This window comes from Gorilla gorilla, chromosome 8, assembly GCF_029281585.2.
Source record: "Gorilla gorilla gorilla isolate KB3781 chromosome 8, NHGRI_mGorGor1-v2.1_pri, whole genome shotgun sequence".
Classification (NCBI taxonomy): Eukaryota; Metazoa; Chordata; class Mammalia; order Primates; family Hominidae; genus Gorilla; species Gorilla gorilla.
Window position 1 is genome coordinate 113,412,889 of NC_073232.2, and position 58,122 is coordinate 113,471,010.

The window sequence follows — 58,122 nt, forward strand, 5'->3', positions numbered from 1 at the left end:
TATGCAGGTATAACCTTAACACAGAGTACAAAGGGATCACCCTATACACAGTCTCATGTGACTTGTGCCTTTCATTTGATGACCTATCTTGCATGTCTTTCCATGTGAGTAAAGATAAAAATCCTTTGGTGGCCCCTGTCTTCCTCTCTCACCTCGAGTTCTGTGTCTACCCAAGTGCACTGTACCCTCTCATAACTCCTTGGCCGTGTACATGTCATTTCCTCTGTCTGGAATAGCTTCTCTTTTATGGGACCCATGAATTCTTACTCATCTGCTGTAAAACCTTTCCTGTGCTTGGGGCCAAATTAGGCTTTCTTCCCAGCTCCCAAAATGCCCATTCCTCTCATCATACTTATCATGGAGTTGTTAGTTAGTTAGTTTCAAGAGACAGGGTCTCATTTTATTGCCCAGGCTGAAGTGCAGTGATGCGATCATAGCTTACTGTAGCCTTGAACTCCTGGGCTCAAGCGATCCTCCCGCCTCAGCCTCCTGAGTAGCTGGGCCTACAGGCACACACCACCACACCCAGCTAATTAAAAAAAATTTTTTTTGTAGAGACAGGATCTTGCAATGTTGCCCAGGCTGGTTTTGAATTCCTGGCCTCAAGTGATCCTTCTGCCTCAGCCTCTCAAAGTGGGAAGGATTACAAGTGTGAGCCACCACAACTGGCCTCTTCATGGAGTTTTTTTTGTTTTGTTTTGTTTGTTTGTTTTTGTTGAGGTGGAGTCTCACTCTGTCCCCCAGGCTGGAGTGTAGTGGTGCGATCATGGCTCACTGCAAGTTCCGCCTCCCGGGTTCACGCCATTCTCCTGCCTCAGCCTCCTGAGTAGCTGGGACTACAGGCGCCCGCCACCACGCCCGGCTAATTCGTCATGGAGTTTTATGAGTGCTCTTTTTTTTTTCCTGTTTGCCATTGAAATATGAATGCTTATTTACTTGTCTTCTTCTCCCACTAAACTTCAAGCTTCTGGAGGCCACCCGCCGAGTTATAACCAGCTTTGTCCCAGCGTCTACCTCAGGGCAAAGTCAGAGTGGTTCTTAATCAACGATTTTTGTGGTGGCTCACGCCTGTAATCTCATCACTTCAGGAGGCTGAGGTGGGAGGATCACTTGAGCTCAGGAGTTTGAGACCAGCCTGGGCCATGTAGCGAGATCCCATCTCTACAAAAAAAATTTTTTTTAAATAGCCAAGCATGGTGGCACATGGCTGTAGTCCCAACTACTTGGGAGGCTGAGGTGGGAGGATCACTTGAGCTCAGGAGGTCGAGGCTGCAATGAGCTGTGACAACACCACTGTACTCCAGCCTGGGTGACAGAGTAAGATCCTGTCTCTCAAATAATAAATAAATAAATAAATAAATAGTTGTTACTGGGCTCCTTCTATCATCCACAGAGATCAAGGTCATCTTGGGGGGTTAGAAATGTGGGGACATAGCCCTCCTCACATTATTCGGTCATCAGGACACCAGGAGACAAGACTTGGAAAAAACCTGAAGTCTGAGATTCTCCAAAGCTGATTGACATTAAGGGAGATCCTCTGAGCTAAAATGAGCCAAGACTCTCTCCACTGGGACCTGTTGGATGAGGAAAGGAATGTTGATAAGTACAGTGAGGGACAAGGATAATAATGACCCCAAGCCCACCAGCCTGGCCTTGGCATTTCAGGGGCAGGCAGTGAGAATTACTGAACACTAGTTTTACCTGCAAAACAAGGTCACATTAAAAAATTATATAGAGAGAAATTTTTCGTTTTCCAACTGCTCCCTGCAGAGCAAGGCTACCCTATAGGCAGTGTGCCCAGAGTTGCCACAAGGTCATATTTGGGCCAAAACAGGTAAGACATCTCTACAGTAGATGGGGTAGGGAAGCTCCTTCCTCTTGAGACAGTCAGGCTGGGGCTGGGGAAGATGGGGGTGGTGGTGGGTGTGGCTAGCTGGGCTGGGTTGATGGAATTCTGGAAAGGAGGATAGATAGAACCTCCACTATTGCTTGGAATGTGCAGGAAATACCGTGAATTGGTCCACTCAGCATTCATCCAACCTTCTTCTAGTATGCATTCCTGTACTGCAGGGGCTAGAAAGCTAAAAATTACATTCCCCAGTCTTCCTTGCAGCTAGAGTGCCAGATGTGACTTTTAGGTTGCACTCATAAGACGTATTTATGCAAGGCTTAGATTCGGGGCTCAGTTAACTGGAGAGAGGAGTACAGCACGAAGCGTCACTTAATACATGGTAACATACCCCTTCCTGTCTAGCTACATGTTCTCTGCTGCCTTCACTGAAACACTCACTGATACATGGGGTAGCTCCTTAGCCACCTCCTCCTCCTTTCATGGGGTATTTTCCAGGTTTGTCTGCAGTGGCTTCTTTTTGCTGCTCTTGAGTGTGGAAGTTCCCTCCTCTATGGGGAGAGCTCTGGGAAGCCTCAATTTGGTTTTTGTCTGGCTCAGCCACCCTCATGACTCCCACATCTGTGTTCACCTTCATTCCTGCCATGTTCCATCCAAGCTGTGGACATCTGGTCACAGAGACTTCCTTGACTGAGGGATGCCCTGTCCTTGCAAGTCTGGGTCCACGTGGGGAGTTGTGACGGAAGTACTGTATTTTTGCTAAGTTCTTTTTTTTGGTACAGATGGGGTCTTGCTACATTGCCCAGGCTGCTCTTCAACACCTGGCCTCAAGGGATCCTCTTACCTTGGCCTCCCAAAGTGATGGGATTACAGGCATGAGCCACCACACTCAGTCCTATTTTTGCTAAGTTCTGAGAGTCAGTATGGTGGGTGGAAGTCAGGCCGACTTCACTCAGCTGGCCTGGGTCCACTCCTAACTCTTCTGCCTAGTGACTGTCTGGCCTTGGACAAGTGACTTGCCTTTCTGTGCTTCAGTTTCCTCATCAGTAAGATAGTGACCGTAAATAATAATAACATAATGATAGAATTATATAAATATGTAATAATAATAATAAAACGGTGCAGATTGTTGTAAAAGTTGGTATTGCATATAGGTTCTTGCTATCAGGGTAGCCACAGACTTCGATGGGTCTGGTGAGGGTATGTCTCAGGATTTTCCCCCGTTTCTGTTCCTGGGGTCTGACCGGAGGATCCCCAGGCATCCCAAGTAGTGAATTATCCTCCTTACCCCCTCATTTCTACACTCTCAGATTTTCCTTTTCTGGAACATTTTAAGCAAACTGATGCTTTGACAAATACTTCCTGAATGCCTACTACGTGCCAGGCATTGTACTGAGTACCAAGGATGCAATTCAAATTAATAAAATCAAGCTTTTGTCCACCTGCCAGGCACCATATTACACAAAGATGCTGGAAGGGTTTCATGGATTTGGACGGTATGATGGTGTAACCGAAAACAGTTATATGACATGAATAAAACTCATTTTGGGGGATCCCTGGGGAGATACCTTAAAGAGATGGGAAGTCATCCTCCAGAGTGACCCAAACTGACATACGACAGGTCTGTATGTCCACCCATGGGGCATGTTATGTCTCACCTACAGAGGGGCAGTAGATAGAGAAAGCAACAGTGGCTTAAAATGCAAACCCCAAACCAAAAGTTCTAAGGGAAGCTGCTGTGCTTTGCAGGTGCTGATTTGCTATCTAGCAGCTTTTCAAGGGTACTTCTATGTGTGGCGCTCCAGGGTGATTGACACCAGGATTAGGGTTCTGGTGAAGGCCACTAGTGATGAATAAGATTTGGTCTTCCAAGAATCTGGGAAAGGAACACCCTTCCATTATCTCCTGCTGCATAGCAAATCACTCTAAAAGTTAGCAGCTTAAAACAACAAACATTTATTTTCTCACAGTGTCTGTGAGTCAGGAATCTTGGGGCCGCCTAGCTGGGTGTCTCTGCCTCCAGATCTCTCAAGGGTATGATCAAGGTTTCAACTGGGACTGCAGTTTCATCTAAGGCTTGACTAAGGAAGCATCTACTTCCAAGTTCATTTACATGGTTGCTAGCAGGATTCAGTTTCTCAGTTTCTCACTGGCCGTGAGCTGGTGGCCTCACCCAGTTCCTTGCCATGTGAATCTCCCCATAGGGCAGCTCACAACATGGCAAATGCTTCAGAGCATGTACTCAAGAGAGGCTGAGAAAAGAAGCAAGATAGAAGTCCTGTCTTTAAGTCACCTAATCTCCAAAGTCACATCTTATCACTTCTGCCATTCATTCTCAGCAAGTCTCTGGGTACAGCCCACGCTCGAGTGGAGGAGATTTCACAAGGGCTTGGGAATTCCACAGCAACCAGGGGTCACGGGGGGTCATCTCAGAGACTGCCTACCACACCCCTCACCTATGGGAGCCCCAGCAGCAGGGGTAACTCCTTCCTTTCCCCATCTCCACCCCCACTTTCTCCCCTAGGACTCTGCCCAGGCAAGCCACAGCCTGGCTGCCTTTCCCAAGTGAGGATCCAGGACAGCCTCAGAAGCACGTTAGTCTCAGAAGACAGAGACCCAGAACTCAGGAGCCCCGCCTCATGGAATGCATAGATGTACTGGGTCTGGCCATTGTCCTTGGCTAACAGACATGCTAGGTATGGAGGAGAACCTGGGGCCAGACTGGAGCCTGGGGACATTGTCTGTCTTAGTGAGGAAGGAGACAGGACTCAACTCTGGAGGCAGGGCTTGGACACTGGACCAAATTGAGGACTAGCTAAAACAGGGTCAGGGCAGAAGCACCTTTCCATAAGACACACCCACCAGTGTTGCCATGGCAACACCCAGAAGTTACCACCTCTTTCTGTAGCAACCACCCAGTGACCCAGAAGTTAACATTCTTTTTCTAGAAATTTCTGCAGAACTCACCACTTAATTTGCATACAGTTAAAAGTGGGGACACATATGACTACAGAGCTGCCTCTGAGCTGCCACTCTGGGCACACTGCCTATGGGGTAGCCATGGTCTGCAAGGGGCAGTACCTCTCCTGCAGCTGTACATTGCCATCTTAATAACAGTTGCTGTCTAATGCTATCTAACACTACTGGCTCACCCTTGAATTCTTTGCTCTGCAAAGCCAAGAACCCTCCCAGGCTAAGCCCCAAGTTTGGGGTTCACATGCCTTGCATCACTAGGGCTGGTCAGTGGGACAAGGCCACGCCAGACCATAAATCCAACTCACGGTCTTTCCCAAATGGGCAGAGGCTGCAGGGTTGGCCCTCCTGAAGGGCTGGCCCTGCCCCACTTGGCTGGGTTTAAGACCCCCTTGCCTTGGTGCTGGTAAGAGCATCACTGTCTTAGTTGCAAAGAGGAGGGTGTCTGGGAACTTCCAGAGGCCTGTGGAGCTGGAAAATACTAACAGAATGGTCTTGGTAATTTTCTCTGGAGGTAGCCTCGTCACATTTTGGTGGACCCATTTCTCCATCTGTATTCCTCCCTTCATTTTTGTTTTTGTTTTTCAGATTCTCATTTCTCTGACTCCTCTTGATTTTACACTCTAAAGCTGAGGGCACAGGGTACCCCCCAAATTGGGCCTCCACTCTCTAGTCAGGGATGGTGGGATTTGGGTGGACTTTTCACCTCTGCTTTTAGGATCTTAGGTAAAGGGGGGGTCTTGAGGCCAGCAGAGGCAGGCAACCTGGGCCTTCCCACACTGCACCCACAGAGATCCACAGAATGCATCCCCCCATGCTGCACCTGTTCCTAGCGTCTCTGAACGGGCCTTCCAGAAGCTACCCAAGAGGACGCTGACAGGACAGAAGACAGCCGCACAGAGCAAGAGACGGGGAGGGCACAGGGCAGTATGAAGAAGAGCGTGGTCTACATGAGTCCCAGCACCCAAGGTCAGAGCCCTTCCCTGGGCCCACTCTCCATCTCTGCCAAGTGCACACTCCTGCAGGGAGGGGCTGTGCTATTCATCTCTGTGTCCTCAGAGCCTGCATCTACGAATGGGCAAAAAAATGAGCAAACCAACAAGGTTTAGCGCATACAAGGCTTTGGTCCAGATACACATGCATGTGTGTCAAAGGACCTGTGTAAAAACATATTCATTTGGAGCATTCGTTGTAAAGATTAGAAACAACTTAATATTTATAAAGATATTTGCCAAGATTGGAAACAATTTAAATGTCTATGAGTAGAGGACTGGGAAAATTCATGAAGATAAATCCATCAGTGTGATCGTGTGCAGCCATGAAAAGGATGAGTCCACACTGATGTGAACAAACTCTGAGATACTGTTGATGTGCTGGCAATGTGGCTCATGCCTGTGTTGATGCTCCCAACACTTTGGGAGGCTGAGGCGGGAGGATAGCTTGAGCCCAGGAGTTCAAGACCAGCCTGGGCAACTTGGTAAACCACTGTCTCTACAAAAAATACAAAAACTAGACAGGCATGGTGGTACACACCTGTAATCCCAGCTACTCGGGAGGTTGAGGTGGGAGGATCACCTGAGCCCGGGGGTTGTCGAGGCTGAAGTGAGCTGTGATTGTGCCTCTGCACTCCTGCCTGGGCAACAGAGTGAGGCTCTGTCTCGAAAAAAAAAAAAAAAAAAAAGAATGAGATGCAGAACAGGGTGTGTTGGTATGTTGGTGGGGGGAGAATATGTATGTCTGTTTGTATAGAATATCTCTGGAGGGACACCCAAGAAAATGACGGCATTTTCTGGGAGGAAAATAGGGTGCCTAAGAGAGGGGGTGGAAGGAAGGCTTACTCATTACTGTTTTGAATGGCTTGAATTTTGAATTGCATGAATATATTATTTATTCAAAAAAGCTTAAGAGCACACATTTGGAACTGCAGACTTGGACTGCCATCCCAGCTCTGCCACATCCATCTTCCTCTGTAACGATGACTGCTGGACGTCTTCCCAGCGCCCTGAGAGGATGCAGAAGGTGCTTCTGTAGCACTTGGGGAGCTGGAGTTTTGCTGGTACTGCTGCCATCTCCACCAGATGATGAATGGGGAGAAACCTCTGGCTGGGAGAGGCCAAGGTCACTCATTAAAACCTCACAGAAGGTAACACACTGAGAGACAGACAGTGTGACCCCTGACCCCTCTGATGTTAGCCCCAAATCAGCCAGCAGGTTCACACACCCTCTCAGGGTTCACTTGCTGGGTGATGTTATCCAATGGACCCTCTTTCCTGACTTCAGTGACCACACCCAAGACCTGCAGGGACTCCAGACAGTTATGTCATAAAATTCACCACACAGTTAGGGCACAGAATTCCCCCATGTTTCCACTCTCTCTGTATCTTACCAGTAAGGGAAGGGCAGAAATATGAAGGAATATAACCTGTAGTCATTTGGTATTTTCCAAGGGAAACTGCTTGTGATTGTGAGGTTAATGGTCTTTGCAGACATTCTCTCTAAAGTGAGTGTAGCCTTGGGCAATGCATGCTCCGGGCTATTCATTTAGGTGCCCCTGTAACCAAGCTCTGCATGCAGGAATGCTCTCTCATTCATCATTTATTCATTTGACAAACATTCATTCAGCCCCTTCTCTCTGCTAGGTATGTAAAGGAGAGCCAAGCTGCCTGAAGAAACGAGGGTCCATAGGTGAAGACAATTAAATAAACTCATCAGACTAAAGTGCAACACGTGCTGGAGAGACAGCCAACCTTTGTAAAAGTGCAAAGCACTTGACCCAGGGGCTGGGGTCAGCGGGACGTCTGGGAGGAAGTAAGCTAGCTTCAGCTAGCACCTGACCTGACGGTGGAGAGTGGAAGGCAAGCGCCGGTGAAAAGGAGCTGTTGTGAAGGTGGGATGTAAATGGCTTAGCCAGGGCCCAACACATTGTGTGTGCTCCATCGGTTCCCAGTGTTCAGAGGAAGGAATTCCCCCAGATGCCCGAGTTCAGGGCTGCTATCACCCCGAATGGCCACAAGGGAGAGCTCGTGCCCTGTAATTGTGTGTTTCTGCGCCTGTGCCGTGTGCCGCAAGGTACCAGTTGTTTCCACTAGAGATCGGTTACTTGCATCTTACAAAGTTGTTAGGAAGCGTCTCCCGGACATTTGCAGCCCCTGCTAAGCGTAGTGTGTTCCAGAGCCTAAGTGGCTCTGATAGCCTTGTCCTAGTGTTTTCTCGTAAAGCCGAGGATTCTTTCCTCTAAATTCTCGGGAATAGAGCCAATTCCCCCAAGTAGCCACCAATCATGTCCTTTTGATCCTTCCTAGTTCTTCCCATTCCTTCTGGGCATCCACAGGGCCCATCCCCTAGAGCAGCACCAATGGGGATGGAGCACTGGCTACTGACACGTCTGGACCCTCCAGGCCAGAAAGGCTTCATTTCTCTGCACTTGCTAACCCCCAGCCAAGCCCCCAGTCCTTTCCAAGATGGGATAAAGGGGCATTCTCCCTCAAATGTCTTTCCCGAGTTAGGAATGTGCTCTTGTCATTTTGAACCCCATGATCTCTGCCCCAGTGGCTTCCAGAAAGGATTTGATGGCCACATGCTTTGGAGTGAGACAGACCTGTTGTCCCGTCCTCACTCTGTTGTTGACCTTGGGTAAGCCACATAACCTCCATGGCTGTCATCCATGAAATATAAAGATTAAAAGATCTACTATCTTACTTGATGGGATGGTTGAAAGGACCAGTGTCCCAGGAAAAATAAAAAAGAATACTCACAAACGACCTTATTCCTTTCCTCCCCTCACCCATGGAAGATCTTTAAGTGCATACTGAGGCTGACATACAGGTAACTCCGAAAAGGAGAGGGATCTGTTTCCTGACAGATGGCTTCAAGCCAAAGAGATAAACCTGGGTTCAGGCAGGGCTGGCAGGAAGTCAGGCACTCCCTTTCTAACTCTCTCCCTAGAGGAGTCTGGCTGAGGTTGAGAACTGACAAGGTCAGAAAAGGGACAGGGGAGGGATTTCCAGTGGGGAAGCACAGACATTGGAGGGCTTCTCCAGTCATTTACTGGGTCACCATCTGCCCCCTCAAGGAAGCAGGATCAAGACCTCCCGTGTGCCCAGCTCCGTACATGGCAGATAGAGGGCAGCCTCCTGGGCCAAGAGTGACCAGGGCCTTCATCTTCTTGGCACGGGTTGCATCAGGAACACGTTACAACCAACTGATGATTTATCCACCTTTAGAAGGGGACTGAGGCCATCCCAAAGGTGCTCTATATGAACTGCAGTTTTTCCCTCAGTAAAAATTATTTCACTGAGTTGCAAGCAGTGCATGGTGGCACACACCTGTAGTCTCGGCTACTAGGGAGGCTGAGGCGGGATGGTCACTTGAGCCCAGAAGATCAAGTCCAGCATGGGCAACATGGTAAGATCCCTTCTCAAAAATAAAAAATAAATTAAAAATTTTTAAAAATGAATATTTTCATTATCAGACAGATCAAGACACAGAACATCAAAGTTGTAGTGAGCTATGATAATGCTACTGCACTGCAGCCTGGGTGACAGAGTGAGACCCTGTTTAGAAAGAGAGCGAGAGGAAGGAAGGAAGGGAGGGAGGGAGGGAGGAAGGAAGGGAGGGAGGGAGGGAGGAAGGAAGGAAGGAAGGGAGGGAGGGAGTGAGGGAAGGAAAACATTATCTGCACCCCAGGATCTCCCTGTATATCCCTTCCCCATCAGCCCCTCCTTTCTCCCTACATACAATTATGATCTTCACTTATGGTGAAGTTTTCCTTGTTTTTCTTTATAGTTTTACTCTTTGCGGAAGCATTCTTTTTGAATATAGTGTGTTTGTATGTTTTCAAAATTCCTATAAGAGGAATTATACTACATATATTCTTTTATGACTTCCTCCTTTCCTTTGACATTGTGGGATGATTTTATTTTTTTTATTGTGGAAAATTAGACACCACATAAGCTTACCATATGAACCTTTTTTCTCCCAGCTTTACTGAGGAATAATTGACAAATAAAAATTGTATATATTTAAGGTGTACAACTTGAAGTTTTGATATATGTATATGTCAACTGAAGAATGAAGAGGTTCAGACATTTGGAAAGGAGTGCTTTATTTCTCATAGAGCGTTGCAGCCTGCCAGCCGTTCTGACAGGCTGGGAAGTGTAGCCTCTGGCCAGAAGCCAGAAACAGGCACTTCGAGGGTCAAGGATGGGAAGAATAAGACAAGAATTTATGCTGAGTAGGGTGGCCAAATATACATATTCAATAAGCTCTGGGAGGAGTCATGAATATTTACGAAAAGAGAAAAACGTGCATGTGCAATTGAGCTTCATGGATCCCATGTTCAAAAAAACCGGCATGATCCCAGGGTGGAGTTTCAGCTCTCTGATGTCAAAAGATGAAGCAGAGGACATGAAAACCCTCACTGTGTTTCCTCCGCAGACTGGCCAGAACCACTCTGTGGTCAGTGGTCTCTGATCAGGAAGGGATATTGGTTGGTTATTGTGTCAGACCACAGAAAGTGAGGGGCAGCGTCAGGCAGTTAGTTGATATCAGCTGGCGGAGTCTTCCAAACAGGCTGGTTTCTGTTTAACCCTTAAGGAAGAAAACCTAATGGTGATTAGTGAGGGAAGGGGTGTAACAAAGTGTATCTGACCTCCCCTCCCTTCATGAAAAGGAACTCAGTTTTTAAGCTTTCTCTGGGGTCCCCTTGGCCAACAGGGGGTTGGCCAAGAGGAGGTCCGCAGGATTTCATTTCTATTTCTCATATACATTGTAAAATAATCACCACAATCAAGTTTATTAACATATCTATCACCTCGCATAGTTACCATGTGTGAGTGATGAGGATACTTAAGATCTAGCCTCTTAGCACATTTCAAGTATACAATACAGTATTAAGAATAGTCACATTGCTGTCATTAGATCTCCAGAACTTATACATCTTGCAAAACTCAAACTTTGTATCCCTTGACCAACATTTTCCCATTTCCCCCACCCCCAGCCTCTTGTAACCACCCTTCTACTCTACTGCCATGAATTTGACTATTTTAAATTCCACATGTAGGTGAGATCATAGCATATTTTTATTTCTGTGCTTGAATTATTTCATTAGTATAATGTCCCCCAGGTTCATCCATGTTGTCACAAATGATAGGCTCTCCTTCTGGTTTAAAGTTGAATAACATTCATATATATATATATATATAATATTATATATATGTATATATAACATTTTTAAAAATCCCATTTGAACCATTTTTAGTTGTACAATTTGGTAGCATTAAGTATATTCACAATGTTGTACAATTTAGTGGCATTAAGTATATTCACAATGTTGTACAATCATCACCACTATCCATTTCCAGAACTTTTCCATTATCCCAAACAGAAACTCTGTACCCATTAAACAATAATTCCCCATTCACCCCTCCCCCACCTCCTAGTAAGTTCCATTCTACTTTCTGTCATTATGAATTTGCCTATTCTAGGTACCTCATAAAAGTGGAACCATGCAATGTATGTCTTTTTGTGTCTTTGTGAAGTGTTTATTTCACTTAATACGATGTTGTCAAGGTTCATCCATGGTGTAGCATGTGTCAGAATTTCCTTCCTTTTTTGGGGGTGGGGATGGAGTCTCATTTTGTCACTAAGGTTGGAGTGCAGTGGCACTATCTTGGCTCACTGCAACCTCCACCTCCAGAGTTCAAGCTATTCTCCTGCCTCAGCCTCCTGAGTAGCTGGAATTACAGGTGCCCATCACCATGCTCGGCTAATTTTTGTATTTTTAGTAGAGATGGGGTTTCACCATGTTAGCCAGGCTGGTCTTGAACTCCTGACCCCAAGTGGTCTGCCTGCCTTGGCATCCCAAAGTGCTGGGATTACAGGCATGAGCCGCCATGCCCAGTCATAATTTCCTTCCTTTTTCAGGCTGAATATATTCCATTGTATGTGTATAACATTTTGTTTGTCCATTCATCTGTTGATGGACATTTGAGCTGTTTCCACCCTTTGGCTATTGTGAATAATGCTGCTATGAACATTGGAGTACACACATCTATTTGAGTCACTGCTTTCAGTTCTTTTGGATGTTTACCTAGAAGTGAAATTGCTGGATCTAATGGTAATTCTATGTTTAACTTTTTGAGGAACTGCCTAACTTTTCAAAGTAGCGGCACCATTTTACATTCCCACCAGCAATGCTTTCTCTACATCCTTGCCAATACTTATTTTCTGTTTTGTTTTGTTTTAAATATAGTAGCCATCTTAGTTGGTCCAAGGGTTATGGGTTATTATTAAGCTGATTAACATTGTTTCCCCCCAATAACCAAGCTTGTCTAGCTTAAAAAAAAAAGTAAATATAATAGTCATCCTAATAGGTGTAAAGTTGTCAACATTGTGTTTTAATATTCTCCTATGTTGTGTGTAGTTGCCATTCATTTCTTTTCATTAATTGTATAATATTCCATTGAATATACTATGTTTATTCATTTTATTGTTGATGAACATTTCCAGTTTGGGGTTCAGAGTCCTAATACACACAAGCACATGCTTCTCTAGGATACGTAGTGAGGGGAAGAATTGCAGGTCATGGAGTGAATATCTTCAGATCCTTTAGCTGATGCCAAATTATTTTCCAAAGCAATAAATGAGAGTTCCCATTGCTTCATATCCTTGCCAACACTTCATGTTGTCATACTTTTTATTGCATGAGTATAATATTAATCATGTTGGGATTTTTAGTACTAGCCAAATTGGTGGGTGTGTCATGACATCTCATTATAGATTTATTTTGCACTTTCCAGGTTATTTTTTGAGATCAAGTAGCTTTTCATTGCTTAATTGGACCTGGAATTCCTGAGGCTAGCTCTATGTCTGGCCTTTGAAATCACATGAGCCAATCAGTTCTCACTTTCATTTAAGCCAGTTTGAGTTGGATTTCTGTCTCTTGCAACAGAAAGAATTCTGAATATACAAAGATTCTGGATTGGGTGCACCGGAAGATGAAGCCAGAAGTTGTTTCACCCTTGAAGCTGGTAATCCTCTCTGGGAAGAACGGGGATGTTTTCAATGGACCGGAAGGTTGAGTGCTGCTAGGTCAGGCTCAGGCTCTAAGAGTGGCCTCTACCCAAGAACGTGCTGCTGTTGGGGATGCTGCCCTCACACTGCAGAAGGCGACACCCAGATACCCCCTTGCCAGGATCCCTGCAGCCAGATCCTTCTCCTGATGCCACCAGGACTGGATGGGTCCTCAGTCCTGAACTGAACTGTGGGTGAGTGGGTAGAGATGGGGAAGATGTGAGACACCTCGTCTTCCTCTTGCTACACACATCTTATTGGCTGCAAGTGTGAAATGGCTTTTGATACATTTATTTGTTCGTTTGTTTGCTTTTTGGAGACAGGGTCTTTCAGTGTTGCCCAGGCTTAGAGTGCAATGGCAATTATAGCTCACTGCAACCTTGAACTCCTGGGCTCAAACAATCCTCCAGCCTCAGTCTCCCAAGTAGCTGGAACTAAATGTGCATGCCAATGCACTGGGCTAATTGTTTTATTTTTTTGTAGAGATGGGGTCTTGCTTTGTTGACCAGGCTGGTCTCGAACTCCTGAGCTCAAACGATCCTCCTGCCTCAGCCTCCCAAGGGGAGATTACAGACATGAGCCACCACACCCAGCCAGGTGTGAGTCTTTTCCTGCTAGCTGCCTTGGAAGCCAATAGATCTGGTAGAAGATGCAGCTTTTGTGTGTGGTGTCTGTTTTGGCTGGGCTCGTATAAAACCTTCCTTACTATGTGACCCAGCAATCCCATTACTGGGTATATAACCAAAGGAATATAAATCATTCTATTATAAAGATACATGCACACATATGCTTATTTCAGCACTATTCACAATAGCAAAGACATGGAATCAACCCAAATACCCATCAATGATAGACTGGATAAAGAAAATGTGGTACATATACACCATGGAATACTCTGCAGCCATAAAAAGGAATGAGATCATGTCTCTTCGAGGGTCATGGATGAAGCTGGAAGCCATCATCCTCAGCAAACTAACACAGGATCAGAAAACCAAACGCTGCATGTTCTCACTCATAAGTGGGAGCTGAACAATGAAAACACATGGACGGGGGAGAGGAACAACACATACTGGGGCTTGTTGGGGGTGGGAGGAGGGAGAGCATAAGGATAAATAGCTAATCCATGCAGGGCTTAATACCTAGGTGATGGGTTGACAGGTGCAGCAAACCACCATGGCACACGTTTACCTATGTAACAAACCTGCATGTTCTGCACATGTATCCCAGTACTTAAAATAAAATAAAACTAAAAAAAACCCTTCCCTTGCTTTCTGGCATGTGTATTCTCCTTCCCTGTACCTCCATCATCGCTCATATTCCCCCTTTCCTCCATAGACACCTACTATCTTGTATTCGGCATATGTCCTTGGGTGTGCAGTTGTGTTCCACATCATGATGGTTCAGTCAACAACAGATCGCATATACAGTGGAAGTCTCATAAGATTATTATGTTTAGATGTAATTAGATCCACAAATAGTAACCACTGTGTTACCATTGCCTACAGTATTTGGCACAGTCACACACTGTACATGTTCGTAGCCTAGTTGCCATAGGATATACCATATAGTCTAGGTGTGTAGGAGGCTATGCCCTCTGGGTTTCTGTGGGTATACTCTATGATGCTTGCACAATGACAAAATCACCTAATGATGCATTTCTCAAAGTGTATCCCTGTCACTAAGTGATGCAGGATTGTATACAAATCTTTGAAAAATATAATGTGTATTGTATATGGAGGCATTTTAGATCTGTTTCTATTCCTTACTTTTTCAATACTTTCTAAGATTTGCCCATATTAATATGGATACCTCAAATCCATTGTTTCTAAACTGCTGCCTATTTACTCCACAGAATAAATCTATCAAGTTTTGCTTACCCATTCTGATGATGAATACTTATGATGCCTCTAATTCTCTGCTGTGGCTAACAGCACTGCAGTGAAGGAACATCATACATGTCTCCTCATGGACCTCAGTTTGTGTTGCTCTGAGCTTTATAACTAGGAGGAGCCATGGGTATCCACATATTTAATGTCACACTTGGGATACTCCCCAATCTACACTCCTACCAGCGTGTATGAGGTCTCCCATTTCCCACACCCTTGCCAACACTTATTATTACCCAACCTTAGAACCTCTGCCAATCTTATGAATTCAGAATGCTATTTTACAGCTTAAATTTGACATTTTTTCTTTCTTTACTTTTCTTTTTTCTTTTTTTTTTTTTTTTGAGATGGAGCTTCACTCTTGTTGCCCAGGCTGGAGTGCAGTGGCACAATCTCAGCTCACTGCAACCTCCGCCTCCCGGCTCCAAGCAATTCTCCTGCCTCAGCCTCCTGAGTAGCTGGGATTATAGGCGCCTGCCACCACACACAGTCAAATTCAACACTTTCTGATTATAAGTGAGCTTGAGCATCACTTCATGTGTTAGTCTTTTGTTCTCTTCAGTAAATTGTTGGTTCATTTCCTTTCCACATTTTTCCCTTAAGTTCTCTGTCTTTTTGTTGTTGATTTGCAGGAGTGTCCTGTATATTCTAGCTATCAGTCCCTTGTCAGTTTTGGACACTGCAAAAATCTTCTCCCTGTCTGTATCTATTATCTGTTAAATATACATAGTTTCCTTCAGGAACAAAATCCTGAAATTTGATGCAGTCAAATCCATCAATTTTTAAAAATCTTATATTCGTACTTTTTTTTTTTTTTTTTTTGAGACAGAGTCTTGCTCTGCCACCCAGGCTGGAGTGTAGTGGCAAGATCATAGCTCACTGCAACCTCCACCTCCTGGGTTCAAGTTATTCTCATGCCTCAGCCTCCAGAATAGCTGGGATTACAGGTATGCGTCACCACGCCCAGCTGAGTTTTTTTGGGGTTTTTTTTCTGTATTTTTTGTAGAGATGGGGCCTCGCTATATTGCCCAGGTTGATCTTGAATTCCTGGGCTCAAGCAATCCTCCTGCCTCAGCCTCCCGGGTCACTGGGAGTACAGGCGTGAGTCACCGCACCAGATCCTATCACTATGGTAACTTTACATTTATCTGGATTCCTTTTTTTTTTTTTTTAGACGGAGTCTCGCTCTGTCATCCAGCCTGGAGTACAGTGGCAAGATTGTGGCTCGCTGCAACCTCCACCTCCTGGGTTCAAATGATTCTCCTGCCTCAGCCTCCCAAGTAGCTGGGATTACAGGCGTGCACCACCACTCCCAGCTAATTTTTTTGTATCTTTAGTAGAGACAGGGTTTCACCATGTTGACCAGGCTGGTCTCGAACTCCTGACCTCAGGTGATCCACCCACCTTGGCCTCCCAAAGTGCTGGGATTACAGGCGTGAGCCACCGAGCCTGGACTATATTATTTTTTATTACTTTTTTTAGTATATCCTTATCTCTGGAAGGGTATGTCCTCTCTCTTATACTTCCTTATCTTTTTAAAACTTATTTATTTATGAACACTTATTCTTCAATTTACACTTTAGAATAAGTTTGCTGAATTCCTAAAAAAAAATCTTCTGCAATTTGGTTGAAATTGAATCAAATTTACTTATTTAGGAAGAATTGTTAACTTTACAATGTTAAGTTATCCCATCCGTGTCTGTTTGTTCAAGTCTTCCTTTAAGTCATTAAGAGATTAAAATTTTTTTTCTGCATGAAGGATCTATGCATTCTTTTCTAAATCAGCTCCTAGATACTTTACATTTTCTGTTGTTTTCATGGAAGTATGCTTTTTAAAAAATTAATTAATTATTATTATTATTACTACTTTTTTTTTTGAGGCAGGGTCCAGACTGGAGTGCAGTGGCGGGATCACGGCTCACCACAACCTCCTCCTCCCAGCGCAGGCTCAAGTGATCCTCCCGCCTCAACCTCCTGAGTAGCTAGGACTACAGGCATGCACCACCACGCAGGCTAATTTTTTGTATTTTTGGTAGAGGTCGGGTTTTGCCATGTTGGTCAGGCTGGTCTCAAACTCCTGAGCTCAAGTGATCCTCCTTCCTTGGCCTCCCAAAGTGCTGAGATTACATGTGTGAGCCCCCAGGCCCGCCTCATGGAGGTATATTATTTATAGCTGATGAACACTGTGGTAAGAATTGTCAAATTTGTAAGTTGACAACCTCGCTGAATTTGCTTCTTAGTTTTAATTTTCCCCCAGATATTTATTTTGAAAACCTTCAGAAAAATTGAAAGAATAATACAATAAACACCTGTTTCACTTCCACCTATATTCAACACTTTAACATTTTGCCACATTCTCCCTCCTGCCTATATACCCACATTCATATATAAAGTAAGTTTAAGTCGTGCACAGTGGCTCATGCCTGTAATCCCAGCACTTTGGGAGGCGGAGGCGGATGGATCACTTGAGCTCAGGAGTTCAAGACCAGCTTTGGCAATACAGCAAAACCCCATCTGTACTGAAAAACAAAACAAAACAAAACAAAACAAAACAAAAAAACAAAAATTAGCCGGGTGTGGTGGCACGCGCCTGTAGTCCCAGCTACTTGGAGGGCTGAGGCAGGAGGATTGCTCAAACCTGGGAGGTCAAGGCTGCAGTGAGTCAAGATGGAGCCACTACTCTCCAGCCTGGGCAATAGAGCAAGACCCTGTCTCAAAAATAAATAGTTTATACTCATGACACTTTACCCCTAAATATGTCACTATGCATCTCTTAGAAATAAGGAACTTATACACAGCCACAATGCCATTATTACGTCTAAGAAAATTCACCATAATTCCACAATATTATCTAGTCTGTTTTCTGTTTTCTCTGGTTCTACCAAAAATTCATTTACAGCTTTTTTTTTTTTTTTTTTTTTTTTTTTTGAGACAGAGTCTCTGTCTCTAGGCTGGAGTGCAGTGGCTCAATCTCAGCTCACTGCAATCTCTGCCTCCCCAGTTCAAGCAATTCTCCTGCCTCAGCCTCCCAAGTAGCTGAGACCACAAGCTCATGCCACCATGCCCAGCTATTTTTTGTATTTTTAGTAGAGATGGGCTTTCACCATATTGGCCAGGATGGTCTCAATCTCTTGACCTCGTGATCCACCCGCCTCGGCCCCCCAAAGTGCTGGGATTACAGGCATGAACCACTATGCCCGGCTCCCCTTTATTTTTTTAAGAGACTGAGTGTCACTCTGTCACCCAGGCTGGAGTGCAGTGGTGTAACCATAGCTCACTGCAGCCTTAAACCTCAAACTCCCATCCTCCGGCCCATCTTGATTTAAAAAAAAAAAAAATTCTGAGGCTGGGTGTCGTGGCTCATGCCTATAATCCCAGCATTTTGGGAGGCCAAGGCAGGTGGATCACCTTTTTGAGTCCCCAGTGTCTATTGTTCCATCTTTTTGTCCATATGTATCCAGGGTTTAGCTCCCACTTATAAGTGAGAACATGCAGTATTTGGTTTTCTGTGTCTGCATTAATTCACTTAGGATAATGGCCTCTAGCTGCATCCATCTTGCTGCAAAGAACATCATTTGATTCTTTTATATGATCATGATATATTTTTAAATGCGATATTGGATTTGGTTTGCACTTACATATAGTTTTTGTATCTGTGTTTATAAGTAAAATGAGTCTGTCTTTTCTTTATCTTATACTACCCTTATCAGTTTTAGAATCAAGGTTATACTCGTATTGTAAAATTAGTTGAGTAATGTTTTTCGTTTTTTGTTGTTGTTGTCACCTCTGTTATTTAGTGTGTATCCACTTACACATGGGTCTTTTTCCAGGCTCTTTATTCTGTCCCACTAGATTATTTACATCTCTAATCTAATACCACAGTGTATTAATTGGTTTTACTATTTTTGTAATCTTTATTGTGATTGTACTTGTTTCCCCTACTTTGTTTTTTATTTAGTTTACTTGCTTTTTTCTTAGTTTATTGGCATGTTCTTTTTTCTTGTTCAGTCTTTCAGACATTCCATATCTTGTCAATCTATTCAAAGAACCAGGTATTAGTTTTATTAACCTTTTACATTTTTTGTTGTAATTTTCAATTTGATTGATTTTCTCTTATCTTTATTATTTTCTTCATTTGTGTATGTTGCTGCTACTTTTTTGGCTTCTTGCATTAAATACTCAGCTGGTTTGTTACTATTCTTTATATTTTCTGATAAATATACTTGAAGCTTAAATTTTCCTCTAAGTCCTGTTTGATTTTGTTTGTTTGTTTTTTGAGACAGCATCTCGCTGTGTCACACAAGCTGGAGTGCAGTGGCGTCATCTCAGTTCACTGAAACCTCTGCCTCCCAGGTTCAAGTGATTCTCCTGCCTCAGCCTCCCAAGTGGCTGGAATTACAGGTGCCCACCACCACATCCAGCTAATTTTTAGTAAAGACAAGGTTTCACCATATTGGCCAGGCTGGTCTTGAACTCCTGGCCTCAAGTGATCCACCCACCTTGGCCTCGCAAAGTGTTGGGAATACAGGCATGAGCCACCGTGCCCAACCCTTAAAATCTTTTTGATCTGACATGAAAGCTGCAACAATGGCTTTTTTTGGTTAATATTTTGGTTTATGTTTTTTTTTTTTGTCTATTTGCAACCTTTCTGTATCCCCTTTTAAAATAATACTATATTTTAATTCAATACATTGTTTTTAATGTAAGAGATTATTTTTTCTTTTTATTTATAAATTTAACCCATTTACACTTATTTCATTTGCTGTTATAGTCAGTCTCCTATCAACCATCTTATTTCCTATTTTCAATATCTAATTTTTCCCTTTATTCTTCTTTCATACTTTTATTGCATAAATAGAATTTTCTTTTGTTGGTTTGAAAATTATACATTTTATTTTTATCCTTCTGGGTGTCACTCCTAGCTTATTATAACCATGTTTATGTATATTTATCCTCATCAATTTTGAGCTTATTGATAGCTATATCTTTCTAACCAAAAAAAGCAAGTGCTCACCTCCCCCTGGACTTCAGTCCACTCACTTCCACACACACAGTTCTATCATGTTGTTTCATCTAGAATTTCAATGATAATGATGAATATAGGGTTTTTTTAGATTTACTTATACTACCATATATGTTTCTAAGTACTTTAGTCACCCTTCATTCCCATATCTTGTAGTGTCCTCTGAGATTTAATTCTCTTCTTGCTAATGAACTTCCTCCAAAAGTGTTTTCCTTTCTTATTAGTTTCTCTTTCTTTCTTTTTTTTTTGAGATGGAGTCTCGCTCTGTTACCCAGGCTGGAGTGCATTGGCCTTCTGCAGACTCCGCCTCCCAGGTTCAAGTGATTCTTGTGCTTCAGCCTCCTGAGTAGCTGGGATTACAGGTGCACACCACCACACCCATATTTTTAGTAGAGACAGGGTTTCACTATGTTGGCCAGGCTGCCCTTGAACTCCTGGCCTGAAGAGATCCACCCACTTCAGCCTCCCAAGGTGCTGGGATTATAGGCATGAGCCACCATGCCCAGCCCGAAAGTGTTTTTCAAAGAGGGTCTTTAGGTAGTAAATCTTCTGAGAACTTGAAAGCTTGAGAACATCTTTCTTTCTAGTTTTGTACCAGAATTATAGTTTAGCTGGATATAAAAATTCTAGTTCTAAAGTTCTTTTTCTTGTATCAGGAATTGCTATTGAAAAAACTAATATCAGTATGATACTTGTTCCTAGTGAGTGGCATATGGGGATTTCTTTTTATGTTTGTTTTCTTGCTTGTATGTCTTAATTCTTGAGAAGATTTTAGAATTTTTGTCTCTCTTAAATTTTTCTTTAATGTGTTAAGTATTTTTCCAAATCTATCTTGTTGATATTCTGTCTGAAATCTTACACTTTTCTCTAACTCTGGGAAATTTTAGGATTCTTGGGAATTCTTTTTTTCATTATTTTTTTAAGCATTTCCTTCCAGGTTTTTCATCCCTCTTCTCTTCTGGAACTCCCATTTTAACTATATATCTTCCATATTTAATAACTTTAGCCTCATATCTTTCATCTTCTTATCTCTTCTGATAATTTCTGGGAGAGTTCGCCATCCTTATCTTCTAGTTTATGAATTCATTCTTAGTCTGAATCTATTTCACTATTCAACTTGTATATTGCCTTCTTTCTTTCAGCTATTATATTTTTTACACTTGTTAACTTTTTTATACAGTCTCATCCTATTTCAAATTTACAATATACTTTAGCCAGGCATGGTGGCACCTGCCTGTAGTCCCGGGTACTTGAGGCTGATGCAAGAGGATCCTTTAAGCCCAGGAGTTTGAGGCTTCAGTGAGCTATGATTGTGCCACTGCATTCCTGCCTGTATGACAGAGAGAAACCCTTTCTGTATAAAAAAAATTAGATAATAATTTTTTTTAAATGTGCAACAGTCTCCATTATTTCCTAGAAGACTTTTATTTTGATTATTTTATTTATTTATTTATTTATTTTTATTTTTATTTTTATTTATTTTTTATTGATCATTCTTGGGTGTTTCTTGCAGAGGGGGATTTGGCAGGGTCACAGGACAATAGTGGAGGGAAGGTCAGCAGATAAACAAGTGAAGAAAGTTCTCTGGTTTTCCTAGGCAGAGGACCTTGCAGCCCTCCGCAGTGTTTGTGTCCCTGGGTACTTGAGATTAGGGAGTGGTGATGACTCTTAACGAGCATGCTGCCTTCAAGCATCTGGTTAACAAAGCACATCTTGCACCGCCCTTAATCCATTCAACCCTGAGTGGATACAGCACATGTTTCAGAGAGCACAGGGTTGGGGGTAAGGTCACAGATCAACAGGATCCCAAGGCAGAAGAATTTTTCTTAGTACAGAACAAAATGAAGTCTCCCATGTCTACCTCTTTCTACACAGACACGGCAACCATCCGATTTCCCAATCTTTTCCCCACCTTTCTCCCCTTTCTATTCCACAAAACCGCCATTGTCTTCATGGCCCGTTCTCAATGAGCTGTTGGGTACACCTCCCGGACCGGGCGGCTGGCCGGGCGGGGTGCTGACCCCCCCACCTCCCTCCCGGACGGGGTGGCTGGCCGGGCGGGGGGCTGACCCCCCCCACCTCCCTCCGGGACGGGGCGGCTGGGCGGGCAGAGGGGCTCCTCACTTCCCAGTAGGGGCGGCCGGGCAGAGGCGCCCCTCACCTCCCGGACGGGGCGGCTGGCCGGGCGGGGTGCTGACCCCCCACCTCCCTCCCGGACGGGGCGGCTGGCCGGGCGGGGGGCTGACCCCCCCACCTCCCTCCCGGACGAGGTGGCTGCCGGGCGGAGACGCTCCTCACTTCCCAGACGGGGTGGCTGCTGGGCGGATGGGCTCCTCACTTCTCAGACGGGGCGGCTGCCGGGCGGAGGGGCTGCTCACTTCTCAGACGGGGCGGCCGGGCAGAGACGCTCCTCACATCCCGGACGGGGCGGCAGGGCAGAGGTGCTCCCCACATCTCAGACGATGGGCGGCCGGGCAGAGACGCTCCTCACTTCCCAGATGTGATGGCGGCCGGGCAGAGACGCTCCTCACTTTCCAGACTGGGCAGCCAGGCAGAGGGGCTCCTCACATCCCAGACGATGGGCGGCCAGGCGGAGACGCTCCTCGCTTCCCAGACGGGGTCGCGGCCGGGCAGAGGCTGCAATCCCGGCTCTTTGGGAGGCCAAGGCAGGCGGCTGGGAGGTGGTTGTAGCGAGCCGAGATCACGCCACTGCACTCCAGCCTGGGCGCCATTGAGCACTGAGTTAACGAGACTCCGTCTGCAATCCCGGCACCTCGGGAGGCCGAGGCTGGCAGATCACTCGCGGTTAGGAGCTGGAGACCAGCCCGGCCTACACAGCGAAACCCCGTCTCCACCAAAAAAATACGAAAACCAGTCAGGCGTGGTGGCGCGCGCCTGCAATCGCAGGCACTCGGCAGGCTGAGGCAGGAGAATCAGGCACGGAGGTTGCAGTGAGCTGAGATGGCAGCAGTACCGTCCAGCTTCGGCTCAGCATCAGAGGGAGACTGTGGAAAGAGAGGGAGAGGGAGACCGTGGGGAGAGGGAGAGGGAGAGGGAGAGGGAGAGGGCGAGGGCGAGGGCGAGTTGATTATTTTATTTTATTTACTTATTTATTTTTCAGAGATGGGGGCTTGGTCTGTCACTCAGGCTGGAGTGCAGTGGTGCAATCTCAGCTTACTGTAGCCTCAACTTCCCAGGCTCAAGCGATCCTCCCACCTCAGCCCCAGGTGGCTAGGACTACAGGGGTGTGCCACCACACCCGGCTAATTTCTTTTAAATTTTTTTGTAGTGACAGGTTTTCTCCATGTTGCCCAGGCAGGTCTCAAACTCCTTAGCTCAGGCAATCTGCCCGCCTTGGCATCCCAAAGTGCTGGGATTACAGGCATGAGCCACCTTGCTCAGCCTATAAGGATTATTTTAAATTCTTGTTCTCACTGGTCTATTAATTCCGCTTCCTCTCATATAGGTTCTTCATTTTCGGGGTCCTCTTTTAAAAGGATTACATTATTTGGATGTATTATTTATTTTTCTTTCTGAGCTCATATTACTCTGGATGTGTCATTCTCTTGGCTGGTGATATGTATCTGGGGAGAGAGTTACTATCTGGGTCTAATTCTGCCACACCCTCAACCTCCTCTCCTATCCCTTCCCTCCCAGTTTACTTAAGCAGAAGAGGATGTGCCTTTGGATGAACCTGTTGGGTCTCACTCCAGGTTCTGCTGCTCCTGAAATGCCACTTCCCAAGGCTGACTCCTCCCTCTGTAGGCCCAAAGTGGAGGAATTAGCAGGAGGAGGGGATGTCAAGTGGTGAACTACAGGGTCTGGGTCCTCGTGGTGGTTTTGTATTGTGTCACCTTGGTTAAGTTGAGACTACTTTTCCCAGAATACCCTTCCCTGTATGGTTCTGGGTTGGAGTTGGCCTAAGGAAATTTGCTCAAGATTTGGAAGTTAGAAGTAAAGCAAGTCTGAAGGTTTTATGCTTCTGAAGGTTGTCATGGCTACAGGCAGTGAGAGAGCAATGCAAAGGTTCCAGAGTTCCAACTGTTTTGGTTTGTTTGTTTGTTTGTTTGTTTGTTTTGAGACAGGGTTTTACTCTGTTGCCCAGGCTGGGGTGCAGGGGCATGAACATGGCTCACTGCACCCTTGACCTTCTGGGCTCAAGCGATCCTCTTGCCTCAGGCTTCTGTTTAGCTGGGACCACAGGCGGGCACCAAAATGCCTGGCTAATTTTTTTGTTTTTATTTTGGTAGACACGAGGTCTCACTTTGTTGCCCATGCTGTTCTCAAACTTCTCGGCTTAAGTGATCCTCCCACCTCGGCCTCCCAAAGTGCTGTGTTACAGGCATAAGCCACCGCACCTGGTCTCTACTTCGTTCTTAACTCTTCTTCCTGACTCTGTGATCAGCTCTTTTTCCTCACTGACATCTCTTATCACCAGCAGAGGCCTACCACTAGACACCAGGTGAGAACTCACAGAAGTAGAATCTATGAAGAAGCAACAATCTTCTGTTGACTTTTTACAGTAGCTCCCTTTCTCTCTTCCACTGCAGGAAGCAAGATAAACTTATCTTCCTCATTTTCCAGCAAGCTCCAGCTTGTCTCCCCTCCACCCCCAACCAGTGCTTTCCAAGGGCCGATAAGTGATTTTCCCACCATCCTACAACTCCCTTTGTGACCTTTACTTCTCTGTCTCCTCCAACAATTGTGTAAAGTCTCATTCCTATAATAATCATTCATTCCATGATATTTGCAGTGGTTCTACTTCCCTGGTTGAGCCCTGGTAGATACAGTTCCTGAGAACTTCATGGAGCAGTTTCTGCACCAAACCTGCCCTCTCTACCTCTGGACCTCTACGTGAAAAAGAGAAGTACATCTCTGTCTTGGGTTATCCACTGTTATTTTGGTCTGCCTTCCTGGAGCCAGGCCGCCACTGGTCTTGAACCCCTATCCTCCTCTAGACCATTATGGGAGACAGAAAGAACTTCTACCTTATCTGACGCATTGCAATTTTTAGTTTCTAACAGGAACTTGCCTTATAGCTTAAGTAAATCCCACTTCCTCTACCTCACTTTTTACTTGGCTGTATTTTACTCACCCTTCGGTTTTTCCTGACGTCTAGTTAAGTCTGATCCTTTTATTGTGCCAGCAGTCTCCCAGAACACCCATCACTTTGGATATATTTGCTCCATGACTGTCTCCCCTACTAGACTAGACCCTGACTCTTTTTTCCTTGTTTTTGTTTTTGTTTTTTTGATATAATAGTTTCACTCTGTGACCCAAGCTGGAGTGCAGTGGCACAATCTTGGCTCACTGCAACCTCCACCTCTCAGGTTCAAGCAATTCTTGTGCCTCAGCCTCCCGAATAGCTGGGATTACAGGCAAGTGCCACCACACCCAGCTATTTTTTGTATTTTTAGTACAGATGGGGTTTTGCTATGTGGGCCAGGCTGGTCTTGAACTCCTGACTTTAGGTGATCCTCATGCCTCAGCTCCCAAAGTGCTGGGATTACAGGTGTGAACCACTGCGCCCGGCAACCCTGACTCGTTTGTTGTTGTTGTTTTGTTTTGTTTTGTTTTTTTGTTTTGTTTTTTTTTTATTTTTTATTTTTTTGAGACGGAATCTCACTCTTTCTCCCAGGCTGGTGTGCAGTGGCACAATCTTGGCTCACTGCAACCTCTGCCTCCCGGATTCAAGTGATTCTCCTGCCTCGGCCTCCCGAGTAGCTGGGATTGCAGGTATGTGCTACCACACCTGGCTAATTTTTGTATTTTTAGTAGAGACGGCATTTTACCATGTTGAACAGGCTGGTCTTGAACACCTGACCTCAGTGGATCTGCTCGCCTTGGCCTCCCAAAGTGCTGGGATTACAGGCATAAGCCACCGCACCTGGCCCCAACCCTGACTCTTATTCCTGTTCTCCTCCCAGCCCATAACACAGAACTGACACACAGCAATTCATTGAATGAATGAACCTTTTTTAAGGTAGCTACAGAGAAGATAAACCTTTTGGTGGGTTTGGCTGAGATTGGTCTGTACAGCAGCTCTAAATTCCTTGAGCAGGGCCTGGCTTGTCCATGTCTTATGCTCTTTCATTCTAAAGCCTTGAGCTACTTTCTAAACATTGGGTGCCTCATAGCCAGTTACTGCACGTTAAGAGGATATGGTATGTGTGCTCCAGACATCAAGGCCACCAGACCCACCCCGCTATGTGTGACATGTGGAACACAGCATTGGGACATACCCAACCTTTGCTATCTTCTCTAAGAACTGCCTACCAAACGCTTTTCCTGCCCAGGCTGGAGTGCAGTGGCACGATCTCGGCTCACTGCAACCTCCGCCTTCCGGTTTCAAGTGATTCTCCTGCCTCAGCCTCCTGAGGAGTGGGCCCAGCCTGGGGTCACCGCTATCCTGTGGAATACTTATATGAGTATTAGGAAAAAGTGTACTTTCTCAGCATACTTTATTGCCATCTGCTAAAGTGGTTTCATTATGAATACAGGTATTTACAGTGTCTCTCATGTGAATGGGACCCTTGGAGTTATCCACTGCACAGCCTGCATAACCAAATGTGGATACTGCCCTGCCAGCCTCCCATTAGCCTTATTAGCATCATGTGACCTTGCCTTCCTTGGAAGCCAGGCTGATTGGACCAGCAGTGGAGATCCCACTCAAGCTGGCCAATCAGATTGGTTCTCCCAGGAATTTGAAGTTGGGATAAGCAACTCCAGCTTGTCATCATTGCACTGGAAGAAAATGTTGAATAGTGGCTGGCATGTTTCAGTTAGGTTTCCTGATTGCAAGCAACAGAAACCAATATTAATGTAAATGGATAACTTAAGCAAAATGGAATGTATTGGAAGTAGTCTCTGAAAGCCAGAGAACCAGGGGGCCAGAAAGGAGGAGGAGCAATGGAACAGCCTCACACCAGAATAGTCAGAATAGTCTGGTCAGGCCCCCACTGCTGGGTGAATGACCTCCATCCATTTCTCCCTCTTCTGTGTCTTTCCTGTAGGACTCATAGTCTTGGGCAAGAGCATCTGACCAGTCAAACTTCACTCAGGTGCCCAAACCTGGATATATGGCGATGGTGAGAGGAGTCCGCCTGTATTTTTCTCCCTTAACTCAAAAAACTTTTTTTCCATTTATAAAAATATTTAGAACACATAAAACTAGACAACTTTAGCTAGGCATGGTGGCTCATGCCTGTAATCCCAGCACTTTGGGAGTCCGAGGCTGGTGATCACCTGAGGTCAGGAGTTCAAGACCAGCCTGGCCAACATGGTGAAACCCCATCTCTACTAAAAATACAAAAATTAGCCAGGCATGGTGGCGCGTGCCTGTAATCCCAGCTACTCAGGATGCTGAGGCAGGAGAATCACTTGAACCTGGGAGGTGGAGGTTGCAGCGAGCCAATGTCATGCTCCCCATGCTGAGATCATGCCGCTGCACCCCAGCCTGGGCATTAGAACAAGATCTTGTCTCTCTTTTTTTTTTTTTTTTAGACGGAGTTTCGCTCTTTTGCCCAGGCTGGAGTGCAGTGGCATGATCTCGGCTCACTGCAATCTCCCCCTTCCGGTTTCAAGTGATTCTCCTGCCTCAGCCTCCTGAGGAGGCTACAAGGCAGTTTGAAAGTTTCTTGCAAAATTAGACGTACTCTTACCATATAATTCAGCAATTGTACTCCTTGGGTTTTTGTTTTGTTTTGTTTTGTTTGTAGAGCTCTCAGCCTGCTAAAGATCTAGATGTTTATGATGATGGCTTATTTATTTATTTAACAGTTTTTTTTTTTTTTTTTTGAGACGGAGTCTCACTCTGTCACCCGTGCTGGAGTACAGTGGCACAATCTCGGCTCACTGCAACCTCCGCCTCCTGGGTTCAAGCAATTCTCCTGCCTCAGCCTCCTAAGTAGCTGGGATTAACAGGCACATGCCATCATATCTGGCTAATTTTTGTCTTTTTAGTAGAGACGGGGTTTTGCCATGTTGGCCAGGCTGGTCTTGAACTCCTGACCTCAGAAGATCCACCCGCCTTGGCCTTCCAAAGTGCTAGGATTACAGGCATGAGCCGCCACACCCGGCCTGTTTAACAGACTTTTAAAGAGTAATTTTAGGTTCTCAGCAAAACTGAGCAGAAAGTACAGAGTTCCCTCACATTCCTGTCCCCTCCAGCATTCCCACTATCAACATTCAGTACCATGGTGGTACATTTGTTACAGTGAATGAATCTACATTAGCACACCATTATCACTGAAAGTCAAGAATTTTCATCAAGGTCACTCTTGGCATTGCACATTCTGTGGATTTGGACAAATGTGTAATGACAGGTATACATCATTATAGTATCATGCGGAGTATTTTCACTGCCTTAAACATCCTCTGTGCTCTATTCATCCCTTCAACCCTCCTAATCCCTGGTGATCCCAGGTGACCACTGATCTTTTTACTGTCTTCGTGGTCTTGCCTTTTCTAAAATGTCATATGGTTGGAATCATATAGGATGCAGTCCTTTTCAGATCAGCTTCTCTCATTTAGTGATATGAATATGTTTCCTTCATGTCTTTTCATGTCTTGATAGTGTGTTTCTTTTTACTGCCAAATAATAGTCCATTGTCTGGATGTTTATTTATCTATTCACCTACTGAAAAACATCTTCATTACTTCTAAGTTTTGGCAATTATGAATAAAGCTGTTATAAACATCCATGTGTAGATTTTTTGTATGGACATAAATTTTCAGCTCATTCGGGTAAATACCAAGGAGTACAACTGCTGCATTGAATGGTAAGAGTATGTTTAATTTTGCAAGAAACTGCCAAACTGTCTTCCAAAGTAGCCAAACCATTTTGCATTCCCACTAGCAATGAATGAGAGTTCCTGTTGCTCCATATCCTCACCAGCATTTGGTATTATCAAAAGGAGAACCTTTCTCCTTTCTCCATGTGAGACGGCCTCTGTCAAATTCTTTCCTCTAAAGCAGCTTCTATGGCTAGATGTGGTGGCTCATATCTGTTATCCCAGCGCTTTGGGAGGCCGAGGCGGGTGGATCACTTGAGGCCAGGAGTTCAAGACCAGCCTGGCCAACATGGCAAAACCCCATCTCTACTAAAAATACAAAAGATTAGCTGGGCATGCAGGTGCATGCCTGTAATCCCAGCTACTCAGGAGGCTGAGGCAGGAGAATAGCTTGAAGCCAGGAGGTGGAGGTTGCAGTGAGCCCTAACCCTGCCACTGCACTCCAGCCTGAATGACAGTGAGACTGTCTCAAAAAATAAAATAAAATAAAATACCTTCTGCATAAATTTTTTGCATTTATGTAAGCAAAATGTGTGGGGGAATTATGATAGACCTTCATAGAGTCATTGTACTCTATCTTTGTTACCTCATATTCATTTAAATATTCTTGTTTTTCTTCATCAGTGACAACTCCCCACATTCCACCAATAATCTTGCCAATTTCCATCAATTTCAGGTCCGTATTGGAAGCCTTGACTCTGGCCCAGACATTTCTGCTGTACCTCATGTAGGGTATGAGTGGCTTATCTTTGAGGGTTTTGGAATAGTAATACTAGAGGATGCCATGACCCGGGCTGTTGGTGCAGGGGTTCCCTCCCAGCCTGTAGCTGTAGGTGAGATGCCTGTGTGGAGTGCATCCCACAAACAGTGGTGTGCTGGGCACTTGTGCTGCAGGAGCTGGGGGGGTGGGGGGGTAGGGCACAAGATGGTCCTTTTCACATTTTGAAAAATTAAGTTTTCATTTCCTTAAGAACAAATCTGATTAGGGAGGTTGGTGGATCACTTGAGCCCAGGAGTTCAAGATGAGCCTGGGCAACATGGTGAAACTCCATCTCTACAAAAAATACAAAAATTAGCTGAGCATGGTAGTGAGACAGGATTCTTTCCCTTGACCTTGACCCCCTTCATGGGCAGGAACTGGAGTGGCTCGTTTCACTTAGCCTTCAGTCCATGGATGGCGAAGTGTTAACAGCTCAGTGAAGGGTCAGGGTGACAGCCTCCTGCACCTGCCCTTTTTGACAGCCAAGTTCTGGCTCGGTGTCCGGGAAGAATCAGGTCACACGAATTGTTTGAAAGATGATGAATGCAGAAGGCTTTATTGAGCAGTGGAAGTGGCTCCTGATGGAAGGGGAGCTGGAAAAGAAGAAGGTGATCTTTCCCTGAAGCCACACTGTCTGAAGTTAGCTGTGTCTATCTGTAGTCTCCGATGCTCAGTTGCTTGCTCCTCTGCTTGCCACTCAGCCACTTATATCCCCAAGGCTCAGCAGCTTGCATCCCCAACAACATGCATCAGCCACTTGTGTTGCTCTTTTCTTCTGCCAGCTGGTCTGGTTTTTATGGGCACAGGATAGGGGCATGACAGGCCAAAAAGGCAATCATTTGGGTGGAAAAGCAGGGTCAGCTGTTTTCACTTAGGGCCGAGGTTTGAGGCTTGAGGGTGCAGTTTAGGTGGGAGCCCAGCTGTTCTGTATCAGTAGCACACTTGTAGTCCCAGTTATTCAGGAGGCTAAGGTGGGAGGATCACCTGAGCCCAGGAGGTCAAGGCTACAGTGAGCCATGATCACACCTCTGCACTCCAGCCTGGGTGACAGAGCAAGACTCTGTCAAAAAAAGCAAAAAAAGATAAAATCTTAAACACCATGGAAAGGAAAAGCATTCACAGCTCCAGCTTTGCTCCCATCCCTCTGGTTCTGTGGAGGGAGGAAAATGCCTGGATTTACCATCCCACACAGGTCACATCCAGTGTGAGAGGGTCAGGTCTCCCCGTATTAATATATTGTCTTATTTTCTGTGTTCTTGATACTCTGGCATCTGAGGCCTAGCTGAATGGAGATGGACTGCCCCTACTCAGCCTAGCTGATTCTTAGAGAGAGCCAGGGACTCACCTCGCTGGGGAGTATGCCTTTCATATGCAAATGAACCAATCCAGAGCCCATACTGTTCACCACCTCTTCTGTCTGACTCTTACAATCTATCAGGCAATATTCCTCTCCCTTAGTCATTCCAGGGCCAGGTAGCAGGCAACCGTTAGAGGCATTTGAACCAGAGAAACTCCATCTTGAATGGGGGCTGAGTAAAATAAGGCTGAGGCCTCCTGGACTACATTCTCAGTAGGATTCTTAGTCACAGGATGAGATAGGAGGTTGGCACAAGATAACAGGTCACAAAGACCTTGCTGATAAAACAGCATGCGGTAAAGAAGCCAGCCACATCCCACCAAAACCAAGATGGCCATGAAAGTGACCTCTGGACATCCTCACTGCCCATTATATGCTAATTATAATGCATTAGCTTGCTAAAAGACACTCCCACCAGCACCATGACAATTTACAAATGCCATAGCAACGTCAGGAAGTTCCCCTATATGGTCTAAAAAGGAGAAGAAACCTCAGTTCTGGGAGCTGTCCACCCCTTTCCTGGAAAATTCATGAATAATCCACCCCTTGTTTAGCATATAATGAGGAAATAACCATAAAAATAGCCAATGAGCAGCCCATGCTGGTGTTCTGCCTATGCAGTGGCTTTCATGCACGTCTGTGTAAAGAGACCACCAAGAGGCTCTGTGTGAGCAACAAGACTGTTTATTTCACTTGGGTGCAAGTGGGCTGAGTCCAAAAAGAGAATCAGCAAAGGGTGGTGGGATTATCATTAGTTCTTATAGGTTTGGGATAGGCAATGAAGTTAGGAGCAATTTTTTGCGGGCAGGGGTTGGATCTTACAAAGTACATTCTCAAGGGTGGGGAGAATATTACAAAGTACCTTCTTAAGGGTGGGGAGGGTGTATCCTACAAAGTACATTCACAAGGGCAGGGGAATATCACAAAGTACATTATTGCAAGGGTGGGGAAGGTGTATTGTCACAAAGTTAATTGATCAGTTAGGTTGGGGCAGGAACAAATCACAATGGTGGAATGTCATCAGTTAAGGCAGGAATTGGCTATTTTCACTTCTTTTGTGGATCTTCAGTTGCTTCAGGCCATCTGGATGTATATGTGCAGGTCACAGGGGATATGATGGCTTAGCTTGGGCTCAGAGGCCTGACGTTCCTGTCTTCTTATATTAATATGAAAAACAAAACAAAATAGTGGTGAAGTGTTAGGGCAGCAAAAATTTTGGGGGTGGTATGGAGAGATAATGGGCGATGTTTCTCAGGGCTGCTTTGAGGGGATTAGGGGCGGCGTGGGAACCTACAGTGGGAAAGATTAAACTGAAGAAAGATTTTGGGGATAAGGGGTGATATTGTGTGGTTGTCAGGAGCATTTGTTGTATAGAATGATTGGTGACGACCTGGATGCAGTTTTGTATGAATTGAGAAACTAAACAGAAAACACAAGGTCTGAATAAAAGAAGGAGAAAAATAGGTATTAAAGGACTAAGAATTGGGAGTACCCAGGACATCCAATTAGAGAGTATCCAAGAGAGTTTAGCATAATTATTTGCTTGGTTGGTGAGTTTTTGGGCTCTGTCCTTGAGTTTTTTTATGTTGTCATATACCAGGCCAGATCGATTTAGGTAAAAACAACACTCTTCATTTAAAAACATACAGTCCTCCTTTTTTTTTTTTTTTTAGCAGTGAGTAAGTCGAGGCCTTGGTGGTTTTGGAGGAAAGAGAAATGCAAAGCCAGCAATTGTTTGTTAAAGAATGATTAGAAACGGCTTGCAGAGAGTGAGTGAGACTGATAGTGTTGTGGAGATAGCTGGGGAGAGGTAGAGAGTGGCATAAGAACAGGAAGGAGAATAAGAGTGAGTATAAAAGTAAAGAATAGGACTTCATCAGGGTGAAAGTATTGGAGGGTGCCCTGCCAGCAAAGATCATCTACCCACTCCAAGAGGGAGTTAAAGTGGCAGTTTGGGGATAGTACCAGAAGATGTCCATTATGATGGTTTGGAGGAACAGTGTAAACCGGCAGTGTAAACAGGGCCAAGGCATTTATGAGTAGTTGAGAATGGTGAATAAGAGTATGACTAGACAGAAGATGGTAGGGATGACAAGTTTTTGGGGCACAGTCCAAGTATTGGGGGTGACTGTGTAAATCCCTGTTGCAAAAAGTAGGGTAAGGACGAATAGACCTAATAGAATGAAGGGATGTATTAGGCTCATAAGGGTTATTACTGTTCTTCAGAAATGTGAGTGAGCTTAAGGGAAGTAGGGGAGAGAACTTGTGACTTCCAGGGGGAAGAGGAGAGATCAGGCTGTCTGTCTGATGGACACAGCTTTATTCTGGATCAGTGAACCTAATGGGGAGGGTCCTGCAGGCAGATGGCAGTTGGGGTACTATAGATGACTAAGTAGGGTCCAGTCCATCAAGCTTGTAGAGTTTGAGGGGTCAGATTCTTAACAAGAACTGATCGTCCAGCTAGGGTGTCTTTATACGGCTGGGAATCTGGAGTAGGCAAAAGAAGATTAGCAGCCTGGTGAATTTCCTGTCTAGCCTGCTGGAGGACAGGAAAATAGTCGCCTAGAGGGCTGGTGTCTGGGATGAGGTTGGGGCCGAGCAAGAAGGTGCATCCATATAAAAGTTCAAATGGACTGTACCCTGTAGCATCTGGAGGACAGGCTCTAATTCTGAGAAGGGCAAGAGGTAAAAGTACTGTCCAGTCCTTTTTAAGTTGGAGGCTGAGCTTGGTGAGGTGTGTCTTTAAAAGACCATTAGTCCATTCTACCTTTCCTGAAGATTGAGGATGGTAAAGGGTATTAAGGTTCCATTGAATACCAAGAGCCTGAGAAACTGCTTGGGTGGTTTGACTATAAAGGCCAGTCTGTTATCAGACTGTACAGAGGTGGGAAGGCCAAACCAAGGAATTATGTCTGACAGAAGGGAAGAAATGTCGGTGGTGCCCTTCTCAGACCCTGTGAAGTGAAAGTGTCTATCCATCCAGTGAAAGCGTCTACTCAGACCAAGAGATATTTTAGTTTCCTGACTCAAAGCAGGTGAGTAAAGTCAATTTGCCAGTCCTGGGCGGGGGCAAATCCCCGAGCTTGATGTGTAGGGAAGGGAGGGGGCCTGAACAATCCCTGAGGAGTAGTAGAATAGCAGATGGAACACTGAGAAGTGATTTTCTTGAGGATAGATTTCCACGATGGAAAGAAAATGAGAGGTTCTAAGAGACAGGCTAGCGGTTTGTAACCTACATGGAAGAGGTTATGAAATGACGACAGAATAGAATGGGCCCGTGAGGCTGGAAGGAGATATTTTCCTTGGTCCAAGAACCATTTGCCTTGTGTGGGAAGATATTGATAGGTGGAAGTTTCAGTGGGAGAGTAGGTGGGAGTGACCAATGAGAAGGAGAAAAACTGGCCATGAGGGACAGAAGTTGGAACGCCAGCAGCTTCTTTAGCTACCTTGTCAGCATAAGCATTGCCCTGAGAAATGGGATCTGACACCTTTTGATGGCCCTTGCAGTGAATGACTCCAGCTTCCTTTGGAAGTAAAGCGGCCTAGAGAAGAGTTTTTATTAAAGAGGCATTAATGATGGAGAACCCTTGCACAGTGAGGAAACCTCTTTCAACCCATATGACAGCATGGTGGTGCAAGATATGGGAGGCATATTTAGAGTCAATATAAATATTGATGCATAGTCCCTTTGCAAGAGTGAAGGCCCAAGTTAAGGAAATGAGTTTAGCTTGCTGAGAGGTAGTGGAGGGGGGCAGAGAAGTAGCCTCAATGATAGATATGGAATATACTATAGCATAGCCTGCCTTTGCTGGTGAGTGGCAATCAGGCCGGGTGGAACTGCCATCAATAAACCAAATGTGATTAGGGTGAGGAACAGGAAAGAATGAAATATGCGGAAATGGAGTGAATGTCAGGGGGATCAGAGAGATACAGTCATGGGGGTAAGGTGTGGTATCTGGAATAATGTGGGGGCCAGCCTAAAACAGTAAGGTCAAGTTGTTTGGAAAGAAAGGCTACAGGGTGTCGTCCTGGCTCTTGTGTAAGAATTCCAACTGCACAGCCCTGCACTTCAGCTGTGTGTAATGAAAAAGGGTTGGGATGAGTTAGGGAGAGCTAGTATGGGAGCAGCTGCTAGGGCTGTTTTTAAGGAATGGAAAGAGGAGTGGGGAAAGAATTTAGGATCTATGGGGTCAACTAGGTTTCCTTTTGTGAGTTTATATAATGGTTTAGTCAGATGGCAAAACAAGGTATCCAAAGGCGAAAGTATCCAACCATGACCAGGAAGGAAAGGAGTTGTTGTTTTGTAGAAGGGGTTGGGGTTTGAGAGACCAGCCAGACATGATTGGCAGGGAGAGCGTGCGTGTTTTCATGAAGAATTATGCTGAGGTAGGTAATGGATGGGGAAGAAATTTGAGCTTTGGAGGGGGATAACTGATGTCCTTTGGAGAATAAATGTTGAAGGAGCAGGAGGGTATCTTGTTGAGAAGACTCAAAGGAGGGACTACAGAGTAGAAGGTCATCAATGTATTGAGTAAGGTGGGAATCAGAGAGGTGGAAAGAAAGTAAATCATGAGAAAGGGCTTGGCTGAAGTAATGAGGGCTGTCCCAGAAGCCTTGTGGCAGTACAGCCCAGGTAAGTTGCTGGGACTGATGGGTGGCAGGGCCAGTCCAGGTAAAAGCAAAGAGGGGCTGGGACAAGGGGTGCAGGGGAATCATGAAAAAAGAGTCTTTAAGATCAAGAATGGAATAGTGAGTTGTGGAGTGAGGTATTGAGGACAAAAGAGTGTACGGGTTGGGCACCACAGGGTGGATAGGCAAAACAATTTGGTTAATAAGGCGCAGATCCTGAACCAACCTGTAAGACTTGTCCGGTTTTTGGACAGGTAAGATGGGGGAATTGTAAGGAGAGTTTGTAGGCTTTAGTAGCCCATGCTGTAGCAGGTGAGTGATAACAGGCTTCAATCCCCTTAAAGCCTGTTGTGGGATGGGATACTGGTGTTGAGCAGGGTAAGGGTGATTAGGTTTTAATGGGATAGTAATGGGCATGTGATCAGTTGCCAGGATGGAAGTAGAGGTGTCCCCATACCTGTGGGTTAAGGTGGCAGGATACAAGAGAAAGACATGAAGGAGGCTTTGGGTTGTGAAGAAGGGCAGCAATGAGATGTGGCTGTAGTCCAGGAATAGTCAGGGAAGCAGATAATTTGGTTAAGATGTCTCGGCCTAATGAGGGAACTGGGCAGGTGGGGATAACTAAAAAGGAGTGTTTAAAAGAATGTTGTCTGGCCGGCTGTGGTGGCTCACGCCTGTAATCCCAACACTTTGGGAGGCTGAGGCAGTTGGATCACGAGGTCAGGAGATGGAGACCATCCTGGCTAACACGGTGAAACCCCGTCTCTACTAAAAATACAAAAAAAAAAAAAAAAATTAGGCATGGTGGTAGGCGCCTGTAGTCCCAGCTACTCGGGAGGCTGAGGCAGGAGAATGGCATGAACCCAGGAGGCGGAGCTTGCAGTGAGCCAAGACCCTGCCACTGCACTCCAGCCTGGGCAACAGAGCGAGACTCCGTCTCAAAAAAAAAAAAAAAAAGAATGTTGTCCAAGTTGGCACTAGATTTGGAGAGTTTTAAGAGGTTTAGCAGCCTGGTCGTCAATACCCACAACAGTTATGGAGGCAAGGAAATAGGCCCTTGAAAAGAAGGTAATGTGGAGTGGGTAGCCTCCATATTGATTAAGAAGGGGATGGACTTACCTTCCACTGTAAGAGTTATCCAAAGCATCTGTGATGGTCCAGGAGGCTTCTGAGGCAATCGGGCAGTGTCAGTCTTCAGCTGCTAAGCTGAGAAGATCTGGGAAGGAGTCAGTCACAGAGCCTTGGGCCAGAGTTCCAGGGGCTCTGGGAGTGGCTGCTGGGTGAGTTGGACAGTCCAATATCCAGTGGGGTCCCACACAGATGGGACATGGCTTAGGAGGAATCCCAGGCTGTGGGCATTCCTTGGCCCAGTGGCCAGATTTCTGGCACTTGAAGCAAGATCCTGGGGGATGCGGTCCTGGAGAAATGCCTGGCCACTGCAGTTTAGGTGTTTTAAAGTTCTTGTGTGTTGGAGATGTGGCTGGGGCTTCTCTTACAGTGGAGGCAAGTAATTGCAACTCAGAAATATGTTGCTGCTTGGCTGCCTCTTCTCTATTATTGCACACCTTGAAGGCAAGGTTAATTAAGTCCTGTTGTGGGGTTTGAGGGCCGGAATCTAATTTTTGGAGCTTTTTCTAATGTCGGGAGTGGATTGGGTAATAAAATGCATATTGAGAATAAGATGGCCTTCTGGAGGAGGGTAGAGGTCAGATGGGTTCATAGAAAAGGAGGATTCAAAGGACTCAGAGCTTGTGGTGGAGACTGAAGGGACAGGAGAGAAAGAAGAAAGATTTGGGATGAGTTGCATTGGGATCAGAGACTAGGGAGGGACCAATGTGTAAAAGAATGCCTGGATGTCAGGTACCTCAGATCATTTGCCCATTTTTCGACAAAAATTATGTATATCTTGTAGGATGGAGAAATTGAAAGTGCCATTTTCTGGCTATTTAGAACAATTGTCAAGTTTGTATTGGGGCCAAGTGGTGTTACATAAGAAAATAAGATCCTTAGGTTTTAGGTCAGGCGAGAGTTGAAGAGGTTTTAAGTTTTTTAGAACACAGGCTAAGGGACAAGAAGCAGGAATGGAGGGCGGAAGGTTGCCCATAGTAAAAAGGTAAGTTTAGAGAAAAGAGAGGGTAGAGACACGGAGGAGGAGGTGGTACTTGCCACCCAGGGGAGGTGGTACGTGCCACCAAGGTGAAGGATCAAGGCAGGCATCCCCACAGTGATCAGACACCTCTGGAATGTGGGTGAATAATCAGGTAGGTGTGCCCACAGTGATTAAACACCAAGTCCGTGACTGGCGCCAGAGTTTTGAGTTCACAGATAAAACACATCTCTACCAGAAAGGGAAAGGAACAGAAATTAAGGAAGAGAGAGATTGAAACATGGAGGGATAGCGAGAGGTTGGAGAAGAGATTGAAAAGACCACTTACCCGATTTGAAATTGGTGAGACGTTCCTTGGGCTGGTCTGAGGACCTGAGGTCATAGGTGGATCTCCTCATGGAGTGAGGGTGAGGACAGGGGACCAGTCTCCTGAAGGAGTCCTCCTGTCCTGGATCTTCAGCACCAAATGTCACGTATGTCCATGTGAAGAGACCACCAACAGGCTTTGTGTGAGCAACAGGGCTGTTTGTTTCACTTGGGTGCAAATGGGCTGAGTCCAAAAAGAGAGTCAGCAAAGGATGGTGAGATTATCGTTAGTTCTTATAGGTTTGGGATAGGTGGTGGAGTTAGGAGCAATTTTTTGTGGGCATGGAGTACTTACAAAGTACATTCTCAAGAGCGGGGAGAATATTACAAAGTACCTTCTTAAGGGCAGGGGAGGATATTACAAAGTACCTTCTCAAGGGTGGGGAGGGTGTATCATACAAAGTAATTCACAAGGGCAGGGGAATATCACAAAGTACATTATCACAAGGGTAGGGAGGGTGTATTGTCACAAGGTCAATTGATCAGTTAGGGTGAGGCAGGAACAAATCACAATGGTGGAATGTCACCAGTTAAGGCAGGAACTGGCTATTTTCACTTCTTTTGTGGATCTTCAGTTGCTTCAGGCCATCTGGATGTATACATGCAGGTCACAGGGGATATGATGGTGAGCTTGGGCTCAGAGGCCTGACAGTGGCCATTCTTTCATTTAAGTAAAGGTTATTTTTTTATTTTTTTATTTTTATTTTTTTGAGATGGAGTCTCATTCTGTTGCCCAGGTTAGAGTGCAGTGGCGTGATCTTGGCTCATTTCAACCACCACCTCCCAGCTTCAAGTGATTCTCCTGCCTCAGCCTCCCAAGTAGCTGGGATTACGGACACGTGCCACCACACCTGGCTAATTCTGTTTGTTTGTTTTTTTTTTAGTAGAGACAGTGTCTCACTTTGTTAGCCAGGCTGGTCTTGAACTCCTGGTGTCAAGTGATCTGTCTGCCTTGGCCTCCCAAAGTGCTGGGATTACAGGTGTGAGCCACTGTGCCCAGCCAAGTAAAGGTTACTTTCTTAATAAACTTGCTTTCACTTTACTCTATGGACTCGCCCTTGCTTGAGATCCAAGAACCCTCTTTTGGGGTCTGGATGGGGACCCGTTTCTGGTAACACAACTAGAGACATCCTCTGTAGCCCAGAACCCACCAGAATTATTCAAACTAGCCAATCCTAAATTTAAATCTGCTCACCCTGACTTGCCTTGCCTTTCTCATGGAAATCACAAGAAAAACTCCTGCCTGTTCTTTGCCCTTCCTCCTGCCTCCAGACTGACCTGTGTGCTTCCCCACAGGGCCCTGCATGGAATGCTATGACCCTCCTCTTGGGAACTGTGCCTAACAAATTATATTTTCTTTTTTTTTTTCTTTTTGAGACAGAATATTGCTATGTCGCCCAGACTGGAGTGCAGTGGCATGATCTCAGCTCACTGCAACTTCCGCCTCCCAGGTTCAAGTGATTCTCCTGCCTCAGCTTCCTGAGTAGCTGGCATTACAGGCACGCACCACCACGTCCAGCTAATTTTTGTATTTTTAATACATATGGGATTTCACCACGTTGGCCAGGCTGGTCTTGAACTCCTGGCCTCATGATCTGCCCACCCCGGCCTCCCAAAGTGCTGGGATTACAGGCATGAGTCACTGTGCCCCGCACAAATTATCTTTTCAACAGCAATCATCTCCTGATCTGTTAGCCTCACTATACCTGAATAAAAACAGAATCCCAGGTACAGTTAACAATAGTCTTCCATCGGAAATTGGGTGCTGTTAGGAAGGGGTATAGATGCTGAGTCACTTCAAAATGACAACTATCTACTGCACAATGCAGACAGAAGCAAATGAAGCCAGTCAGGAGTATAGCGGTAGGGTAGACAGGAGAATGGCAGGCAACTGGGAAAGCTTGAAAGAGAGTTGAGGAGAACAACTCCAGTTTATCACTGTCAAGCTCCTAGATCTAGGCCCTTAGAAGGTCTACTTCTAACTCCGCAACTTCGAGACTGTGACAAGACCCTGTTTCCTTCCAGGAAGCACCCCACTTTTTGTTAAGCAAGTCTAAGTTTTTGCTCCTTGCAGCCCATGATTCCTCCTTATAACGGGGAATTTTGCAACCCACACAGATGCACCTCAAACTATACGAATGCCTTTATCCAGCCTATGGCCCAATGGTTATCTGTCCAGGCACCTCCTGCCTTTCCCCTTCCCTCTCCTTCCCCAGCCTGACCACCTCCGGGCTTAGGATCCCAGGCCAGTGCCTTCCTAGCCCGGATGCTTCCTTCTTTTCTGGTCCAGCTACCTCCCACCTCGCCTTCCTTGACCTCAGGTGGGGTTTCCCTTCTGCAGAGCAGGGATGGAGGCAGGAGTCCTCCCAGCAGAGAAGCCCTGTGTTCCTCCTCTCTTGCCTGAGCAGCCCCACCCCCAAGGCTGGCAGAGGCTGGCCCTGCAGCTCCCGATCGTCTCCCTCTGGTCTGACTGCCTTACCTTTTTAGCCTAAATCCCAGCCCCCCCTTTTAGCAACTGTCATCATGTTTAATCCTGCCTGGGGGAGACCCCCTCCACCTTCCTAAATGGAAGGTATTCCATTACATGCTAAAGTGCAGTTTAAGTAGCTGTAAGGAAGTGTGACAGAAAGTCTGTCAGAGTGGGGCTGGACTTGCCAAAACTTGGTGTGATGTGGGGACTCTGTCAATGTGCTCCTAGGGAAACCTGAGCTGAGCTGAACTGAGGCTGGGGCTGGCAGGATGTTCAAGGTAAGAGGCAGGAAGTGGTGTGGGGGAGGGGCAGACAAAGCGCTGGACCCCCGGGTGGCCTGAGAAGAAGGACTCCCAGTGCGTGGGGGCCGGGGACTTCTTCCTCGTCATTGTGCTGCCAGACAAAGGCAGATGGGTCACCAGGACACCCAGACTGCATTAGGGTGGCCAGGTCGGGCCCAACTCTTGTTGGAACAGGAGTGGGGGTAGAAGGTGGGTAGGGAGGAGGAGGTTGGACAGGATTTCCTCTAAGAGTTTCAGCCTGAGGCCAGAGGCATCCAGACCTGGAGAGGAAAGGCTCTCCCTCCAGAGGAGAGAAGTTGGTGGTTCCTGGAGGAGAAAACCGGCACCTTGGCAGCTGGAGGGCCCAGGCCTGGACACCAACAATATTGAACAGCATGAACTGTGCCCGAAGACGGCCAATGGAGCAAATACTGGCAATGGCCCAGCCAGAGTCCATAGACCTTTCCTGGCCACTTCTTGGTGCCCCTCTCTCCCACATGCCCTGGTTTAATCTACACATGCCCAATCTTTATTCTTTTTCTTTCTTTTTTTTTTTTTTTTTTTTGAGACGGAGTCTTGTCGCCAAGGTTGGAGTGCAGTGGCATGATCTCGGCTCACTGCAACCTCCGCTTCCAGGATTCAAGTGATTCTCCTGCCTCAGCCTCCCGAGTAGCTGGGATTACAGGCATCCGCCACCACACCCAGCTAATTTTTGTATTTTTAATAGAAGTTGGGTTTCACCAGGTTGGCCACGCTGGTCTCGAACTCCTGACCTCAGGTGATCCACCCGCCTCGGCCTCCCAAAGTGCTGGGATTACAGGCGTGAGCCACCGCACTCGGCAATGCCCAATCTTTAGATGAAACCTCCTCTCTGTCTGGCCCAGGGCTGGGTGGTCACAGAGTCAAGGCTCAGTCTGCATTATTTCCTTGGCCTCTCCCCCGGCATCTTCTGCACCTCACTCTGCACTCCCCGATCCCTCCAGGTGAGCCCAGGACCTGCCACACTGTGCCAGCCTCGCCCAAGCCACCCCCCAGCCAGGACGCGGTCTTTCCTGACTCAGCAGGCTGAGGCACCTGAGGCTTTCATTTTAATTATGAACCACTTCAAAGCCTTTCTGGAAGCAGGTGAGAGACAAAAGTGTAAACAAGTGAATGAGTGAGTCATCCGGCCCTCCCTGCCTGGATATTCCTGTCATCCATCTTGCCTCTCTCTCACCCACAGTCTCTGCAGTAACCAACCTGGGTTCTCTCCTAATGTGGGGATTGTCCTGGAGCCCAGGCCTTCCAAGGCTCCTCCGCCCACCAACATCACCTACCTCATCTTCCTCTTCAGCACATCCCCAACATTGTCTAAGCGGTAACTCACTTGACACGGCAGCGGCACACTTGACAGCGGCAAAGCACTTGACACGGATTCATTCATTTACTCCTCACAACAACCTGATGAGGTAGGTACTATTATGTCCATTTTACAGGTGGCAAAAACAAGGCCTAGAGAGGTGAAGTAACTTATCTGTCTAAGGTTACACAGGTTGGTAGTGGGCCCAACGTTCAAATTCCAGCAGTCAGGCTGGGCGCGGTGGCTCATCCCTGTAATCCTAGCATTTTGGGAAGCTGGGGCGGGTGGATTGCCTGAGGCCAGGATTTCAAGACCAGCCTGACCAATATGGCAAAACCCCATCTCTACTAAAAATACAAAAATTAGTCAGGCGTGGTGGCAGGTGCTGCGGTCCCAGCTACTTGGGAGGCTGAGACAGAAGAATTGCTTGAACCCAGGAGGCAGAGGTTGCAGTGAGCTGAGATTGTGCCACTGCACTCTACCCTGGACGACAGAGCAAGACTCCATCTCAAAAAAAAAAAAAAAAATATTCCAGCAGTCTGTTTCCAGAATCACTCCCCCGCCCCCACTTCCCCTCCCCTCCCCCTCTCTTCCCATTTCTTTTCTTTTCTTGAGACAGGGTCTTGCTCTGTTGCCCAGGCTGGAGTGCAGTGGCCCAATCACAGCTCACTGCAGCCTTGACCTCTTGGGCTCAAGCAAGCCTCCCACCTCAGCCTCCCACCCCAAGTAGCTAGAACTAAAAGCATGCACCACCATGCCCAGCTAATTTTTAAATTTTTTTTTTTTTTTTTGTAGAATGAGGTCTCACCATGTTGCCCAGGCTGGTCCAAACTCCTGGACTTAAGCAATCCTCCCACCTTGGCTTCCCAAAGTGGTGGGATTACAAGGCAGGAGCCACTGCTTCCAGCCTGGGTCAGTGGTTTTAAAAACATTTGTATTTATTTCTATCGTTACAGAGATGGGGTCTCACTATGTTACCCAGGCAGGTCTTAAGCTCCTGGGCTCAAGTGATCCACCTGCTTTGACCTCCCAAAGTACTGGGATTACAGGTGTGGGCCACCATGCCTGGCCAAGAGTCCGTACTTTTGTGTGTGTGTGTGTGTGACAGAGTCTCACTCTGTCACCCAGGCTGGAGTACAGTGGCACGATCTTGGCTGACTGAAACCTCCGCCACCCGGGTTCAAGTGATTCTCCTGCCTCAGCCTTCCGAGTAGCTGCGAGTACAGGCGTGTGCAACAATGCCCAACTAATTTTTGTATTTTCAGTAGAGATGGGGTTTCACCATGTTGGCCAGGCTGGTCTCAAACTCCTGACCTCAGGTGATCCGCCCGCCTCAGCCTCCCAAAGTGCTGGGATTACAGGCATGAGCGACCATGCCCGGCCGCAATTCCACCTTTCTAACTGGCTCCCAGGTGCTGTTGATACTGCCGGTCCCAGCAAAAGTCCATACTTTCAAGCACTACCTATACGCCCTCCCTCTCTCCTCTTTTTCCCTTACAGAATTCTCAACTACACACACACATACACTCACACACCTGTGCAAACTGCATTCTCAGGATCTCTTCCAAGTGCAGTTGCCCTGTAGCTCTGAGTTCTGGCTCCGCTCCAATTATGCACACTTCTTATTTGCTTGACAAAGCTCAACCCATAACCAGCACATACTCTCCCTATACTCCCTCTTCTCCAAGGTCAGGAGAAGAGAGAGCCTCTCAGCTCTGGGTGTGTGTATGTGTGTGTGTGTTGGGGGAGAGGGCAGGATAATCGAGGTGACTTCTTGGTGAGACCTCTGCTCTGGATATCAGTTTTTGGAAGATTCATGGCGGGGACTAGAGGGAAGGCTGGAGGATGGGGAGTTGCAAAGCTGACCCTGCAGCCCATTTCTCTCCATCCAACTGTGACCACAGCCTCAGCCTCACATTTAGGGAGGGGAGCAAGGGGTGGAGTGTGCAGTGGGGGAGATGTTGGTGGGTGAACATCTCATCACATCCCAGGTCCCATAGCTGGAGAGTCATCGCTGCAGCAAGCTCTTGAGTCAGATAACCCTGAGTCTGAATCTCACTGCTTTGTGGCCTTGGGCAAGTTCTTGACCTTTCTGAGCCTTAGTTACTTAAAGTGGAAAGTGAGATAATGGCAGCTAATTCTAGATGTTAAGTCAAGTCCATTTTGCAACCACTACAGTAGTGATTGATTCTGAAAAGAATCATCAATGGATGCTAAAACTATTGGGCAAAAATTTGCTGGGGAAAGGACAGTCTCAAAGTATTTTTCCACGGAGCACTGATTAACTTCAAAGGGGAAAAACAATAACCTTTACAATGGATAGATCTGGCAGGAACCATGTTAACCAAGTGATCAAAGGTAGCATCACCAATAATGGGGCAAACCGACATCCTGTGCTTCCCCATTGATGCGCCGAGAAGGACACAGCATTGCTCATGCAGCATCCTTGTCAAAAATGCGTAAACGGAATCTCATCATGAGAAAACTGCCAGACAGCCAAACTCTTCAGAAATGTCAATATAATGAAAGGCAACAAAGATTGAGAATAACTTTACCAGGTTAAAGAAAACTAAAAAGGTATGACAACTGACTGCAACGCAGAATCCTGGACCAGACCCTGGATCTGGTCAAAAGAAAAATGCTTTAAACGACAGTATTGGGACAAAGGGTAAAATTTGAATGTGGATCATGTAATAGATGAATAATATATTGTATAAATGATGTGTCCTTGACTTGGTAATTGTTCTGAGGAAATGTAAGAGAATATATTTATTATTATTATTATTATTTTGAGACCAAGTCTTGCTCTATTACCCAGGCTGGAATGCAATGGTGCAATCTCAGCTCACTGCAACCTCCGCCTCCCAGGTTCAAGCGATTCTCTTGCCTCAGCCTCCTGAGTAGCTGGGATTACAGGCGCTCACCATCACATGCCCAGCTAATTTTTGTATTTTTAGTAGAGATGGGGTTTTACCATGTTGGCCAGGCTGGTCTTGAACTCCTGACCTTAGGTGATCCACTCACCTTGGTCTCCCAAAGTGTTGGGATTACAGGCTTGAGCCACCAAGCCTGGCCTGAGAATGTATTTATTCTTAAGAGATATGCGCCGGCCAGGTGTGGTGGCTTATGCCTTGAAATCCCAACACTTAGGGAGGTTGAGCCCAGGAAGTCAAGACTCAGGAGTTGGAGACCAGCCTGGACAACAAAGTAAGACCTTGTATCCACAAAATAAAAAATTAAAAAATTAGCTGGGTGTGATAGCATGTGCCTGTGGTCTCAGCTACACAGCAGGCTAAGGCAGGAGGATCGCTTGAGCCCAGCAAGTCAAGGCTGCAGTGAGCCGTGATTGCACCACTGCACTCCAGCCTGGATGACAGAGCAAGACCCTCAAAAACAAACAAACAAACAAACAAAACTTAAATATATGGTAAAAAGCATTCACAGATAAAGGGTTATGATGTCTGAAACTTAAACTTATATTCAAATGATGGCTCATACACAAAAACTAAAATAATTACATCTATGCATGAAATGCATGTGTTTTTATAAAGAAGAGAGAATAAAATGTAGTAAAATATTCATTATCAGTGAAAAGGTATTTGAGAGTTTATTATACTATTCTTTTAGCTTTTCAGTGCGTTAAAATTTTTTCAAAATAAGAAGGTTGTTAAAAGGGAGTTCCTGAATTCACACAAGTGGTACGTCCATCCTGGCACTTACTAGACCTTAACTGAGGCCAGTTCCCACCTCTGCAGGACTGTAGGTCCTGGGAGCAGTACACCCCAGGCTGCCCAGTGAGACAGGGGTCAAGTTCCTTCCCCATCCTAGGCCTCTACCGAAATCTCCAAGCTTCAGCCTCCTTTGTAGCCATTCTCGGAATCTCCCAGCCAGAGCTGAGAGGTGGGGAATAGGAAGGGATGGCGGGGGAAAGGAAAACAGTCCTTCCTCTTTCCTCACTCCCAAGAATGGGATCTTTGAAGAGTCCAGACAGATTTGTCCCATGTATCAGGTGATTTGTGCTGAGGGATTCTGTGGACAGAAGAGGTACTGATTGAGAAGCAGGAATGCCCCGCTTTACTCTCCTGCCTCTTGGCGATGGCTGTGCCTCCGAGCCCAGGAGGGTGTTCTACCCAGAGCCACGGAGGCATCACTCAGCCCTGGGAAAGCAAGCCTGAGTGTCAACATTCTGGCAGAGAAAAGTGCTAGATGCTTATTTGAAGATGTCTGAACAGACTTGTTTGAGAGACAGCTGGAGTTGTGAAGTAATCCTGGCGTCTCCCCATGTCTCGGTTTTGAAGGCAGGCTTTGCCTGCAGGCCTCTGACCTCTAACGTCCTTCTATTCTTGTTAGCAATTGACAAAACTTTGCTTAAGACTTGGGGATGACAGAAGTCAACACAGAGAGGGGCTCATCGTTGCTACTAGAAGGGCTAGTAAGACCCTCCCTCTGTGGGGCAGAAGCCAGCTCAGTTTGGGATCCTCCAGGCCAAATGCCTGGGCTGGTAATGCTGTAGCGGGCGCACACCATTTCAATTCCATACAGTGACCTCTTCTGGCTCCAGTGGCCCCTGGGAGCCAAGGCCTCCAGCCCCAGTGGGCAGTGCCAACCCATGACGGGGGAGTGGCAGGCTCTGGCTCAGAGTCCTGCTTTGGGAATCCTCCCCCAGAATGGAGCAGGCTCCGGAGCCCATCGGCTGAGGCCAGGCAGAATGAGTCCTAGCAGGACACTAAAGTTCCAGGGAGAACAAGAACATAAAGGAGGCCAAAGGGCTGTCAGCAGAATGATTCAGGTCTGCAAAGCCAGGCCTGGGAGTAAGAGCTGATCAGGACCACAGAAGAGGAGCCTCCAGAGCCATTAACTGCCACCTTCCTCACCTGGCTTCCCTGCTAGTTTCTCTGCCACAGCCCCAGCCCCTGACAGGGGTGTCACACTACAGACCAAGCACAGCGGCCAGGACCCTCCCGACCAGCTCTGTTCTTTGAGAAAGTCCCCCTACCACAACGTGGGCACGGAGGGGCTGCTGATCACCGTATCCTTGCACTCCTGGCTCAGGGAAGATCAGCCCAGGGAGGGGCGCCCGACTCAGACCGGGTGATCATCTCCTTAATGGGGATTTTACATACAGGCCATAGGAGGCGGAGGGTCTTTCTTGACTCTAAAGTCACTAGTTGAGGTGACAGAATCCTCGAGTTGTCAGTCTTCCCATGTCCCACACGAAGGTCCAACATGAGGAAATGAGGCCGGCACAGCGAAAGGAGCCGAGCCCCAGTGACATGGTTGGTGTTCTGGACCCAGTTGTTCCAGAAGCCCTCCCTGCTCTGTTCATATCACTTATGGGAGCTAAGCCATTTCTGCCTTTCCCCTTGGGCTACTTTGAGTTAAACTTCTGTCTCTTCTTTAAAGGCCGGGGAGAGGGCACTGATTAATGTGCTGTGTGAGCCTCCTTCTCCTCCAGTCACGGTCAGTGTGAGCAGGAGTGGATACTTGACCCAAAGGGGAACCAAGACATAGGGCAGAATTAACCTCTCTCTCTCGCCCTCTTCCCCTCTTTTATTATTATTATTATTATTATTATTATTATTATTATTATTTAGATGGATTCTTGCTCTGTCACTCAGGCTGGAGTGCAGTGGCATGATCTCAGCTCACTGCAACCTCCACCTCCTGGGTTCAAGCGATTTTCTTCCCTCAGCCTCCCGAGTAGCTGGTATTACAGGTGTCTGCCACCACGCCTGGCTAGTTTTTGTATTTTTAGTAGAGATGGGGTTTCACCGTGTTGGACAAGCTGGTCTCGAACTCCTGACCTCAGGTTATCTGCCCATCTCGGCCTCCCAAAGTGCTAGGATTACAGGCATGAGCCACCACACCTGGCCTCTCCCTCATATTTAAACTGAGAGGGAGGGATTACAGTCTGATGGCTGGAACTGAAGGTTGTATGGATTCAGGACTAGGACAACAATTTGGTTGGGGACTCACTAGTGGAAAAAAAGAAGAAAGCTAGCCTGCTGAGATAGATAGGAGAGACGAGAACCATATTAGCAAATTGAGAGAGAGAGAGAGACAGAATTTTCCTAATTCCTGAGCCCCAGTGTGCTTCCTGCCGTTCTTTCTGTGACATTCTCTGAACCCGTATAATATACCCTGTCTTGGGCTTTTCTGGAGGTATAACTGATAGAAACCCACCCAGGCTAACTTACGCAAAAAGGGTAGTCTATTTTTTTTTTTTTTTTTGAGATTGAGTTTAGCTCTTGTCACCCAGAGTGGGGTGCAGTGGCACAATCTCAGCTCACTGCAACCTCCGCTTCCCAGGTTCAAGAGATTCTCCTGCCTCAGCCTCCCGAGTAGCTGGGATTACAGGCACCTGCTGCCACATCTGGCTAATTTTTATATTTTTAGTAGAGACGGGGTTTCACCATGTTGTCCAGGCTGGTCTTGAACTCCTGACCTTAGGTGATCCGCCCGCCTCAGCCTCTCAAAGTACTGGGATTACAGGCATGAGCCACCACACCCAGCTTTAAAAGGGTAGTCCTTATAAGGATGGCAGGTGTCTCCTGGAACCCTGGGACAGGTGGCACACCTGGGTCTCAGGATGACCTGAAAGCCAGGCAGACCTTCTCTAAATGGGCCTATGGTCTCAAGTATCTTATTTGAGACCAATTTCCTTCAATTCTCCATGTGCATGAGGCTAAACATGGCTGTCAATAGCCCCAGATTATGCAAGTTCAAGTGGCCACAGAGATGTCCTGCTCACTCTCTAGCCCTTGTCCGAATGCCCAGAAGAAAGACTCTGGCAGGCCCAGTCTGGGTCAGTACCTACCTGCTCCAACCAGCCAGGTCTGGTGGAGTGGGGGTCCCATTGTCTGCTACAGCCCACCTCCAGGGAAGGGTCAAAGAGGAGTCCTCAAGGAAGACATATAAACGGCAAACAGGCATATGAAAAGGTATTCAGTCACTGATCATCAGAGAAATGCAAATCAAAACTATAACGTGATATCATCTCACCCCAGTGAAAATGGCTTTTATCCAAAAGACAGGCAATAACAAATGCTGACGAGGATATGGAGAAAAGGGAACCCTTGTATGCTGTTGGTTGGAATGTAAAGTAATACAACCACTATGGAGAACAGTTTGGAAGTTCTTCAAAAAACTAAAAATAGAGCTACCATATGATACAGCAATCCCACTGCTGGGTATATACCCAAAAGAAAGAAAATCAGCTTATCAAAGAGATATCTGCACTGCCATGTTTATTGCAGCACTATTCACAATAGCCAGGATTTGGAAACAACCTAAGTGTCCATCAACAGACAAATAGATAAAGAAAATGTGGTACTTATACACAGCGGAGTACTATTCAGCCATAAAAAAGAATGAGATCCTGTTGGCTGGGCGCAGTGGCTCACGCCTGTAATCCTAGCATTATGGGAGGCTGAGGCAGGCGGATCACTTGAGGTCAGGAGTTTGAGACCAGCCTCGTCAATACAGTGAAACCCCGTCTCTACTGAAAATACAAAAATTAGCCAGACATGATCACATGCACTTGTAATCCCAGCTACTTGGGAGGCTGAGGCAGGAGTATCACTTAAACCTGGGAGGTGGAGGTTGCAGTGAGCTGAGATCATGACACTGCAATTCAGCCTGAATGACAGAGCAACACTCCATCTCAAAAAAAAAAAAAAAAAAAAGATCCTGTCATTTGCAACAACATGGAAGGAACTGGTGATCATTATGTTAGGTGAAATAAGCCAGGCACAGAAAGACAAACTTCTGGCCAGACGTGGTGGCTCACACCTGTATTCCTAGAACTTCAGGAGGCCGAGGCGGGCAGGTCACTTGAGGACAGAAGTTCAAGACCAGCCTGGCCAACATGGTGAAACCCCGTCTCTATTAAAAATACAAAAAATTAACCAGGCGTGGTGGTGCATGCCTATAGTCCCAGCTACTTGGGAGGCTGAGGCAGGAAAATCACTTGAACCTGAGAGGCAGAGGTTACAGTGAGCCGAGATCGTGCCACTGCACTCCAGCCTAGGCAACAGAGTGAGACTCCATCTCACAAAAAAAAAAAAAGAAGACAAACTTCTCATCTTCTCACTTATTTGTGGGAGCTAAAAATTAAAACAACTGAACTCATGGAGACAGACAGTGGAGCAATAGTCACCAGAGGCTGGGAAGAGTAGTGGTTGAGGGGGGCAGGAAATGATTAATGGGTACAAAAACATATTAGTTATAATAGAAAGAATGAATAAGACCTAGTATTTGATAGCACAACATAGTGACTACAGTCAACAATAATTTATTATACACTTAAAAAACTAAAAGAATATGAGTGGATTATTTATAAGGCAAAGAAAAGATAAATGCTTGGGGTGATGGATACCCCATTTACCCTAATGTAATTATTACCCATTGTATGCCTGTGTCAAAATACCTCATGTACCCTGTAAATATATACACCTACTAGGTACCCACAAAAATTGAAAATAAAAATCTTTTTCTAAAAAGAGGAATCCTCTGCAGTTGTTATATCAAGCTACTTTGGGTAGGATCCCATTCCCTGCCACTGAACAGAGCTGACTAAAGCAATTGCCGGTAGCTTTGGGGTACCTGTTGCCCCTCTCTCTATTGGAATTGTGTGCCTCAAGAGTATCTCCAGCTGGATAGAAGGGCCAATTCTTCTCAGAGGCCGAGAACATTCTTCCACACTGTATCCCCTGCAAACAACTAGAATTCACGGTGATGCCAACCGACTGTCCCTCTCTTCACCCACCTCCTGCCACCATTCCTGAGAGAGAATTGGCCAGTGTCACAGTATCTGACCCACCATGCATTCTGTGGAGGGTGGCAAAGAATCCTACGGAAAGTTCCAAGGGCCGACTCCTATCTGACATATGTATGACGTTGATCGCAACTTATCCTTTCAGGGAAGACAAATATCAATATTTCACCAGGTCTGGACAATCCTGGAACCCTGCACGCTTGACACCGAAGGCAGAATTCTGGAAGTTGAACATAGTGCTACAGATTTCACTGGGGCTGGAAGGTCGTGCTGCAGAGGTGGGCGGGTCAGTGAGAGTCTTAGGCACCTCTTCACCTTCTGCACTTAGGACTCAAAAGACATGGAGTCCACCCAGAGGCCAGAGTTTTCTTTCTTGAGCATCACGTCTGCTTGGCAGAGCCCCTGTGGAATCTTTCTAAGTTCTCATTCCTCCTCATTTGGCAACAGGCATCCCTAGATCTGGGGTGGGGACAGGGGCTGCCTCACAGAGCACAGGCAGCTTGAAGGCTCAAAGTGGGGAAGACGGGATGTTTCCCATTCAATGTTGCTATGCTAAAATGAAAGGATGTCTGGCTTGTGTTAAAGCAGAGGCACATATATATACTACCTGTATTGAACAGGTGTTTGGGTGTTTGTCCCTTTCAAATCTCATGTTTAAATGTAATCCCCAGGCCGGGCATGGTGGCTCATGCCTGTAATCCCAGCACTTTGGGAGGCCGAGGCGGGCAGATCACTTGAGCTCAGGAGTTCAAGACCAGCCTGGCCAACATGGTGAAATCCCATCTACTAAAAATGTAAAAATTAGCCAGGCATGGTGGCTTTCATGCACGCCCATGTGAAGAGACCACCAAACAGGCTTTGTGTGAGCAATAAAACTTTTAATCACCTGGGTGCAGGCGGGCTGAGTCTGAAAAGGGAGTCAGCGAAGGGAGACAGGGATGGGGCCGTTTTATAAGATTTGGGTAGGTAAAGGAAAATTACAGTCAAAGGGGGTTTGTTCTCTGGCGGGCAGGAGTGGGGGTCCAAAGTGCTCAGTGGGGGAGTTTTTGAGCCAAGATGAGCCAGGAAAAGGACTTTCACAAGGTAATGTCATCACCTAAGGCAAGGACCGGCCATTTTCACTTCTTTTTGTGGTGGAATGTCATCAGTTAAGGCAAGGACCGGCCATTTACACTTCTTTTGTGGTGGAATGTCATCAGTTAAGGCAAGGACCGGCCATTTACACTTCTTTTGTGGTGGAATGTCATCAGTTAAGGCAGGGCAGGGCATTTTCACTTCTTTTGTGATTCTTCAGTTACTTCAGGCCATCTGGGCGTATACATGCAAGTCACGGGGGATGCCATGGCTTGGCTTGGGCTCAGAGGCCTAACAGTGGCACATGCCTGTAGTCTCAGCTACTTGGGAGGCTGAGGCAGGAGAATTGCTTGAGCCCGGGAGGCAGAGGTTGCAGTGAGCCAAGATTGTGCCACTGCACTTTAGCCTGCGCGACAGAGCTAGACTCCATCTCAAAAAGTAAATGAATAAAAGTAAGTAAGAAAATGTAATCCCCAGTGTTGGAGGTGGGGCCTGGTGAGAGGTGTTTGGGTCATGGGGGCGGATCCTCCATGAATAGCTTGGTGCTGTCCTCACAATAATGAGTGAGTTCTCACTCTGAGTTCACGTGAGATCTGGTTGTTGAAAAGGGTATGGTGGCCAGGCACGGTGGCTCACATTTTTAATCCCAGCACTTTGGGAGGCCAAGGCAGGAGGATGACTTGAGCCTAGGAGTTTGAGGCCAGCCTGGGCAACATGGCAAGACTCTGTCTCTGTAAAAAATGAAAAAATTACTGGTCATGGTGGTGTTAGCCTGTGGTCCCAGCTACTCAAGTGGCCGACGGGGGAGGATCACTTGAGTCTGGAAGGTGGAGGCTGCAGTGAGGTATGACTGTGTCACTGTACTCCAGCCTGGGGACAGCCCTGTCTCAGAAAAAAAAAGGGGGGTGTGTGGCACCCACTCCGTCCCCCACTGACTTTCTCACCATGTGATAGGCCAGGCTCCTGTTCTCCTTCTGCCATGGTTGGAAGCTTCCTGAGGCCTCACCAGAAGCTGAGCAGATATTGGTGCCATGCTTCTTGCACAGCCTGCAGAACCATGAACAATTAAATGTCTTTTCTTCATAAGTTACCCAGCCTCAGATATTTCTTTATATCAATACAAGAACAGACTAACACAAAGGGATAATTCAGAATTTAAAATGAATACAAAAAAAATACAAACAGTAAGCCTTCTTCATACCTGAGTAGTGTCTCCCTCACACATTCAGCACAGCCCTGTTCCCTTCCCCAGCACTTTTTTTTTTTTTGAAACAGAATGTCACTTTGTTGCCCAGGCTGGAGTGCAGTGGCACCATCACAGCTCACTGCAGCCTCGATTTCCTGGTCTCTAATCATCCTCCCACCTCAGCCTCCCAGGTAGCTGGGACTACAGGTGTGTGCCATCATGCCAAGCTAATCTTTTATTTTTTGTAGAGAAGAGGTCTCACCATGTTGCCCAGTCTGGTCTCCAGCTCTTGGGCTCAAGTCATCCTCCCACCTCTGCCTCACAAAGTGCTGGGATTGCAGGTGTGAGCTGCCACACCTGGTTCCCCATCACTCTAATCTAACACTAATGTTCTCCTTCAACTTGAGTAAAATACAATTTCCTGAATCATCCTGAGTGACCTCCAGTCTCACTGCTCATTACATGCTAATTATAATGCATTAGCATCCTAAAAGACACTCCCACCAGCACCATGACAGTTTACAAATGCCATGGCAATGTCTGGAAGTTACCCTATATGGTCTAAAAAGGAGAGGAACCCTCAGGTCCAGGAATTGCCCATCCCTTTCCAGGAAGACTCATGAATAATCCACTGCTTGTTTAGCATATAATCAAGAAATAACCATAAAAAACAGAAGCCCCCATCCTGGCTAACATGGTGAAACACCATCTCTACTAAAAAAAAATACAAAAAAAAATAGCTGGGCGTGGTGGCAGGCGCCTGTAGTCCCAGCTACTCGGGAGGCTGAGGCAGGAGAATGGCTGAACCTGAGAGGTGGAGCTTGCAGTGAGCCAAGATCGCGCCACTGCACTCCAGCCTGGGCGACAGAGCGAGACTTGTCTCAAAAATAAAACAAAAAAACCAGAAGCCCTCAGGGCTGCTCTGCCTATGGAGTAACCATTCTCTTATTCTTTTCCTTTCCTAATAAACTTGCTTTCACTTTCTGGATTCACCTCAAATTATTTCTTGTGCAAGATCCAAAAACCCTCTCTTGGGGTCTGGATAGGGACCCCTTTCGGGTAACATAACCGTGAGAAAACCACAGAAAAATCCAGATTGAGGGACGTTCTACAGAATTCCTGACCTGTACTCCTCTAAACTGTTAAGGGAATAAAAAACAGGGAAAGCCTGAGAAACTGTCACAGACACAGACTAAGACGATGTGATGACCAAATGTAATGTGGCATCCTGGATAGAATCCTGAAACAGAAAAGGGATGTTAGTGGAAAAACATCCTTTAGAGAAAGGATGTTAGTGAAATCTGATTAAATAAAGTGGCAAGTTTAGTTAGTAGCAATGTACTGATGTTGTTTGCTTGTTGTGACAAATGTACCATGGTGACGTAGATGTTAACAACAGAGGCTCCTGAGTGAGGGTACATGACAGCTCTCTGTACTATCTGCAACTTTGCTATAAGCTTTAAACTATTCTAAAAGAAAAGGGTTACTTAAAATAAAAAGGGAGGTCGGGTGCAGTGGCTCACACCTGTAATCCCAACACTTTGGGAGGCAAGGCGGGTGGATCACTTGAGCTCAGGAGTTTGAGACCAGCCTGGCCAACATGGCAAAACCCCGTCTCTACTAAAAATACAAAAATTAGCTGGGTGTGGTGGTCTCAGCTACTTGGGAGGCTGAGGCAGGAGAATCGCTTGAACCCAGGAGGAGGAGGTTGCAATGAGATGGCGCCACTGCATTCCAGCCTGGGCGACAGAGCAAGACCCTGTCTCAAAAAAAAATTAAATAAAAAGGTAAAAAAATAAAAGAAAATGAAAAGGTAAGGCAGGGGCATGGGGGAGGGCAGGAGGATCTGGCTTTGGTTTGGAAGGGGAAGGAAAGTTGGGAAGGCAGAAGCCCCAGCGGAGCTTTTCCTTTTTCTTTTCTTTTTCTTTCTTTCTTTTTTTTTTTTTGAGATGGAGTTTCACTCTTGTTGCCCAGGCTGGAGCACAATGGTGTGATCTCGGCTCCCTGCAACCTCCGCCTCCCGGTTTCAAGCGATTCTCCTGCCTCAGCCTCCTGAGTAGCTGGGATTACAGATGCCTGCCACCACGCCCAGCTAATTTTTTGTATTTTGGATTTTCACCATGTTGGCCAGGCTGGTCTTGAACTCTTGACCTCAGGTGATCCACCCACCTCAGCCTCCCAAAGTGTTGGGATTACAGGTGTGAGCCACCGAGCCTGGCCGTCTTTTTCTTTTTTTAGAGATAGGGTCTTGCTGTGTTGCTCAGGCTGGTTTCCAACTCCTGGCTGAAGCCATCCTCCTGCCTCAGCCTCCCAAGTAGCTGTGATTACAGGCCTGGGGAACCACTGAGCCCTGCTCAAGGCTGCAGGTCTTGAACAAAACAGGCATCCCTGCCCCCCACATCCCTGAGGAAGTGTCCTCCTATGAATGAGACTCATACCTGTGGATAGAGGAGAGGTCTAGCGCCGAACTTCTCCAACTTCATTGCAGACAAGAAGCTCTCAGGAAAATCTCATTAACATGTGGATACTGACTCAGCAGGCCTAGGTGGGCCCAGCAATTCCACTTTTCTTTTCTTTTTTATTTTTTGAGACAGAGTCTCGCTCTGTCTGTCGCCCAGGTTGGAGTGAAGTAGCGCAATCTAGGCTCACTGCAACTTTCGTCTCCCGGGTTTAAGTGATTCTCCTGCCTCATCCTTATGAGTAGCTGGGATTACAGGTGTGCGCCACCACGCCCGGCTAATTTTTGTATTTTTAGTAGAGATAGGGTTTCACCATGTTGGTCAGGCTGGTCTTAAACTCCTGACCTCATGATCTGCCTGCCTTGGCCTCCCAAAGTCCTGGGATTACAGGCATGAGCCACCGCACCAGGCCGCAATTCCACTTTTCTAACTGGCTCCCAGGGGCTGCTGATACTGCCGGTCCCAGGACCACACTCTGAGTTGCAAGAAACTGGGGAGTTGGATGTCACCACTCCCCTGGGGGTAGGGGAAGAGATGCTGAAAGGAAAGGCTGCCACCCTGAAGTCGCACATGCCCTACCTTGCCCAGCTCCCGGCGAGCGGCCCGAAGGAGAGCAGAGCACAGGCTCCACAGCCTCAGAGAACAGGCTCGATTCTGGTCTCCCACTGCCAACTGTCATCTGCGATCAGCCTCAGGTAAACCTAGGTCCACGCCGAGCCTTGGTCTGCTCTCGCCGCCTGGGACTCCCTGAGGGCCTACAGTGTTACTCTCCATCTTCATCCTCTTGGGCTCAGACCAGGACAAAAAAAATAATGCACATTTTGTCTCCACACAGAAGTCCACAGACCTGCACTCAGGCAGGTGCCTCACCCCACACCCCAGTCTCTTGCCTCCGTCTGTACAATGGGCATCGGAACTCCCAGTACCTACATCTCCAGGTTGTTCCAGGGACTGAAGGAGGGAATCAGAGGCAAGGGGCTCTGCACTCTGTGCAACTGCTTGTTGAAATGACTGAGGCACCTGCCAAAATAGTTTCAAATGCTTTACGAGGATTGTATTTTGCTTTTTAAATTATTTATTTATTATTATTTATTTTTAAGAAGCAGGGTCTCACTCTGTCACCCAGGCTGGAGTGCAGTGGCACAACCATAGGTCACTGCAGCCCCAAACTCCTGGGCTCAAGTGATCCTCCCGCCTCAGCCTCCCAAGTAGCTGGAACCACAGACCATGCACCATCATGCCTGGCTATTTTTTTATTTTTGTAAAGATAAGGTCTCACGATGTTGTCCAGGCTGGTGTCAAACTTTGAGCGTCAAGAGATCCTCCCACCTTGACCTCCCAAAATGTTGGGATTACAGGCATGAGCCACCACACCTGGCTATAAGCACAGTTGTAGGAGCTTAAAAATCAAATTAAGGTGGTTTCTTCACAGCAGATGTGAGGAAAAGAGAAGGAAGTCTATGCTGTTGACCTCTGTTGGGTCATAGATACATTAGGAGTCTGATAAAAGCTATGCCACCACCACGCAGAAAAACACACTTAAGGCCAGGTGCAGTGGCTCACGCCTGTAATCCCTGCACTTTGGGAGGCTGAGGCAGGCAGATCACCCGAGGTCAGGAGTTCAAGACCAGCCTGGCCAACATGGAGAAACCCTGTCTCTACTAAAAATATAAAAATTAGCCAGGCATGGTGGCACACATCTGTAATCACAGTTCCCTGGAGGCTGAGGCAGGAGAATTGCTTGAACCCGGGAGGTGGAATTTGCAATGATCCCGAGATCGTGCCACTGCACTCCAGCCTGAGCAACAGAGCAAGACTCTGTTTCAAAAAAAAAAAAAAAAAGTTTGGGCGCAGTGGCTCACGCCTGTAATCCCAGCACTTTGGGAGGCCGAGGCAGGTGGATCACGAGGTCAGGAGATCGAGACCATCCTGACTAACACGGTGAAACCCTGTCTCTACTAAAAATACAAAAAATTAGTCAGGCATGGTGGTGGGCACCTGTAGTCCCAGCTACTCGGGAGGCTGAGGCAAGAGAATGGCGTGAACCCAGAAGGTGGAGCTTGCAGTGAGCCGAGATCGCGCCACTGCACCCCAGCCTGGGTGACAGAGCGAGACTCTGTCTCAAGAAAAAAGAAAACACACTTAAGCATACAGTCACAGAACTTTGCTCCCAATTGCAGAGGACTCTGGACACTGGCTTGAGCATGCCAGGTCTAGAGGCTCCTGTAAGCTTAAAGATACAAGGAAAACACAAGCAGACAGCAGGGGAAGATGGTGGGTGGGGCTGATGTTCCCAGTTCTCAGTGTCAGCAACACTGCCCCTGTGCCCACAGTCCTGAGCTCCATCAGAGGCCACTCGGAATGCACTCTGTGCACCACCCTCCATCTGCCTGCGTGCAGGCTCCCCCAGCCAGGGCATCCTTTTCAGCTGCTTCTCTGGGAGCCTCAGGAATCTCAGCTATTGCAGCCGAGGCAGAGCAGCCTTGGTCCACTGTCACTGACTGGGACTTCCTGAGCGCCCTACAGGGTTATTCTGAGTCTTCATCCTATTGAGCTCAGGCCAGGACAAAAAAATAATGCACATTTTGTCTCAGCACAGAAGTCCACCTACTTTCACTGGGATCTCAGAAGAAGCAGAAGGAAATAAGAAGATCCTGGCCGGGTGCTGTGGTTCCCACCTGTGGTCTCAGCACTTTGGGAGTGCTATAGTCCTAGCTACTTG

General features: G+C 46.5%; 1 long non-coding RNA gene across 2 annotated transcripts; it reads left to right on the forward strand.

Annotated features, from left to right (window-relative positions):
• Positions 1-23,902: 23,902 nt before the first annotated feature.
• On the forward strand, positions 23,903-42,103 carry LOC109028549 (uncharacterized). 2 transcript variants are annotated; one of them, XR_008668983.2, is made up of 5 exons: positions 23,903-24,266; positions 29,273-29,328; positions 40,514-40,563; positions 41,550-41,691; positions 41,789-42,103. It is a non-coding gene; the product is annotated as an uncharacterized lncRNA (long non-coding RNA). The 2 variants fall into 2 exon arrangements; XR_002007560.3 differs by lacking the exons at positions 23,903-24,266; positions 29,273-29,328 and adding an exon at positions 39,427-39,543.
• The last annotated feature ends 16,019 nt before the right edge of the window (positions 42,104-58,122 follow it).